The following is a 72,089-nucleotide window of genomic DNA, read 5'->3' as shown; positions in this document are numbered from 1 at the left end:
ATAAATTATAAATTTAAATATTTATTAAAAATTAAATTATATATTTAGATAAAATTATAATATTCTTATTAAAATTTATAATTTTATTCTAATAAATAAATTTAATATATTTGTCTTTATTTTTCATAAGTAGAGTGTAAAATCTATAAATTTAATACCAAAATTATTATTTTTTTAATTTAAAAGTTGATTCATGAGCTTAACGAACGTATTCACGAGCTAACGAGTCGAGTATTGCGAAGCTTGAGCTTGATTTGTTTATCTTAACGAGCCTCATTAAACGAGCTCAAACGAGCTTTTATCGAATCGAGCTTCGAATAGCTCACGAGCGGCTTGGTTCATTTACACCCCTAATCAAGTTCTGGTTTTTTCCTTTCTAGTGCTAATGCTTTATCTCAAAGTGTTGGTTAGTCCTAGGAAGATCGTACCGATTCCACTGTACAAAAATTTTGTACAAGTGTCGAACTTATCCTAATAACTTATTGTGTTCTTTAGAAATTAAATTCGGAATTGCAAACGGAACTTAACATTATTGATTCCAAATTTAACTTATCTGTTCTTAATGGTTTAGACTTGGATCGCAAACGATGCTTAACATTATTGATCCAAATCCACCTATGTTATAAATTCAATTAAATATTAATTTCAGAAATCAGCTTCCAGGTTAAACATGGCGAGGTACTAGGTCTTCTTGGATATGGGAGCAACCACCACTTCCTAGACAAAGCCTTTCAATGAAATATAATATTTAATTTCCTTATATAACCCTAAGTTTAACCAAAAAGAACAATTGAATCACAAATTCGAAAAAAAAAAAACACAAACTCAAATCATAAATTCGAAACCTAGAATTATATGCCACTTGTGTTTGGAATTCATACAAAGAAAAACTAGTATGATGCGGAAACAATTACTAGTTATACCTTTCTTTGTATGCAATGACCTCTTGATCTTCTACTGTATTTCTCTTCTTATCTCGGACGTTGTGTGGGCAACGATCTACCGAGATGAGAACTACCCAAACCCTTCTTCTTCCTCCTTGCAAGTTTTGGCCAAGCTCCTCTCCTAGAGATGAAGAATTTCGGCCACACCACCGAGCTCCAAGGGATGCTAAAAACAAAGCCTCCTTTCTCTCCTTCTCTTCCAAGTAAGATCCGGCCACCACCACAAAGCTCCAAGGGATGATGCCGCCGGCCACCAAAGAAGAAGAGAAGAGGAGAAGAACAAGGACTAGGGTCGGCCACCACCAAGGAAGAGAGGGAGGAAAATAGAATAGAATTCTTCCTCATGAATGCACCCCTACCCCCTCTTTTATATTCTTTGGTCTTGGCAAATAAGGAAAAATTAAATAAAATCTTCCTTATTTTCTTTGCCATGAAAAGAAAAATTTAATTGATTAAAACCAAATTCCTTTTCTTAAATATCATGGCCGACCACCTCATTGCTCCAAGCAAGGAAAGTTTTAACACAAAATTAAAACTTCCTAATTTGTTTCGGGAAATTTTAAAATAAAAATTTCTCTAATAATTTTTCCCTTCATGGTTGGTTATAAAAGGAATTTTATAAATTAAAATCTCTCTATTAAAACATGTGGATGATTTCCAAAAAGGAAAGTTAACTTTTAAAATTAAAATCTTCCTCTCAATCTACAAATAAGGAAAGATATCAAATCTTTTCTTAATCTTTTATAGAAACTTATAAAAGAAAAAATTTATAATTTTAAAACTCTCTTTCAAAACATGAGCATGGTTACAAAAGGGAAGTTTTCTTAAAATTAAAATCTTCCTTTTAATCTACAAATAAGGAAAGATATCAAATATTTTCTTAATCTTTGTATAGAAAGCTATAAAAGGAAAGACTTATAATTTTAAACTCTCTTTTAAAACTATGGAATCCTCATAAGAAAAATTTTAAAAATTAAAATCCTTTTAATTTGATGTGGCCGGCCACACCAAGCTTGGGGTTCAAGCTAGGGTTGGCCACACAACTTGGCTCATCCTATTTGCTTGGCCGACTCAAGCTTGGTTCCAAGCTTGCTTGGCCGACCACCTTAGGATAGGTATAAAGGTGGGTATAGGTGAGTATAATACTTTATAAATAAGAGGCTACGATAGGGACCGAGAGGAGGAATTGGTTTTGGTCTCCTGATGAAATTAAGCTTCCCGTGTTCGCCCCAAACACCTAACTTAATTTCATTAATAATAATTCATACCACTAAAGAATTATTATTGAACTACCGCACCAATCCCAAATTATATTTTTGGGCTCCTTCTTATTATGAATGTGTTAGTCTCCCTGTGTTTAAGATGTCGAATGTTCACTAATTAATTGAGTTACTGACAACTTACTTTAATTAATTCTTAGTCCAAGAGTAGTACCACTCAACCTTATCGTCATATCGGACTAAGTCCACCTGCAGGGTTTAACATGACAATCCTTATGAGCTCCTCTTGGGGACATTATCAACCTAGATTACTAGGACACAGTTTCCTTCTATAATCAACAATACACACTATAAGTAATATCATTTCTCAACTTATCGGGCATTTTGATTTATCGAGCTAAATCTCACTCTTTGATAAATTAAAGAAATAAATACTAAATATATGTGCATATTATTATATTAGGATTAAAAGCACACACTTCTATAATAACTAAGGTCTTGTTCTTTTATTAAGTCAGTATAAAAAGAACTTACCTTAAATGGTCATGCTCAATACACTTAGAGTGTACTAGTGTAATTTATTAGTCAAGATAAATTAATACCTAATTACACTACGACTATTTCAATGATTTGTTCCTTTCCATCTTAGTCGCGAGCTACTATTTATAATTTATAAAGAACTGATAACATTATCTTCTGTGTGTGACACCACACACCATATTATCTACAATATAAATTAATTGAGCAATTACACTTAGCATATAAATGTAGACGTTTGACCAATGTGATTCTTATTTCTAAAATAAATGTTTACAAAAGTTAGGATTTTAGTATACACTCTAATACAAAGTGCAGATGATAGCAACTCCCTTCCTCCAACTGTACCTTTTGGATCGAGGGGTGTTACCATTATGCAAGTTGTTACTTTTTCAAACAACTTCAACCTGAAAATAGTTATGTAACTACAACCTATTGATGTAAAACTAAATAATGTCACAATACAGATGTAAAACTAAATAATGTCACAATATAGATGTAAAACTAAATAATGTATATGAAGTACATAAAATAACAAAAGAAACTTTAACCATTAAAAGCAAGATTTGTTAATTAATACTTACTTGAAAGGCAGATGATAGAGTCCTCTTTACAAACAATTCCCATTGATTTTGATCCATAAATTCAGGCTTCAAAAGACTAAGATTTCGTGAAACCACTGGACCAACATTAGCTTCTAATATAAGTATTTGTAGTTTAGACTTTCTATCACGCCATAACTTAGCCAACTTTTGAAAGATTGATTTCTTTTTCCACTCCTCAACATTATAATTCATCTGTACATTAAGATGCATGAAAATATGTTTACATTTTGTAATAATACCGGATAAGAAAAATTTAGTAACCGAAGACATTACCTGAAGACAATTCCACATCATATTCTTTACTTCTTCGTCTACGTCATTCTATCCATCTAATGTATATGACACAAATTCTTTTATCATGCAACCTAGGAAAGAAGCATACTTCACTGAATTATCTCCAATCGGTTGTCCAAATTCATTACACTCCAGTTTTTTAGGCTTTTGTTGACCACTAACCAAATTCAACTTTGATGGACCACGCCCCTTTTTCTTATCAGTTTGTCATCATCAATTCCCTCTTTACCGTATAAATCTTGTGATGAATTAAGTGGACTGTTAGAAGTTCTATTTTCCTGTAAAATAGCATAAAGAGATTAAAATGTATAAGTATACTTTATTAAAATAAACCAAGATTTAAAATAGAATACAATATCACCTGAATTTCATCTACAACTACTTTGCTACATTTTTTACCCATTTTTCTCATCTTTTGAATGTTTTATAATTAATGACCTACTCATTTACAACATAACATGATCATCACTGAAAATAAACAACTAGAAAAATATAATAAAATAGTAAATAAAGTATAATAAAACTTGAAAAGAACTAATTAACTATAAAATATACACTATAAAATTTAAGTCATGGATCAGTTACATCAATTCCCTCACACTCATTCCTTACATATGGTTCATTCTCAGTAATGTTAATATCAAGTCTGGATACATCAAGAGGTGTTGATGACGTATAAGCATCCTCTTCAATCAAATTCATGTCATGAATACCCCGAGGCGACGCTTTTAGCAACACATACCAATTTGATTTATCATTGTCCCTAGAATAGAATACTTGCTTTGCTTGTGATGCTAAAATGAAAGGATCACTTTCAAAAGTTCTTAGTCCTTGGTGTAAGTTGACCAGTGTCAAACCATCTTCGATTTTAATACCGGTTCCATGATTGGCCCAATCACACCTAAAGACAGGCACTTTGAAGGAATAGTAGTCTAGTAAAACAATATCTCGTATAACCCCATAATATGATAGTCTTCCTACTGTATATGAATAATACTGTATATGAATAATCATTAACACTAGATTGATAAACAGTATCGGCTTCAATTGAAACACCACTATCTTGTGTTGACCTTTTAACATCAATTGTGTGGAATTGATATCCATTTATAATATAACCTGTATAAGATATGACATGCTTTCTTGGACTATGTGCTAGCTATTGAATTCGGCCTGAAGAGGAATCAAGAACATGGTTTGATAGCCATTGAGCAAATGTTTCCATATGTCATTTTTGTAACAACATTTCATTTCTTATGAAACAACGATCTACTTGTTTAAGCTCCTCAATGTGAATCCTATTTAAAATCATTGAAGGATGATTGTTAAAATATATGAATTATGTAATAGACTAAGATTATTTAATAGGGTTTGCAATTAACTATACGCACTGTAAGTAAGGTTCAACTTCTATACTATTGAACAACACATATCGATGTGCAGCTTGCAACACATGGTCATCTAAAATCTTGACTTTTCCTTGGGAAATTGGGCGACCTCCCACTAATTCATTCTCCAAATATGCATTCTGATTAGAACGGACACCAATACTAGCAGCTTTATTAATAAAAGCACTACAAAATCATATTTTTTCTTTTGTGAGGTAACACTCAGCTATGCAACCCTCTAGCCTTGCTCGATTCTTCACATAACCTTTTAGCATTTTCATAAATCTAAATAAAAAAATAAATTAGATAAAAGAAGTGTTGATAACAAAATCTAATTCGTTGTATAATATTTATTACTTTTCAAATGGATACATCCAGCGGAATTAGACTGGTCCACACAAGCGAGCTTCTCTAGCTAAATGAATTGTCAAATGAACTGAAATGGTAAAAAAAAAGCAGGTGGAAAATACCTTTCCAACATGTATAGAGTTTCAACAATATTTTCCTCGAGTTGTTCTAAATGGTTTCTGTCTAACACTCTTTGACATAATTCATTGTAAAATGCACACAGTAGAAATATAGCATTGTGTGGACCTTTTAGTAAAAGATTTCTCAATGCAACTGATAGCAATTATTGCATTAGAACATGACAATCATGAGATTTCAACCCAATTTGCACTCTTCTAAAGAAACATAATTACCAATATTTGAGCTATAGCCATCGGGTAACTTTATTTTCTTCAACCTAGAGCAAAATACATCCATTTCTTTTTTAGATAATGTGTAAGGTACAACACGCAAGTGATACATGTTTTCCCCTTTTTGTTGAGGATGTAATTCTTCTCTAATTTTTAAGTGCATCAAATCTTTGCGAGCATTAACACCATCTTTGGATTTTTTTTTCTTCACGTTTAACAATGTACCTATGATATTCTCACAAACATTATTTTCAACATGCATCACATCTAAGTTATGACGTAACAGAAACCCCTGTAAGTAATCATCAATACATTTCATAGTATTAGGTCAGGAATACAAAAAATTATTAAAAACTATTAAATAGAGAGTTAAATAACTTACACTCCAGTATGACAAATCGAAAAAATTGACTTTTTCTTCCACATTTGAACTGATTTTTGTACTCTTTTTGAACTCTCCCGCGTCTTCCTCTTTTTCTGACAAGTATTGATAGTCTCACCCTTTTGTTTTTTACCCTAATCATTTTCAATATCTTTCACTATATTGAGAATTTGTAACTCAATCAAAGGTCTAGGTTTCCCTTTTCTCTATTTTTTTCCATTAAACCACTTCTTTTTCTGACAAAATGGATGATCAGGAGCAAAAAATCTCCTGTGACCCAAGTATGCAAACTTTCTACTGTACTTAAGCCACATTGAACATATGTCTTCACCATATATTGGGCAACAAACTTTTCCTTTTGTGGCGCATCTAGCTAGATTTCCATATAACAGGAAAATCATTGATCGTTCACATCAAAATGACCTTCAGATTGAACATTGACTTGTTAAATGTATCATAAGCCTCTACACCTGTGTCCCACAACTCTTTCAAATCCTCCACAAGGGGTTCTAAGTACACATCTATATCATTTCTAGGTTGTTTTGGGCCTGGAATCAATAATGTTAGCATAAGATTTTCCTTCGCCATACACATCAATGGAGAAAGGTTGTAATTACCAAAATAACCGACCAACAACTATATCTAGAACTAAAGTCACCAAAAGGGTTGAATCCATCTGTAGTAAGACCAAGTCAGAGATTTCTAGGATATGATGCAAAAGTCGGCCACTTATGATTTATTGTATCCCAAGCTACTGAATCAACTAGATGACGCATCATATGATCTTGACTTTTGTGGTTGGAGTGCCAAATCAAGTTTTCAACCTTTTCTTCTGATGCAAACATCTTTTTTAATCTTGATATCACGGGAAAATACCATAGTACCTTTTCAAGAACTCCTTTACGAACTTTGGTGGTTATTTTGTCCACCTTCCATCTTGGGGAACCACACTTTGGACATGGGTCCAAATTTTTAAACTCCTTTCTAAATAGACAACAATCGTTTAGGCAAGCATGAATCTTCTCATATCCTAAATCAAATGATTTTAATATATTTCTCATTGACTAAACAATTTCTGGAAGTATGTTTTTTTTCTGGAAGCATACCACTTAAGATCTTAAGAAACTCATTAAAACTATTGTCAGTGTGACCATTAGTAGACTTATAATTGTATAATGTGATGACTGCTGACAACTTTGTGTAAGTTGTACAACCAGGGAAGAGAGGAGTTTCTGCATCTTCTAATAAATCAGCAAATTCATAATCTTTTGCCTCAGATATAGTGTGTCCAACCTCTTCTTTCGGCACAAAGACATTCCTATATAAGTGATATTTCTCTCTACTTTTATGAGCCACTACTTGTACTCCTCCAAAACTACCTTCGCCTTGAAATTGTGAGGTATAACTTTCACCATGGAAGACCCAACTAGTGTAAGAAGGATCTATCCCCTTAATAATTAAGTGCTCGTGTACTTGGTCAAATTTCATATACTTCTTATTTTTACAACGCTTACAAGGACATAAGATTACTTCATATGTTTTGGCATAATTCCTAGCTTGTGCAAGAAATTTTTGAACCCCTTCTTCATACTCGGGTACAAGCTTTGAAGGCAGACGCATCCATTCCTTATCCATTTGGTAAATGATCTAAGCTTTAGATGAAAGAAAGTGGTCTATATCTCACAACAAGGGGAGCATACATAGCTTAAGCGTTGTGCATAGATTACCAAATTAAATTAATTAATTAAAAAATAATATCAAAAAGAAACATAAAATATCAAAAATAAACATAGTTTAATTAACTAAAGGTGAGCAAAAGCACAACTAAGTGGGTCATTCACCAAGGCAAAACTTTGTTAGATTACAATGTAGATCAACTATAATTACTATTTATTTGATAATGGAAAATATAGAAAGGATTTGCATAGGTTTTTTATTTATTTAAAAATATTCTTAAATTTGTAAACAACTAGGAGAAAAGAATTCTTTTATTGTTTATTAATGTAATAGAAGTTATTTGGGGTATTGACATTTCTGGTGTTAGAGTTTTAAGCTCCTACTTTTTCATATTAGTACTATATGAGTTAGCTAATTATGCTGAAGACACGCATCCTTGATGTGTTATTTAATGAGATAATTCCATTAAATTTAAAGCTTGCATTTTCTAATTTTAATATAAGTAAAATAAAAACATGCATGGGCAAATATTATAAGTAGAATAAAACCATGTATGTCTAGCTTACCACATGAGCTAGAGAAACTTGTACATGTAAACTAAAATTAGACACACCAATAATGAAATAAGACATGCTATTCACATGTAGGCGAAGCACAAACAAAACTTATATAGTCAATGGGGAGTTCCTTTTGACCAAAATCAACAAAGTTTTATAGATAGTTGATGGAGCATATAAATGATGATCCTCTTTTACTCAGATTGGCATGTCTTTAACCTAAAATCAGCATCAATAAAGAAAGGAAAAGGAAGGGGGAAAAATTAGAAGAGACCTTAGGAACTAATCTCTAGAGTACTCTCCTCCTAAAGTGACAATTACATCTACACATGATAACTGAGGGAAAATTAGAGGGTCCTAAAGAAAAGATGGATTAGACGGAAAGATGCAAAACCATAAAATGAACCCTCTAGTACGATCCTGATTCTACACTAAAAAAAAGTTCTATTTTTGCAGATAAAACTAGATCAAAACCTCAATAATAGATGAAGATGAATTGAAATAGAAAGAGGCATTGGTGAAACCTAGATCAGAATACCAAGAGATGGAGTTTGATCAATCAAAACTAGGAGAGCTCATAAAAAATAATTAACGGAAACATTTTGCTTCCCCAAATTAACTAATAGCCCCCCCCCCCCTCCAAAAAAAAAAACAAAGAACGAATCTAATAGAAGCATAAAGCTAGAAGTGACAATCAAATCATTGGTACCAAAAAAGATCTCGACGAAGATCCATTCAACGGAGGGCTTCAGCGGAGAGGGCTTCGCCGAGGATGGGCGGAGATGTTGACGGAGACGGAGTTTAGAGTTGTCAGCGGAGGGAGTTCACGTGAGGAATAGGGCGTTTAGGTTTTACGTGAGGAGATAGAGATCGCCAGTTTAGGTTTTCATGGGAGGGGTTTCGGCATGAGGTTTTGTTCGGGGTGAGGAGTTTGGCAGGAAAAAAAATCGGGAGCCAAAAGTTTTGACGAATAATTAGTAGACGAGATGTTTCAACAAAAATATATTAGAAGAGTTTGAAAATAATTAACGGTGAACATTATATGTTGTTAAAATTTTATAATACTTATTGGCAGCGTGTTTTTTGCACGCCTTCATTTATATATATATGATAGGTATTAATAGCACACTCCGCACACTGTTAATATTAAGTTTTAACAGCGTACTTTGTACTCCATAGAAAAGATTATTGATAGTGTATTTTTTATGCATGCTGTCATTTGTATAAATATTACACTATCCGCAGTGCACATAATTGGGTGTGCCATAAAAACTATTATTAACGGCGCACTTTAACCACGTGCCGTTGATGATGCGTTGCAGAAAGTCACATTTGTTGTAGTGTATCCATTTTGATGAGGCGATCAAAGAATTTAATTTCTCACAAAATCTAGATGAACCTTGTGCGTATCAAAAGATTAGTAGGAGTGTGGTCATATTCCTAATATTATATGTTGATGACATATTACTCATAGGAAATGATGTGCCAGTTTATAGTCAGTTAAAGTTTGGTTGTCCAAAATACTCTCCATGAAAGACATGGGAGAAGCAACTTACATCCTCAGGATGAAAATCTATAGACATAGATAGAAAAGGTTGTTTGGTCTTTCACAGTCGACATATATAGACAGAGTGCTAAAACGGTTTAGCATGTCTAAATCCAAGAAATGTTTCATACCTATGAGGCATGGAATTCGCCTTCGAAGTCTATGTACCCATGCACAGAAGACGAGATGATTTGTATGGATATGATATCTTATGTGCCCACAATATGATCTATCGTGTATACTATGTTATGTATAAGGCCTGATTTATCGTATGCTCTGAGTGTTATGAGCATATACCAGTCTGATCTAGGAATGAATCACTAGACGACTATCAAGATGATCCTTAAATACTTGAGAAGAATTAAGGATATGTTCTTGGTATATAGAGATGGTGATATGATCATACGCGAATATACAGATGCAAGTTTCTAGACGAACAAGGATGACTTCAAGTCCCAGTCTGGATTCATATTCATATTAAATGGAGTGTCCTGATTGAAAGATCAAACAAACTTTTTAAAATTCTTTCAATGTTAATTTTTTAAAAAATTTGAAACTATGTTTGAAAACTTTTTGAAAATGCTTGCATTTTAACAATAATTTCAAAAGTGGTATTTTTAAAAAAGATCCTATTTCAAAAATAATGTTTGAAAACAAATACTTTAACAAAGATTCCTTAAATGTTTTCAAAATTGTTAGTGCAAAACTAAGGGAACCTTATGTAAGCTTTTTGATGTGTGTCAAAGGGGGTGAGTGACCTTAAGTTAAAAATATTTTGACTCCCAACTTTGGTATAAAACCCTAAAGACCAAATAACTAACTTAAGAAAATTATCAAACATCAAAAAGGGAGAGATTGTTGGTGCAATTAGCTTCCAAGGTTTTGATGTTTGACAATGTACCTAAGTCTGGTCAGTTTAACTAAGGGTTGATCCAAACAGGACTTGATGTTTGGAAGAGAAAAGTCTAGTCAGGACTAGACGACTAGCAAGGAAAAGTCCTACTACATATCAGGCAAGGGAAAGTCTTGATGAGTGAAGTTAAGTAGCCATAGTGAGTGAAGTTAGACCCTAATGAGTGAAGCTAGGTGGTGGAAGTCTTGGTAAGTGAAGCCAAGTAGTGTAAGTCCTAGTGAGTAAAGGTAGACCCTAGTGAGTAAAGCTAGGTAGTAAAAGTCCTAGTGACTGAAGCTAGGCAGTGTAATACTAGGTAATGGGAAGTCTTAGAAGAGTGAACTCTAAGCATGAAGCCTAGTAGGTCGGGTCAACTTATAGGAGTATGACTTGATCCTAAGGGATTGAACCTTATGTGGTAGACTTGGAGGAGAGTCCTCCAAGCAAAAGGTAAGCCTAGTAGATCAGGCAGACTTACAAGTAGATGGTAGACTTGGAGGATGGATCTCCAAGCAAAAGATAAGCCTAGTAGGTCAAGTAGACTTACAGATATAGGACTAGGTTGCTTGTTTGTGTTTGTATGATTGTTTTGTAGGAACTGAGAGCTAAAAGCAAAACAAATAACATACAAATTCAAATGGGTAAACCAAACTTGACTCAGGTCAAACAGGACCTAAACCATTTTAGTAGACTGAACCAGCAGTTTGGTAGACAGATTGTATTCAGTCTAGATTGCTGAGTTGTAAGAAATATTAACATGGATGATGATGTGACAAAAGATCTAGTTTATCTTTATGATTTGGATGAGGATAAGGATAAGCCAGATAATGTGGATAGAGATAAAGTTTGATCCAGATATGAGTTCATTCAGATATGACTTCATCCAAATAAGAGTTGATCTAAATAAGGATATGATCAAACTCTATAAAAGGAGATGAAGACTCTACATTCAAGATAACTTTTTAAATTCTACTCTTCATCTCTGTGCTCAGAAAGTTATGTTGCAAAGCTCTGTGACGGAGGAAGTTCTAGGGGTGCTCTACACTTAGGACTTTTAGATCGGCCATCATCTTTGTTTGGTTTGTTTATTACAAGTTGTACTTAATTTATTATTATCTATGCTTGTATCGTAAAATGTAAGACGAGTTTCTCCGCCTTAAGAAAGTTCCGGAAAGGAGACCACTAGTGGACAGACGTTTCTCGTGACTAGACTTGGATGTACTAACCCTGGGGGTTGGGAACTAAGTAAATCTGGCAAATATACTTTATTTAATTTTTTATTATATTTTGCTGCGAGCAACACTTTGATAGAAAGAACGAACGAAATCAAAGCGAAAAGCGACAAGTTGATATTCACCACCCTCTATCAACACCACCGATCCTACAGTTTGTGCCCTGAAAAAGACAAGGCGATATAATACTCGCTCAACCCTTGTACGAAGGGGAGTTTACTACCATAGTCTGGAGGATCTCAACTCCGACTATGTTCAAGTCCAGGGAAGTTTAGCCCCTGAAAAGGACAAAACGATACGATACTCGCTCAATCCTTGTACGAAGGAGAGTTCGCTACTGCAACCTAGAAGATCTTGATCCTAACTATGTCCGAGTAAGATAGAACTATATGCATTTAAACCTGATGCGCAATTTTAAGATGACCCTGTTATTATACTGGAGATAATAACTCGATCCCTGGACTGCCGAAATATCCGTGGAGTCAAGGAGAGACGTAATATTGATCCTGCTGAGAGATAATAGCTTAATCCCGCTGAAATAGAGAATGACCCGATCCTGCTGGTGACATTAAGATTCTCTTGAGTGACGATCGCTCCTCCATCGCAACTCTTTCTCCATCAGAGTTACGGTTGTTAGTAGTCCTTTTAGTGTTAACCATCGCAATGTCTTGATTCAGACGTTCCCACAAATGATGCCAATTAGTTTCAGCCAATATACTGTGGATGGTCAAGTCACCAATCAATGAGCCTGCTGACATGCGTTATTCCTTGGAGATCATTGAGGAAGATGAAGAAGAGACTTCTACTCGTGGGAGCCATGACCACGAGGAAGGTCTTTGGTCAATGATACCTCTATCCGCGGGAGCCACTAGTGAGGTGTTGTTAATGTTGGCGAAGTCACCATGACTAGGATGAATGTCTCTAGTCAACGGTAGACGAGTGAACCACTAGTGAGTTGACTCTATTGCCAAATTAATTGCAACCACCAAATAGCAACAAGGATAATGATGTGATTGGGAGCCTGGATGAAGGTAAACAAGAAGAAGAGGGTTAGAATGATGGCCAGGGATTTTTTGGCGCAACCACTCTAACCCTCAAGTTAGAGGATGAGGATGAAGAAGATGAATATTAGGTACCTGTTGGGATCTTATATATAAAACAATATATAACGTAGCAGAAAAAGGAGCCCTCCGGAGATCCTTGAGAATCTGGTATACTTGTTCTTGCTACTCAATCAGATAGAATAGTTATCTTTGTTGCGTGATCGGTACTCCCGATAACAACTTTGATTCAGATGCAAATCTTAGCATGATCAGAATGTCCGCGCCTCTACGGTATCCATACGAACATGTTTCCTGTTCGTTACATGAACTCAGATTTAGAGAAGAACCACTTTCATGATTCTAGCCACGTTAGGAGTTTCGGCCAAGAAGAAGAAGAGGAGGAGGAAGAAGAAGATGATGAATCTCTTCCAAAATGCAATGTCATAAGCCTTTTATATTTATCCAATGAATATTAAGGGTTTTTGTCCTTTGATCTCCCTCTTCAATACATAATTAATCTCCATTAATTATTTTTAATAGATTGAATTTTAGCATATTAGATAAACCATTAACCCAATAAGTAAATATGCATCCATTAATCCAATAAACTTAATCATCTTATAATTGACTCTAAAACTAATACTAACAGTACTTCGATACAATAATGGATTACCTTTTATAAGGAGACTACTGACTTTTTCCTTCAATTCCTTTTTCTATGTTGTCATTATTTAATTTCTTAAATAATGTGAAACTTGTTCACACCGTTATTTTTTTTTTTTTGAAATAATCAATGATTATCTTTTTCTTAAAATAATCCTAGATTTGTGCGATGATTTATTCTTTTCTTGAAATGGTCATGCGCGTTTGTTGCCAAGAGGTCGGGAAGTCAAAGGAGACAGTGACTTGAGAGTCGAGAGCGGAAAGGGCCAAGAAACCGGGAGACTAAGGAGTTGGAGGGCTCGAGAAATTGAAAGACTAAGGAGTCGGAAGGTTCGAGAGTCGAGGAGGCTATGGAACCAAAAAATCCAAAACTTTTCTCTGCTGAACTATCTCAGCAGATTTTACTAATACTCATTTATTATTTCCCGGATCAATATAGAATAGACAAATTATTTAAATTCATGAATGTTTAAACAACACTAGCAATTGCTAGAACACAAAGCACACCATTGTGTTTGAGGCACATGCATTTTAAACAGAAAGAGCATAAAATTAAAAAAGTTAAACCTTCTGCAGATTCTTTTGTGCCTATGTGTGTGATTTCATGCTTAATCTGCATAGTTGCAAAATTGTTCGTTTGTGTACGAACCAAACAATGATGATGAGAAATATGCATATATGAGTAATTAAATAAACCTTTCCAAATATCCTTCAGAAGCTAATTAAATTATATATATTGTTTATGTGCATGCTGTTCATCAGAATATGCAAAATCAAAGTTATTGCATCTGTCTTTCTTTCATAACTCTGATCGCTTCATTCAGATGCTTCTCATGCATGCAGGTCGTAGCACTTTCACTGTTTATCTACTTTAGGCCCTAGATCGAGTACAGCTCAACGGAAGGGTCAAATGGTTATTCAGATATTGATCATGGTATATTTATAGGGATTTATTTTCTAAATAAGCGTGCAATCATATAATATTAAGTTTCTGTACCATTCGTCATGAGAGCTTTCTGATTTATCCTGACCGTCAATGAAAAATATCCATGAAGTTGAACCGAATGCCCTAAGTTTAATATTACTTGGTCCATCATACTCGATCTTGTTCTAATGAGGAAAGTTGGAAAGTCGGGATAAGGTGACTACTTATGGGATAAAGATCTCAACCTACAAAACAAAACTAAATCAGGGAAGGGGCCCCTGACATTGATCCTCCGACAGTCAAGTTAGAATCAAGAAGAGAGAATGAATAATCAAGAAATAGATTAATCTTATCTTTCTTCATACCTAGCGTACCATTTTATACTTTTCTTTGTGATCGTTTATCTGCCCTTATTTAATGATATTAATTGTCAGAGAAAGACTTCTTTATCTTGACTTCCATGCATTAATGATAGATGGAGTGTTCTTCTTTGTTTTGACTTCTTCATATTCAATGATAGACAGAGTGTTCTTTTTTATTTTCTCATCTCCTCTCGTGCAATGTCATTCCTTGCGCCAGATGAGCTGTCCGAGCGGCTCATTTTCCTGCCGACCGAAACAACTGGCTATAGATTTGTCCATTCGCCCGACTGACTTATGATATCCATTCGTTTGACCAGCTGGGTGATCCGCTCGTCCACTCCTTTGTCGACTGAGATAACCAGACAACCACCTTTGGCTGAAGTTCTTTCCGTAAGCCCGGTGTTGACCACCTTGATTTTGACCGATACCTTGTCCACTGACTCGTGACAGATATACTTTCTCTTATAGTCCATCAATACTGTTTTTCTCCTTTGGATTTCAAACACCCTCCCCTCTTACCTTAGCAAAAACAATCAAAACGTATCCTACTAAAGAAGATCAATTTAAAAGGACAGTTCAACATCATTGTAGAATCCTAGTGAAAGATTGGATCATATTAGATTATTTATTATACATAATTTTACCTTATATTTTACAAGTGATTATTTTTACAATTCAGATCAGTGACTTTAAAGGTTATACAATAACAATTTGATCGTTGGTTGGATTAAGGCTCCCTTCTTTCTTAGTTTATTGTAATTGCTCACATATTTGCTATGTGAAAATGATAATTAATATCCAGTTGTTGTTGTGATTCGACTAATCTTGAAAATCACCGGTCCAACTCTATAAAAAATTTTCACCGAATGCAAGGATAAATTTAAAAAGCGCATATGTCCTAATTGATAGCCTAACATCACCAATGGCTTGAACTCCGTAAATATTCGAGAGTGCCCCGGGACTTAAATGGAAACAAAGATGTGATGGCCACAAAAGAGAGACCTTCTCTCTCCATCACTCTCTCTCAGCCCTAATAACACCACCCTCTCAATAAATGCAATTGCACCCTCTCAATGCGCTGTGCAATTACTCCTGATCACCTCTTCCTCTCCTACCTCCTCCAGATCCCCCTCTCATGGCTTCTCTTCCCCAACTCTTGCCCTTTCTCTGAAACCATGCAGGCAGTGCAAGTAAGAGAGCAAGATCGGAAGAGCACTTTGTCATCACTCTCAGCGCTGATCGTGTACATGTTTCTGCATATCTGATCTTGGTCTTCTTTTTCTTGTTCTTGATCATGTGTACGTTTAAGTATTTCTTTTATAGTTAAGAGCTGTTTCACCTCTCTTCTTTCTCCTCCTTGAGATATCTAGGTTTAGAGAGAGAGAGAGAGAGAGGGAAGCGGTGGAATTAGGGTTTAGTTGAGAGAAATATGCCTGTGGGGATCATGATACCTGCAAGACATCAATCAGCAGCTTCCGTGATGGGGAGGAACACAGGCACCAGCTTTGGCTCTTCCTCAGTCTTGTCCCTCGGCCAGGTATATATTTGAACATAAACTTTTTTTTTTTATCTTGATTATTGTTCAGTTTTTTCTTGATTATTGTAGCTGTGTCGTCTTTGATTTGGTTTGTTATTTTGCACTTTAATCGAACTCAAAGGAGATAGTTGTTTTTGTTTTATTTTTAAATCCTGAAAGGCCTGAAGTTTTTAGTTTGTGATTTGGCAATTGGATTCTTGAAGCCGAGCTTGTTGGAGGCGGCGCAGCAGATCCCGCTGCAGTACCAGCACGGCGGCACCCAGCTGATGGAGATGGCACCGGCGACCACAGCGGAGAGCGAGATGGCTCGGGACGGGGACTTCGAGAGCAAGTCCGGCGGCAGCGAGAACATCGAGGGAGCCTCCGGCGACGACGACCAAGACCAGAACCAGCGGCCGCGCAAGAAGCCCTACCACCGCCACACTCAGTTTCAGATCCAAGAAATGGAAGCGTAATGAAACTGGGCATCCATTAGATCTCCCAAAACGTCGATCATCTTCTTGAAAAGAAGATTTTTGTCCTGTGTCAGGTTCTTCAAGGAATACCCTCATCCGGATGACAAGCAGAGGAAAGAGCTGAGCAGAGAACTCGGTCTGGAGCCTCTGCAAATCAAATTCTGGTTCCAGAACAAGCGCACCCAAATGAAGGCACACGATGATAATTCAACCATTTCGTCTTCTCTTCGACGATCGTTAAAATTTTCTAATTGTAGCTTGCAAATTTGAGCAGAATCAACACGAGCGGCAAGAGAACAGCGGGCTGCGCGCAGAGAACGACAAGCTACGGGCAGAGAACATGAGGTTCAAGGAGGCCCTCAGCCACGCCTCCTGCCTTAACTGCGGCGGCCCCGCCGCCCTCGGCGAGATGTCGCTCGACGAACACCATCTCCGCATCGAGAACGCCCGTCTTCGCGAAGAAGTATATGCGTTCATATTGAATCAAGAATTCAAGATCGATCTGTATATTTGCATTTTAAATGCTCGATCGTGTGTGCGTTGGCAGATTGATAGAATATCGGGTATAGCGGCAAAATACGTAGGGAAGCCAATAGGGACGGCGGCGGCGGCGGCTGCGTCGTCTTACCCGCTGCTATCTCCGACGACGTCGTCGAGGTCTCCGTTGGATTTGGGGTTCTTCGGCGGCGGCGGGGAGCTGATCCGGGGCCTAGGTGGACAAAGCGAGGTGGAGAAGCCGGTGGTGGTGGAGCTGGCGGTGGCGGCGATGGAGGAGCTCATCCGGATGGCGCAGGTCAACGAGCATCTATGGGTGCCTCACGATACCATGAACGCTGCCGCCGGCGGTGCCTGCGGGGAGACGCTTAACGAGGAGGAGTACGCGCGAGCCTTCCCACGAGGCCTCGGGCCGAAGCAGTTCGCGCTCAAGACGGAGGCGTCCAGGGAGACGGCGGTGGTCATCATGAACCAGATGAACCTCGTGGAGATGCTCATGGACGCGGTATGACTCTACTCTTTGATTGATTACTCATCGATCTTCCCCGAAGTCAACTCCACAAGAATACTCAAATTAATCGAGAATCTATGAAGCAGAATCAATGGTCAAACGTGTTCACGGGGATCGTGTCGAGAGCTCTCATGCTGGAAGTGCTATCCACCGGAGTCGCAGGCAATTACAACGGAGCTTTGCAAGTGGTAAAGATTCATAATTTCAAAGTCTTTTGCGTCTCATTAATTTATCCATCAGTTTTTCCCCTATAAACTTGATGAATTTTGATCGTAGATGTCAGCAGAATTCCAAGTTCCCTCTCCGCTCGTTCCGACGAGGGAGAGCCTCTTCGTCAGGTACTGCAAGCAGCATCCCGACGGCACTTGGGCCGTGGTCGACGTTTCCCTCGACGGCCTCCGGCCGGGCCCGGTTCTGAGGTGCAGGAGAAGGCCCTCCGGCTGCTTGATCCAGGAAATGCCCAACGGCTACTCCAAGGTGACGTGGGTGGAGCACGTCGAAGTAGACGACCGCTCTGTTCACGACATATACAAGCCACTGGTCAACTCCGGCCTAGCGTTCGGTGCCAAGAGGTGGGTCAGCACTCTGGATCGCCAATGCGAGCGGCTCGCCAGCGTGATGGCCAGCAACTTCCCCTCTGCAGATATCGGCGGTAGCCATGATCGGTTCCCAGTCTACGAACTGAACTAATCTTCGTTGTAAATTAATTTTCCGGCCGTGATGATTCTTCGTCGGTGCATCAATTCATGCAGTGATAACGAGCGCAGAAGGACGAAAGAGCATGCTGAAGCTGGCGGAGAGGATGGTGGTGAGTTTCTGCGGCGGCGTGAGCGCGTCGACGACGCATCAGTGGACAACGCTGTCGGGAAGCGGGGCGGAGGACGTGCGCGTGATGACTAGGAAGAGCGTGGACGACCCCGGTCGTCCGCCGGGCATCGTCCTCAACGCCGCCACCTCCTTCTGGCTCCCCGTCTCGCCCAAGCGCGTCTTCGACTTCCTTCGCGACGAAACCACTCGCAGCGAGGTGCACAATACGATCAATGCTCGCCATGCAGGTATTCATTCGCTGTTATCTCTGATCGTGATCGATGTGGAATTAATCGCAGTGGGATATACTCTCTAACGGCGGAGTCGTTCAAGAAATGGCGCACATCGCCAATGGCCAAGATCAAGGCAACTGCGTCTCTCTTCTCCGTGTCAATGTAATTACCATCTCGCAGTTTCTCGTATGAAGCCGATTTTACGATTCGTGATAATTAACAGTGAAATGTTAATTGGGGAAGCAGAGCACGAACTCGAACCAGGGGAACATGCTGATACTGCAAGAGAGTTGCACGGACGCGACGGGGTCCTACGTCGTCTACGCGCCGGTCGACGTCATGGCCATGAACGTGGTGCTGAACGGCGGCGACCCAGACTACGTGGCGATCCTCCCCTCCGGCTTCGCCATCCTCCCCGACGGGCCTTCCGCAGCGGCGCAAGGAATGTCGGCGGCCGGCGGCTCCCTCCTCACCGTCGCTTTTCAGATCCTCGTCGACTCCATCCCCACCGCGAAGCTCTCCCTCGGCTCCGTCGCCACCGTAAACAGCCTCATCGCCTGCACCGTCGAGCGAATCAAGGCATCCGTCGCCGGCGAAACCATTCCCCACTGAGAACATCGTCTGTAACATGTACGTGCCCAATCCAGCTCTCGCTTGTGTCTTACAATGCACGCGTGCTTAGTGTTCGACGAAATGCGCAGGAGAAGAAGGTGGGAGTCAAGAACGCACCTCGTGCTTCCCTTGCCGCGTGGTGCCGGTGGAATCAAGGAAACAAAACCACGACGTCCGTGCGTGCACCACTGTGCAAGGAGGGCTGGTTCGGGTATTGACTTTCTAATATATGTCTCCATCACTTACTATTTACTACCGCCTCTTGGTTTTGTCCTAGTGCTACTTGCTATAATTATTATTTCCAATTTGTCCTGTAACGTTATTGGACTTGAACCGTAGAACAGGCTTCTACTTGTTCCTGCTTTTTGTAATTTAATTCTAGCAATTTTTTCTTTTATAATCCAGATATCTCTAAACCTTCGACCCAATTAATATCTAAATCCAATTAGTTATCAAGATGGACGGCTCAATCCCATGGACAAGTTTCCTTTTTCTAGGAGTATAAATGAGTCAAGTCGTTTATGAGCTATTCGAATCTCGATTCGATAAAAGTTCGTTTAATAAAACTCGTTAAGGTAAATAAATCAAACTTAAATTTCACAATATTCGGGTCATTAATTCGTGAACATATTCGTTAGTAAACTCATGAATAAACTTTTAAATGAAAAAATAATAATTTTGATATTGAATTTATAGATTTTATACTCTAATTATGAAAAATATAGATAAATATATTAAATTTATTTATTAGAATAAAATTATAAATTTTAATAAAAATATTATAATTTTCTCTAAATATATCATTTAGTTTTAAATGAATATTTAAATTTATAATTTATATTTATTAAACTCGTTTAGACTCGATAAAAGTTTGAATAAGCTCGTGAATCATGAATATATTCGTTAAATAAAACTCGAGTTCGGCTCGATTATAAACGAGTCAAACTCAAACATTTAAGAGTTAGGCTCAGATCGACTCTATTATACCCCTACCTCTTCCATAATTGTTATTTGCCCTGCGACATCATTCTTTGTTTTTTTTCTCCAACTAATGGATTTAAATAATTCCTAATTACTTAAAATTCAAATCGAAACTAATATATTTTTAAAAAATCTCTTTAATATATTCATGCTATGAAATTTAAATTTAATAGTATAAATTGAAAACAATAAATTTTTAAATCCTAAAAACTTGATAAAATTTGTCATAGCTTGTTATAAAGTTTAAGACAATGATGTTCACTAATCAACATCATTAATAGATTTTTAAGAGTTGCCATATCCCCAAAAAAATATTAAATTTTTGAATAGTTTAGATTTGTTAGTTAATTTTAGATTAAACTGACGGATGAATCTAGAAAATTTTAAATAATTTTAAATTAAAATTAATATACTCGGTAAACTTTTTTAATGTATACATGCCCTCCCATCTTAATTTGATAATTTAAATTAAAAGTATTAATTTTTTGAATTTAAATCTGAAAAAAAATTGAAAATAGAGAGATATAATGAAAATGCGATGTGCATTTTTAAAATTGTAAAAATTGAGTATGAATAATAGTGAAACTTACTACGTAAAATATTTGACTGATTTTATTCTTAAAAATTATTTTATTATGAAAAGGGCTAAAAGCGCCATGCCGAATATGGCCCACGATGATTCGTGCCTGTTCAACTCATTGCCTAAATGGGCTGACCGACCCGAGCCGCATGATGGCCAGTCGCAGGCGTTCGCATCCACCTGCCAGGTGGCGCCGCCACGTAATGAATATCGGCTCTCTACTTCATTCGTCCGCCTTCGCCGCACCTTGTGCTGATCTCTCTGCCTCTTCCTTCCTCCCGACACTCATCGTCGGATTGAATCTCGATCTCCCTTTCTCTGCCGGACGATCTCGTGGCCCGTCGATAAGGTCTGGAGCTATTCCGCGCGGATCACTTTAACTTCCATTTTCTCCGCATTTTTGCTGCTCTCGTTCGAGGCATTTTTTAGAACTCGAGTTGTTTCTCAGTCTTCACAATGCAGCGATCGTTATAAGGATACCTAGGATACGGTTGCAGGGTTATGCCAGTAGAACGACTGCTGGATGGATTGCTCTTGGGTTTTTTGACGGAATGTTTGGTATGATTTGTCCAGGTTTTAATCGACTTGCTACGATGAGTTCCGGAAGGGCTAAAGGGATCTTCGATGGGTCGCCGATTCCTGCTGATAAAGAGGTATGTTACTTTTTGCTGATTTACAATTTTTGTCCTTGTTCCTTCGCGAATTGTTGTTACCCTGGTTATTTTCTTTTTGAACGACCATAAGGAAGAAAGATGGCATTTAATAACATTGTCAGCTACTGTGGTCGAGGAGATGATGATCATGCAATAGGTGTGTAAAATGTTAGTAGACTTGTCAGACTCTGGTAGCGAACTGAATGTGTGCTCTATTTCAATTTGCGTAATGACAGAGGACTATGGATAGATTTAGTCCTGTTTAGATACACTTATGCGTGGAGTCACTATTAAAATTTATGCATGCTTCTCTGTTGTAGATGCTATTTGATACCTAGACATGCCATTCTCTTCCCAGTAAAGTTAATGAACAGTGTTGGATTTGTGATTTGTAATTATAATTTTTCTTGCTTCCTTCACAATGGAGTTTATTTGATTCCATTTTATGTTGTTACCTTTGAAGTTAATAGTAATAATAATAAAAAAATGAAACTGAATGTGTTTTGTTGTACTCATTTTTGCAATACTTGAAATTGGGTCTTTCCAGGATTGATGAAAGTTGAGCTGTGAGCCGTTTAGATTCATTGCCACATGTTGTCCACATGTTGACATCAAAAGATCATGAAGGTGAAGTTCAGTTCTTGAAGGAACAGAGAGATCTTGTTGAGGATGTTGTGGATGAAGTTGTTCACGTTTATCATCATGGGTTTAATAAAGCAATTCAATACTTCTCTCAAGGTAGTCTTATCAAATGTATTGGAAGAGAAATTTCACAGTGCTTTTTAGTTGAAGAATCAAATAATGTTATTGTTCTGTGTGCTCATCCAGATTCTGCGGTTGTTTAGTGAATCTGCTAAGAGTATTTCTGTTGATATGGCTGATGCAAAGAAACTTCTTGGCTCTCACAATAAGCAACTGCATCAATTATGGTACCACTCTCTTAGTTTGCGCCATGCACTAGCTTTGTTGGATCAAATTGAGAGTGTATCTAAGGTATGTTAACCCCATGAAGTAAAGATGTTATGCATTAAAATGTATGTCAAACTACAGATTTCACTTGAATAACTCCTCAATTTCTGAATTACACTACCATTTGGTCTTAGCATTATTTTTCCATATTCCAGTTGATACTATGCTTAAAGTCACATTAGCAAAATTTTGACTTAGCTCTGCTTAAGACTTGCTTTCTTATTTTGCTGCATGCCTATCTATCATGGAAATTTGCATCTATATAATAGGTCTTTCAGTCAGTGCATCTTTTATCTCATAAAGGAAAACGTTGTAGCCAGTTCCAAGTTTTGCATTGATGATGCAATGTGATGTATCAGCAGTTTATCATCCATATGCTGCAATTACCTTTTTTATTTTTAATAATGTTTTGATTATAGAATACAACAAATAATTACATCTTGTTCATTTACAACTGCTATCAAACTCAAAACAATATTTGATAATCTGATATCACATGATTATACTATTCCTAACCGTGTGACCTATTGCTTGAACACTGAGGAGTGAGAGGTTGCTTGATTTGAAAATAACTACTTGTATTTGAATGATCTTTTTTGTTGAATTACAGTAGCAACATCTGCTTAAATAAATCTCTATCTCATGTAGATAATCAACATCTTGTACCAATCTAGCTTATATATTATATATACATATATGTACAAAGCAATACAGCATCAGCATATTTATTATTGAGATTTTGCATACTTCTGATAGCATGCACATTTAAGATGACATGTTTTATAGAGCATAGTGAAGGAAGTTTGAAAGAGTTTATGATGGGTGCAAACTGGTGAATTTTCTATACCTATGGATCTTTATAGGTTCCTGCTGAAATTGAGAAACTGATTTTAGACAAGCAGTTCTATGCTGCAGTTCAGCTACAGGTCCAGACAATGCTGGTGCTAGAGAGAGGACTTCAAGTGGTGAGCCTCTTACTCCACTTTCATTTTTTTTTAAAAAAAAACAAAATTTGCTTATATATGGTATCTCACATGTTAGCAATTCCTCCCTATCCATCCCACTTCCATAATTCTGACTTGAAAATGTATTTTTGTTTCTAAGAGAAATGCCAAACCACCATCTAGATTAATAATTAATGAAAATGATTATAAAATATAAGTAAATATATTGTGGGTGAGGGGGCTTAGGGTGAAGGAGGGTGAGAATCTACTTTCTCAAGAGGCTGAGGAGGGAAGTACCTAAGTGGATCCTTTGTCACTAGTGCATTGAAAGCCTTTATGGCTACATTGTCCACTACACCAACATTGCCAACTGAGTGTTGGGACGGGTAATGACACTAGAGGGGGAGGGGGCAAATAGCGATTTACTTTGATTTGTCGTTTGTCGTGCTTGTCTACAAAATGTTAATGTGCAATGGAACCTCCAATTCCTACTCCACGCCCTAGTCCTGGTGATAACACCACTATTTTTTCTCTTCCTCTTTCTTTTTTTTTTTGACGGAGAAACCTCTTACAAATTCGTTCTTTTACAAGCAATACAAACAAATACAAAGATATAGTAGATAATAAGAAAATCCAAATGAAATATTTTACAACAATGAATCTTTGGTTTGGGCGCTTTTGGTTGCTTTGATGTCTCTTGAAGGTCGGGAATACAACAACACTTTCCCTTTAAAGTCTTCTAGAATTAACGTCGAAATCCTCTACGAAAACTCTTTTATAGGGTTTAGATCGAGGTTGAAAACTGTTGGTGCAAGGAACACCAGATGATCAAACCTGAGTTTTGATAATGGCAAAGGGTTCTAAGTTAAGGGTTATTGTTAGTATAACAAGTTGAACTAAGTGTGTAAGAAAGTCCTAAGTGATCTTAGGCAAAGGAAAGTCCTAGTTGAGGCTAGACAGGTGAAAAGTCCTAGCTGCGGTTAGGCAACGAAGTCTTGGTCCGGGGGATTAGGCAAAGTCTTGGCAGGTACGTTGGGTAAAATCCTAGGGTCGAGGACGCTAGGTGAAAGTCTTGAAGTCGCAAACGCCAGGCGGAAGATTGGATGGGTCGGGATCAAATGTCTAGCTGAAAGTCTTGATGTTTCGGATGCTGAGCAAAAGTCTAAGCGGTCTGGAGGACCGGCTTGGCAATAGGTAAACTCTCCTGAGAGGAGTAGGTGAAGACGCGTTCCCGTTGAGGGAACAGTAGACGTCGATTCTGTTGGTGCAACCTTAGGTCAAGGTTGACCTGGTTGACCCGACTCGAGTTGACTTGACTCGAGTTGTATTTTGATGTTTGACTTGGGAAGATTGTTGATGCAACCTTAGGTCAAGATTGACCTAGTTGAGTTGCATGTTGATGTTTGACACTCGTGGAAGAGTTGTATTCTTGATGTGAGACAAGAATAGATGGTTGGGAGATTATTGGTGCAACCCTAGGTCAAGGTTGACCTGGTTGACCTGAAAAGTCCAAGTATGGAGACTTGGCAAACGAAAAAGTCCAAGCAGGGAGCTTGGCACGCGAAAAGTCCAAGTATGGAGACTTGGCACTGGAAAAGTCCAAGTACGGAGACTTGGCACGCGGAAAGTCCAAGTATGGAGACTTGGCACGGGGAAAGTCCAAACAGGGAGTTATGGAGAAAGTCCCGTGAGTGAAGCCGGGCATGAAAGTCCTGGTGAGTGAAGCTAGGAGAAAGTCCCGTGAGTGAAGCCAGGGAAAGACCTAGTGAGTGAAGCTAGGCGGTGTGACTCCTGGTGAAGCAAGCGGTGAAAATCCTAGTGAGTGAAGCTAGGTGAAAGGAAAGTCCTGTGAGTGAAGCCGGTGAAAGTCCTAGTAAGTGCCAGGCGGTGGGAAAGTCCTAACGGGATGTTAGGCAGTTGGAAATCCTGGTGAGTGAAGCCGGTGAAAGTCCCGTAAGTGAAGCTGGCAAGGGAAAATCCAGATGGATCGGGGATGATCGGACATCCGGTGTTGAGAAAGTCCAAGTAGGTCAAAGGGATTGACCGGACACTTGGCGAGGAGTTCTAGCAGTCAAGGGAGTGACCAGATGCTAGGGATGAAGTACCAATAGGTCAAGGTTGACCGGATATTGGTTTGAAGTCTTGGGACTTGGTTTGGGCCAAACCCAAGCTCGGATTGGTCACCGCACCGATCCAGAGGGGTCCCGATCGGTCCGGTGACCGATCGGGCGTGCTGTGTATCTGATCGATCCGGTGACCGATCGGCCAACAGAGGCAAAGAGAGGCGATCGGTCCACGCATCGATCAAAGGGCCCGATCGGTCGGGACCGATCGAGACGGCGTCGCCGAGAAAGCAGGGTTGGGATCGGTCGTGGACCGATCCAGCTTGATCGGTCCACGCACTAGCCGTTGCGACGCAAAGGTGGACTGTGAAGAAAGCTGATCGGTCTGGGGACCGATCAGAATAGGTCCTGATCGGTCCCCTGACCGATCCAGGCACTAGCCGTTGCGTCGCAACGGCTAGATTTCTTCTGTGTTTTCTTCGCTTTCTTCGCAGGTATAAATGAGGGCTACAGGACTTCGGTGAAATCTCTCGGTCCTGCTACTGCTTCTTCCTTCTGGAAGTTCTCTCCTGCCTGAAGCTTCTGCTTCTTCTGGTGCTCCGAGCTTTGCTGAGCTCAACCGCTGCTGAAGCTTCGCGTGAGCTTCCCCGACAGTGTTTTTCTTCGACTGGCTTGCTGTTGCATCTGTCCGTGAAGTTGCTACTTCATCCGGGACCCCAGTCGACGAGAAGGCGAGTTAGTGTTTGTACATTGTTCTTATCTTTCTACTTGTATTCCTTGTACTCTTTGTTTGCTGTTGCAAACGTTTGTGGCGAGGTTTCTCCACCCACAAGGAGTATATTGTATTAGCCGGTTCTCCGGGGACTCATCCACCGACGGATTGACCGGACTCGTCCACCTTACGGACACGCCGAGGAGTAGGAGCCCTAATCTCCGAACCTCGTTACATCCTCGTGTTAAGGTTTGGTTTTCTTCTCTTTCGTTTCTTTGTATTTTCCGCTGCGACTAACCTAATTGTAGGAAGAAACGAGAGCGATTTGGGGCGGCTATTCACACCCCCCTCTCTAGCCGTACGAAGGATCCTAACAAGTGGTATCAGAGCAAGGCCGCTCTTCGACGGATCAACACCCGGGGGAGCACGGGCTAGAGATGGATCTCTATGGAGAAGACATCACCATTCAACCCTTCTACGAGTCTCACGACAACTTCACATATTGGAAGGTAAGGATGATGTATTTTCTTAGAACTAATATGTTAAATTGGTTTTGTGTACAAGAAGGGTTTTCCCCTCCGATGGATGAGGAAGGAAAACCTATCAAGAAGAAGGAGTGGACGAAAGAGCAAATCCGACAATCCGAAATCAATGACGAGGTAACAAAAATTATTGAATTTGCTTTACCTAATAATGTTTTGTGCAAGATAGATAGGTACAACAATGCCAAGGAGTTGTGGAACAACTTGGACAAACTCCATGAGGAGAGCTCCACTTCAAGCCATGAAGAGGAGCCTAGTGAGTCAAGTAGCTCACATCATGGAAGAAGCGAATTGGGAGTTGAGGGCTACTCAACATCCAAGGAAGAAGAGGAGGAGAGTTCTTCTTCAAGTTCGGAGCAAGAAGAAGAAGCTTCTACCTCCGGGAGGGATGAAGAAGAGAGCTCATCTCCACCCTCAACCCTAGGTAACTCAAGCAATTTAAGTTCAATTAAATTACATATTATGTGCTTTGAGTGTAGGAAACATGGACATTACAAGAGTAAGTGTCCAAAGAGGGTAAGAAAGACTCCACCGCGCCAAAGGTCAAGGAAGCCGGAGTCCCGAAACGCAAGGGCAAGGAACACATCGTGTGCTTCCAATGCAAGCAAAGGGGACACTATAGGAGCCATTGTCCGAGGGGGAGGCAACCTCACAAGGGCAAGAGACCGGGCACATCGATAGGGGGAGCTAGGGCAAACCCTAAGGTAACCTCTAAGGTTCATTTTTGCAATTCTAATAAAATGCATGCTAGGAATTTTATTGCACTTGTCGATAATGACAAGCATGATAACCTTAGAAATCAATACATGTGCTTAGGTGCTAAACATGTCAACCTAGATAGGGATACTACTAGGAATGCTAACCCTAGGATTAACACTTCTAAGGTTAAGGAAAACCAAGGTAGAAACCCTAAATCAACTAGACACATGCCTAGGAATATCTCAAGAGAAAATGACAAATTAAAACTTGAGGTATTAGAGAGGGAAAATCAAGTCTTGAGGTCAAGACTTGATAATTTAGAAAAGGCTCTTAAAAACATGGAGAAGCCATCTCTAGGGTTTAAGAGTCAAAAACCCAAGTCCAAGGACAAGAAAGGTTTGAGTCACAAACCTAAGCCCCAAATGGTCAAGCCCACATATCATAATGTTCCATTTGATTATGGAACAAGACCTAGGGCTAGGAAGACCATTACCAAGGTCACAAGGGGAGTCACCCCTATAGTTGACCTTGATGAGACCCAAATGACCAAGGCTTTAAAGCCTAAGAGGGTCATTAGGAGGTTGCTAGGAAGTCATCCCTAGTGAATTTTTAGTGAACCCAATGAGCTCAAGTAGGTATTGGGTTCCTAGGAGCATTTTCTACCCCATAGATGGGTTAGAGAGTGTCAACTCCAATAAGAAGGGTAGTTAACCCAACTTTAAGGAAATTGACACTCAAGGAGCATTTTCAAGGTTTTTGGGAACCTTTGAAAATGAAATGGAATAATCTTTATCATTCACTCCTTGGAAGAGTAAAGTGTGCCAAAGTGAGAATATATTAATCTTACTTTAAATTGACACAATTTTGAAAAACCTAGAGAAATATCAAATTGGGATTTTGATATTCTCTTAGGTAATCAAGGCAATCCGGGCCTTAAATTAGAAGTGCTACTCTTGTAGAATTTTAAATGGTATAAATCAAACAAGAGATCAAGAAATGCCAATTTGGGTTTTGACATTTTCTTGGAGCACTTTGGGCAATCTAGGATTAGGACTTAAGTTAGCTAAGTGATTAAGGATACTTAGATAGGGAATTTAGGTATTTTATTTGTGCTAACTTGCCATGATTGGTTGCCATATGCCATGCCATGACATCATATTTATTTTATTATCATTTGAAATGTCATGATAATGCTTAGGTTATCTATATGTCATGTGTTAGTTTAGTTTCAAACTTTATGCCATGACATCATGACATTGGCACATGTTTTCATTTATGTTATTAATTTATGCCATGTCATCATCTCTTGCATTAATAATCAATGAAATTGATTTAAGGATGAAAAACACATTTTGATATTAAGATCAAATTTGTGTTTAGAAAATGCATGAGACCTTAGTCTAAGATACCTAAACCCATATCTCACATCAAATTGACTTGAATGTGATTTGATACACCTTAGATGTGTGTGAGATATTAGGATCATGAGTTAGGATCAAGGTACATAGTTCTTGTACCTAGATGAGCCTAATTCAAGAAATGGGGGATCATAGGGAAAGCTTGTGTACAAGTCATGTGCATATAGCCCTAAGATTGTGGTCCCAAATTAAAAGGTTTAAAATCATTTTGAAATTGATTTGAAAAACCTTGATGAAGCTTTCCTAGTGATAGCACTCATCATTGAACATTGTGATACAAAACTGACTTAACTTTGAACTATTTCAAAGTTTTCGAATTTTGTATCAAGATTTGAAAATGGAAACTATTTTCATAGAAAATTATTTTTCCATGATAGTGTATGATATGAGGAATGTATCCTCAAAGTTTCGTAATTTTTCGAATTTTCTGGAATTTTCTAGGAGTTTCTGAATTTCCGGAAGGGGAAATCAGAAATTCTGATTTCAGTGGCTGGATCGGTCCGCGGACCGATCCAGGGAAGCTCTGATCGGTCTGCGGACCGATCCAGAGTATTGTGGATCGGTCTGCAGACCGATCCAGTGAGTTCCAGTAGCACTGCGATCTGGTGAAAGGCTGGATCGGTCTGGGGACCGATCCAGAGGGGTTCTGATCGGTCCGGGGACCGATCAGGGCGTGCCAACCTGCTGAATTTCAGGAAGTTGTGATTTTGGATTTCTAAATGTTTGGAACTCTCAAAGACATTGTTGGTGCAATGGTCAAGGGGGAGTTGACCTTTAAGGGGGAGTTTTTACCTAATTGTCAAGGGGGAGTTGACTTTTAGGGGGAGTTTTTACTCCTTAAAACTTTTGAGGATTAGTGATATGATATTATCACTAAGTTGATTGTTGAGTTTAGTATCAAGGGGGAAATTAAGAGTTTCAATGAAAGGTATGGGACTTTCATTAGGAAGAAACTTTTGACCTTGATATCCTCCTTTTACTTTTTGATGTGTGTCAAAAAGGGGAGAGTGTTCATTGGAGAACCCAAGTTAGGTTATCGGGTTAACCTAAGCTAGGGGAAGAATGTCAAGGAATGTTCAAGGAAGAACATTGGAATTCTTTTTGATGTGTGTCAAAAAGGGGAGAACTATTGGAGAACCCAAGTTAGGTTATCGGGTTAACCGAGAATGTTCAAGGAAAGAACATTGGACATTGGAAGATGGTTGGAAAACCTAAGTTAGGTTATCGGGTTAACCTAACTTGATTATAGTTTTGTCAAACATCAAAAAGGGGGAGATTGTTGGTGCAACCTTAGGTCAAGGTTGACCTGGTTGACCCGACTCGAGTTGACTTGACTCGAGTTGTATTTTGATGTTTGACTTGGGAAGATTGTTGATGCAACCTTAGGTCAAGATTGACCTAGTTGAGTTGCATGTTGATGTTTGACACTCGTGGAAGAGTTGTATTCTTGATGTGAGACAAGAATAGATGGTTGGGAGATTATTGGTGCAACCCTAGGTCAAGGTTGACCTGGTTGACCTGAAAAGTCCAAGTATGGAGACTTGGCAAACGGAAAAGTCCAAGCAGGGAGCTTGGCACGCGAAAAGTCCAAGTATGGAGACTTGGCACTGGAAAAGTCCAAGTACGGAGACTTGGCACGCGGAAAGTCCAAGTATGGAGACTTGGCACGGGGAAAGTCCAAACAGGGAGTTTGGCACGGGAGAAAGTCCTGGTGAGTGAAGCCAGGCAGTCGGAAAGTCCTGGTGAGTGAAGCCAGGCAGTTGGAGAAAGTCCTGGGGAGTGAAGCCAGGCAGGGGAAAGACCTAGTGAGTGAAGCTAGGCAGTGTGGAAATCCTGGTGAGTGAAGCCAGGTGAAAATCCTAGTGAGTGAAGCTAGGTGAAAGGGAAAGTCCTGGTGAGTGAAGCCAGGTGAAAGTCCTGGTGAGTGAAGCCAGGCAGTGGGAAAGTCCTAACTGGGATGTTAGGCAGTGTGGAAATCCTGGTGAGTGAAGCCAGGTGAAAGTCCTGGTAAGTGAAGCCAGGCAAGGGAAAATCCAGATGGATCAGGGATGATCGGACATCTGGTGTTGAGGAAAGTCCAAGTAGGTCAAAGGGATTGACCGGACACTTGGCAGGGAGTTCTAGCAGGTCAAGGGAGTGACCAGATGCTAGGGATGAAGTACCAATAGGTCAAGGTTGACCGGATATTGGTTTGGAAGTCTTGGGACTTGGTTTGGGCCAAACCCAAGCTCTGGATCGGTCACCAGACCGATCCAGTGATATCTGTTGGCTCGATCGGTCCGGTGACCGATCGATATCGGAGCTCTGTTGATTCTTGATCGATCGGTGACCGATCGCAACAGAGGCAAGAGAGGCGGTGATCGGTCCACGCATCGATCAGGTCCGTATCGATCGGTGGGGACCGATCGAGACGATGTCGCCGAGAAAGCAGGGTTGGGATCGGTGCGTGGACCGATCCGGTGTCTGATCGGTCCACGCATCGATCGAACCCGCATGAAGGTGGGCGCTTACGTGAAGAAGGCGATCGGTCCGGGACCGATCAGAATAGGTCCCGATCGGTCCCCTGACCGATCCAGGCACTAGCCGTTGCGTCGCAACGGCTAGATTTCTTCTGTGTTTTCTTCGCTTTCTTCGCAGGTATAAATGAGGGCTACAGGACTTCGGTGAAATCACTCGGTCCTGCTACTGCTTCTTCCTTCTGGAAGTTCTCTCCTGCCTGAAGCTTCTGCTTCTTCTGGTGCTCCGAGCTTTGCTGAGCTCAACCGCTGCTGAAGCTTCGCGTGAGCTTCCCCGACAGTGTTTTTCTTCGACTGGCTTGCTGTTGCATCTGTCCGTGAAGTTGCTACTTCATCCGGGACCCCAGTCGACGAGAAGGCGAGTTAGTGTTTGTACATTGTTCTTATCTTTCTACTTGTATTCCTTGTACTCTTTGTTTGCTGTTGCAAACGTTTGTGGCGAGGTTTCTCCACCCACAAGGAGTATATTGTATTAGCCGGTTCTCCGGGGACTCATCCACCGACGGATTGACCGGACTCGTCCACCTTACGGACACGCCGAGGAGTAGGAGCCCTAATCTCCGAACCTCGTTACATCCTCGTGTTAAGGTTTGGTTTTCTTCTCTTTCGTTTCTTTGTATTTTCCGCTGCGACTAACCTAATTGTAGGAAGAAACGAGAGCGATTTGGGGCGGCTATTCACACCCCCCTCTCTAGCCGTACGAAGGATCCTAACAGATTCGACCTAGGGTTTTTGGAAAATCCGAAAGTCAAAACTGGACAGTTTGAAGACTATCAAACATTTTATTACCATATTTTTTGTTGTATTAATTCTGTTTTGCTGGGTATCTTTGTGTATTTAGACTAATATGTTTTGTAGGAGCCGAAACACGCAAGTTGATCTTGGATGAACAGTGCTCAAGGTGCCTACCATGGTACTAGAGGCGCCTTAAGCACCCTGGTCGAAGGCTTCGTGCGGGAGGGCGCGGAGGCACCTTCCAAGCAGCCGAAGGTGCCTTGGAGCTGGGCGTGAAGGTGCCTTCGAGTGCCTTGAAGGCGCCTTCGGATGGATAAATAACGTAGATTGCGGAGGTTATTGAGTCCAAGGATGAGGGGATGTGGCGCCTTCAACAGTCTATAAAAGATTGGTTTGAGCAACTCTTCAAGTACAACTCATCTTCGAGATCCTTCTCTTGCGCGTTGCTCCAAAGACGATCCGACGAAGCTGTAACACTGCTCTGACGACCAAAAGCTCACAATTTCAACACTGTCGTTGTTGGTATAATTTTCAGTTGTAATACTTAAATTATTAATTTGTTGTACTCATCTTTGTATTATTTGGAATTGCTAGTGAATTGCCTAAAGTAAACACTCAACGAGTTTGGGCCTTGGAGTAGGAGTCGTCACATACTTCGAATCAAGTAAAATCAAAAGTTTAGCTTGGTTTTTGTTTTTTTCTTTACTTCCTTATTTCCGTTGTACGTACTCTATACGCTATTGATTTTCGAAAAACGTAAAAGCTATGAGCGATATTCACCCCTCCTTTAGTACAACGATCCTACAAAATCCTCCTAATAGTCGATTGCTTGCTCCTACCAGTCGATTGCTCAAACGTTGTCAAACTTTGACCACTAAACGACTTCTTCTAGCTTACCATACATGTCATTAGTCGACTGCCATCTTGACTGTTGCATCAACAGTCGAATGCAGTAGTCGAGTTTAAAACTTTCTATTTGCTCCAACAGTGTCAGTTGACTAGTTGACTAGTTGACTGATCGTGTACATCAATGATGATGATCACTCGAATTCTCGGATTGACCCAAATTTTCTTTCTTTGTTGCATCAGTCGATGGCTCATACCCATCAATTGACTAATATACCGTAAGCCCCTCAAACCTCGAATTTGTGGTTTAGGGATTCATTAGTCGATTGTTATTCTATAGCAGTTGATTGATACCTCTATTTTAGCATAGCATCCGGTCAATCTTGACCCGTTGGGACTTCACTTTTGCCTAGCATCCAGTCAACTTTTGACTTGCCAGACCTTCATTGTTGTCTAGCATTTAGTCAACCTTGACCAGGACTTCACCACCGTCAAACATCCATTCCTCCTTAACTTGTTTGGACTTCCCTTCTTGTGTCTAACATTTTATTTTTCATGACTTATCAAACCTTCACTTCGCATACCTAACATTCGGTCAACCTTGACTTATTAGGATTTCACCATCACCAAGTGTTCGGTTTTGCATGACTCACTTGGACTTTGCTTCTCATTCCAAATGTCCAGTCCTACATGACTCACTTAGACTCTTCGCTTAACCATCCATTATCAAAACAATCTTAGTTAATCTTAATCTGAGGTCGATTGATGTCACACCCTGAGGGTAAGGTTGTCCAACGACAAAAACAATTGAAACCGGGATACGTGGTCACAGGGCAATACAAGAATAATATATATACAACCCACATGGTTGGATAGCCACACAGCGGAAAAAAAACCAAAAGTGTCCAACCTGGACAATAGAGGGATCTACTCGATCCACTCTAGATGTGAAAACAACATAGACTGTGAGCCGACTCGGCCTGCCACAACAATCGTCAAACTGAACAAAAGACCAACACAAGATAAAAATCCACACTCAAATTAATTATTACATGGACATGTTTAAAAAACCAAAATATGAGTAAAAGCAACAGCAAAAACAAAACTCTTGATGCGACGTGGAACTGGCAGGCAAGATCCTCCAAGCAACTTCATACAAATATCATCTACTTGCTACATGAAGAAAAAAAAAATACAACAGGTAGTGAATCCAAATGAATTCTGCGAGTAATAGAAGATAGTGTATGATAATAACATAAGGAGAGCAAAGGTATACAGTTTCAAGAAAATTAGTTACTATAAAAGTGTGTCATTATAATCGTCTGCTAACTAAAGCATAACTAACAATAATAATCCTTCATTAACTTGCTCAACTAGATGTGACCAATAAATCGGGAGTACATACAGTACATTCCAACCTGCACGAACAAATACATGACTGACATATAACAAATATATATAACAAGCACTGACAGCAGGAGAACACTCTACCACAAATGGTCCCATGGACAGTTAGGATAAATAAAGTCATTGTTTGCAGGCGAATTCACTACCATGAATGGTCTCTTGGACAAACAGGGTAAGTAAACAGTCACTATCTGCGGGCAAACTCGCTACCACGAATGGTCTTGTGGGTAGATAGGGTATATATGTAGTTGTCTAGCTATGGACTGTACGCGGACTCACTATCACGAATAGTCTCGTGAGCAGTCGTATATATATTACGACTCTCTCAACCACGAGTGGGAGACAATAGTCAACAGGACATACTAACGATCACTAATGACTCTCTCAACCAAGAGTGGGAGATAATAGTCGATAAAATATAATAACGATTGATGACGACTCTCTCAACCAAGAATGAGAGCAATGGTCGACGGGGGTATAACAATGTCACAATAGCTAGAAGAATTTAACCTGACCAGTGTTTAAATAACAAACAAGGTTAAGTAGGATACTCGATATCGTATACTACGATATGATCTTACAAATACACAGACATGAATAAATATCAAGCTGGTAATTTAGTTCAATATTCTACAGCTATACTACGGTATAATATCGCTAGCATAATAGTATGAGTATATATGGTCATAAATAGCATGAATAACAATGAGACTGCATGGATATCAAAATAGATCAACATGCAAGATCAAAAAATAAAAGATCAAGCTCAAGAATTAAGAACGAATAGAGTCAAGGACTCAAGGTAAATATAGCAACTATCTAAATATAGATCATGCACTAAGGTTAAAGTACTAAATGAACAAGGCAGGAAGTACTCGCTTTTATCTGTAGTTCGTATTGAAACTATCCTCACGTTAAAGTGCTCATCTCGGATCCATGTCCTGCATCACAGGATACATATCATAGCTAAATTCCACAATAAACCAATTAGCAAAACCTAATCCTAATCTGATTAGGTAACGCCAATTAATCCATCATATAAAAGAGATCAGATACTACATTGATTTTTAACCAATTGATTAATTTGTTCGTCATCTCTTACCACCTTAATTGATTAAGCATCATGAATCATTTAACCAAATCCAATCATCCCTATTCCACAATCAACATTCCCATTAAACAATTCATATTCAACTAAACCTAACACCATCATCAATTAACAAATCAAATTCAATGCAGAAATGAAACCAACTCTAAGACTCATCCAAATTTGGATGCTCCTCTGTTGACCCACAGTCGAAGAACTTGCTCTAGGAAATGTGGCCGGAGCTAGGTGAAACTGTTGATCTCCAAATCAAGCACCCTAAATCACAATCAACACATCCTTAACTAACCACAAAACCAAATTCTTAATCCACGACCTTCAAACTAACCACATACCTCCAATCAACCCTCATCTTCTAGTAAGATCGCCGGAACAATATAGTTTGACCGGAAACTTCATGTCAAACTAGGGCTAAGGTCCAACACTGGTCTTGAAGCTAGATTGGCGGCTGAAGGTAGGGATCTGGTGGCTATAGCTAGCCAACAGTGGCCAAGTCCTAGCTGGAGAGAATCAGAAGTGGAACGGTTGGGTCTCCGGCAAGGGTTGGCTGGAACCGGGTGTTCCGGCGGTCGGAGTCGCGACTCGCAGGTGCAGTGACGAGAGATCCAAGCTAGGTTTTGGGTTCCCCCCTCTTGGCCAAGAGCCAAGCCGTGCAGAGGCGATGACTCAGAAAGGATACGGCTAGATAGATCTGGGGTGATCAGTGGAGGAGATGGGGTTCGACTGACGGTTGGTTGATCGACGACGGTGCGATCTGGATTGTGGCGTCGGGGAAATAAAATTGGGAGAAGAGAAACCGTGAGGGAGAGAAGGGCGAACCCTCAAGATAGCGATTGGCCTTCGGGATGGTTCTCCGACCATTGTTACTAGGGTAGCCGACGTTGGTGATTTGGTGGTGGCGGCGAGGGCGATGGGAGAGGTGATGACGGAGTGAAATGGGTGAGAGAGGAAGAAAGGGAATCGACAAAAATGATTTAGGGCACAGTAACTTAATTTATATACTTAGGGTTAAGATTAATTAAACTCTAAGTTAATTCCTCAATCAACTCTCACTTAAATGATTATTCCAAACAGACTTTCTCTAATCGATTCATCCCCTTAAATGCGTCATACAGACTCTGGTTAAATCCTGAAAAATCTAAAGATTCCTAAAAAATTTTATAAGATTATTTCTCTAATAACACTTATTATTTAATTTGCCATATTTTATAATTGAACTAACAATCTTCCTCTCCAACAAGATGTCCTTCTATTTGACATACTACTCGACTAGTAAACATATTGATCAATTATTAGGTTATCTTTGACTAACCTGACGTATTGCTTAATATCAAACATATTGATCAAATATCGAAATTCAACTCGAGCCAACTCGAGCTCAGTCAACTTTGACTAGAGGTCGATTACATCAACAATCTTTCTCTTTTTAATAGTTGACAATATATTTAAGTTAGGCTACCTCATTAGCTCAACTTTCCACTTCTTATAGCAAAGCATAAATGACAATTTTCTAACTTAAATCCTTTATTTTCTTCCTTTGACATATATCAAAAAGTCTATACTAATTCATTCTTCTCCTTCATTCCAAACTCATACCGACACCTCAATGATGTTTCCTACATTAAATTTTCTTCAAAACTCAACCTTGAGCATACTACCTTCAAAGATCAATTCTCATGCCGTTACGGTGAACCTCCCTCTCAAAGCATGCTACCCTTAGATTATTGCACCAACAATGTTATTGAGTTCCTAAAACGTTAGGAAGTTTCAAAATCTGTGTGTGAGCTTAAAAGTTTAACTTTGAACTTTAACCTCCCCCTCAATTCTTAATCTTCTGCTTTTATCTCCCTTATTATTTTCACTATTTTTTCTCCTTTGAATGCTTATCAAGCATTTCAGAGGGTTGGAAATGACTAACATATCTAGGAGTAGCTAAGGATGACTAAAACAATATGAATAAGTCAAAATCCTACTTAACGGTCAATTGATAATCTCGACTACTAACCTCATAAATCAACTGATGTTTCTAAAGTTGCCAAAAGCTAGCGAAGCACTCGCTTAAGCGCAAAGTGCAGCAAGGCACAAGACTAGCGCTTTATAGACCTCGGAAACACATGAGTTCTCTAAAGCGTGTTCACTATGCTTCGAGCAAAAGCGCGATGCATTCGCTTTGTGCCTTTGCATAAACTTTCCTTTTTTTTTTAGTTTAAAGCCCTAAACTCTCTTTAAATCGTCGATTGGTCTGCTTCTCACCGCCGGAAGCGTTTGCCTCTTGATCACGGTTAAGATTCTTCTTTTTGTTATTTTGTTTACTTTTTGTAATTTTCTGGCGTCCCAGAGGCATCGCGAGACGCCTACGGTGTTGCCGGACTCGTCCTACGTGTTGCGATTAGGGTTGCAAACGAATCAAGCCGGCTCGTGAGCTTTTCGAGCAGGCTCGAAAAATATTCGATTCGTATTCGAATTTATCGATTTCGAGCCGAACTCGAACATGTTTGAACCTTTTTCGAGCCGAACTCAAGCCCAAATTATATTGTTCGAGTCGCTCGCGAGCCTTACATTATCTGTTATAATCTGAACCACATTTTTTTCTCCAATGCGATACATAAATTTAGAAAGTAACTCAAACATCATGTCAGTTGTGTGAGAATAGCTTGAAGCATTAACTGATTCAACAAATACACTTCATTTGGGACCATTCACCAAACAATTTATAAAAGTCCTACCCTTTTTATCCGTCTATCCATCTGCCATGATTGTGCACCCAAACTTAGCATGATCTTCTTCATGGGATTTGAGAAGCGAGTTCGTATTTGCCAATTCCTTCAAATACTTAACCCTCACTTAATGATGTGATGGAAGTTTCTGTTGGGGTTGTAAGGTTGCGAATATAGTCCCACATTGAAAACACATGGGAAAGATCATAGGTTTATAAGAAAAAAAATATCTCCATTGGCACGAGGCCTTTTGGATAGAGCCCAAGAGCAAAACCATAAGAGTTTAGGCCCAAAATAGACAATATCATATCATTATGGAGATATCTAAATTCTTTTCGATCCTACAGTTTCATCCTCGAGCCAAATTGTCTTATAGCTTCTATGCAAGGCTCAAAAGAATCATATTTAACAACATTGAAAGGAATTCCGGCATCATACATCCATCTTGTAAATTTCTCAACCGCAATACCTCTTAACCTCTTTTTATTTTAATCAAATTGTCCTTTGTTTTTTGCACATCTTTGTTTGATAATTTCATCGACATCTTTCATAAAATAAAAATTAATAGGTCCAATTTGTTTACACTTTTTACCTTAGACCGTAGGTTAGATGCTTGGATCAGATATTAGTCGTTTCCCTTTCACTTTAGTTTGATGATCATCTTTATGTTCTTCTAAATCTTCCAAATCAGTAATATCATCATAATGAGGAATTTCATCCATTTGATTCTTCAAATTACTCTTTTTTTTTTGCATGAACTCTATAATTTCTTCTTTAACATGCTCGAGACATTTCAGACAAGCTTTTACATTTTTATTGCCCCCAACTAAATTTAGCTTGTGTCGATAAATTTCGCCATTTGTTATTTTGCCAAAAAAAAAAATCCAACTCATGATATTTGGATTTTTAAGATATGAACATGTTGCATAATTCCAAGCAATATCCTTTCGAATTGATGGAATTGTTATATTTGACATGGTTAAAAATCAAGACTGCTAAAATCAATGATAATCAATCAATAAAAAAATATAAAACAAGAAAAAAAATAATTATAAAATATAAATTTGATTTATTTGAATTAATTAAATATGTTAGAATTTTTTGTATTTTAAATATAATTTTTATATATTTAAATTTGATTTACTAATTTATATGAATTAATAAAATTTATTAGAATTTTTCATTTTAAATATATTTTTTATATATTTAAATTTGATTTACTTATTTATATGAATTAATAAAATTTATTAGATTTTTATAATTTTAAATATTTTTTTTATATATTTAAATCTAATTAATAAAATTTATCAGGTTTTTTTTATTTTAAATATAATTTTTATGTATTTAAATTTTAAATCTGATGTATTGATTTATTTGAATTAACATTTTTTTAAAATTTTAAATATATATTTTATATATTTAATTAATATATTTTTATATATTTTATTGGGATTATTTAATAGGCTTTATAAAAACCTATTCGAAATACCCCATTTAAGTTGCGAGTTGTTTGATATAATTAAATCCTACAAAAATACCTACACAGTGCTCGCGATCGCGATCGTGACGCCTCGACAGCACCAGAGGCGTCGTTGGAAGCATCCTAGGACGACGCGACGGTTCGGAGCCGTCAGAAGGTCACAGGATACTCGCAGGATGTCAAAGATGTTGGAAAGATTTTGATAAGCAAAAGAAGCACTTACCTTGAAGAGGCAATCGAAGAAGCATGATAGTGACGGTGAGAGGCAGACGAAGAGGCAGCGGTTTGAAGTAGATGAAAATTTAAAGAGGTTTATGGTTTTAAACTTATAAAAAAAAATAAACAAAAAACCAAACAAAAGAGGAAAGTTCTCCGCTTCGCGTAAAAGCGAACGCTTCGCTTTTGCATGAAGCGCAACTAAGCGAACGCTTCCTGGATCTCTTGCGCTTTTGGGTTCTCAGAAGCGTGAAGCTTGCGCCTCACGCTTAAGCGAGTGAAGCGAGCGCTTTTGACAACTACGATTAGGGGCAATAGAAATGTTAAAGCTTGTCTGAAATGTCTCGAGCATGTTAAAGAAGAAATTAGAGAATTCATAAAAAATAAAAAAAATAAAATGAAGAATCAAATGGATGATATTCCTTATTCTAATGATATTGATGATTTGGATTATTTAAAAGAACATGAAGATGGTCTTCAATCTAAAGTGAAAGGGAAATGACTAATATCTGATCCAAGCATCCATCCTACGGTCTAAGGTAAAAAGTGTAAACAAACGAGACCTATTAATCTTTATTTTATGAAAATGTCAATGAAATTGTTAAACAAAGATGTGCTAAAAAACAATGGACAATTTGATGAAAATAAAAAGAAGTTGAGATTGCAGTTGAGAAATTTGCCAGATAAATGTATGATGCCGAAATTCCTTTAAATACACCATTAAATATGATTATTTTGAGTCTTGTATTGAAGCTATTTGGGAATTTGTATCGGGGTTGAATCCTCCATCATATCATGAAGTGAGGGTTAAGTATTTGAAGGAGTTGGCTAATACGAACTCGCTTCTCAAATCCCACGAAGAAGATCATGCTAAGTTTGAGTGTACAATCATGGCAGATGGGTGGACGGATAAAAAGGGTAGAACTTTTATAAATTTTTTGATAAATGGTCCTAAAGGAAGTGTATTTATTGAATTAGTTGATGCTTCAGGCTATTCTCACATAGTTGATAAGATGTTTGAGTTACTTTTTAAATTTGTGTCGCATTGGAGAAAAGAATATGGTTCAGATTATAACAGATAATGCAAGCTGCAATGTTAGTGCAGATAATATTTTAAACTTTCAATTAAGAATTGAATCATATTTTTAATTTTTTTATTATTAATTTTTGACTAAATTTACTTTTTTTTTAGGTCGTCTTTTGGAAAATCGATTTCCACCCTTATACTAACTCCCAGCTCATTGTTTAAATTTGTTGCGCGAGGATATATTCAAAATTCCTCATCTCAGAAAATTGCATTAACGGGCATTGATGGTGAATGACTATATTTAAAACAGACTATAAGTTTTGAGCATGATGATTGCATAGAGAAGCATGGTAAGAACTGCAAAGACACATTTTGCAATTGTTTTTTTTTTTTACTTTAAAACAGTTTCACCTATAACAAGCAAATCTGAGAAAGATGTTTACATTTGAAAAGTGGGCAAATAGTCGATTTTCTAAAGAGGCAGTAGAAAGCATGTAGCAGAGAAGTGATGTTGATGCCTTCTTTTGGTAAAAATATGATTTTTGTATTAAAAGTTGGCGGCCCATTAGTGAAAGTATTGCAGACGGTAAAAAAAAGGTCTCCTATAGGTTATATTTATAAGTGAATGGACAAAGCTAAAGAAGTTACCGCTACGTCATTTAACAATAATGAAGAGAAATATCGTAGCATTTTTGAATTCATTGACAAAAGATGGAACGCTCAATTCCATCGGCCTTTCCACGCAGCCGAATATCTAGAGTGTTTTTACTTAAATCCTGACATAGAAAATGATACAGAAGTGATGGAGGGTTTGTACAAGTGCAAATCTAGATTGGTGAGGGGAGGATTTATAAGATAAGATCATTGATCAATTGGAAAAATACAAGAAAGTAGGACTTTTTGGTTTGCCAATGACTATCAGACAAAGAACTTCAAAATCATCATGTAAATTTTTAAATAACATATCGTGCAATATCAATATTGGATGGTAATACAGTTAATCTTATATGTTTTTATATTTGAAGCTGATTGGTGGTCTTCTTATGATGCATCAACACCTGAATTAAAAACATTTACAATGAAGATTTTGAACCTTACATGCTCTTCTTCAAGCTGTGAACATAATTGGAGTGTTTTTGAACATGTAAGTCGGAGTTTTTTAATACATATTAAAATTTATATTATGACTTAACTTTTTGAGGTGGGCCACTAGTGCGGACGCCGGGGTCCGCACTAATGGTCCACAGCTCAGGTAGATTACCCGGGCAATGTTGAAGGAGTTGGCAAATACAAACTCACTTCTCAAATCCCATGAAGAAATTCATGCTTAGTTTGGGTGCACAATCATGGCAGATGGGTGGACGGATAAAAATGGCATGACTCTGATAATTATTTTGGTAAATGGTCCTAAAAGAAACTTATTTGTTGAATCAGTTGATGCTTCAGGCTATTCTCACACAGCTGATAAGATTGATCCTATTACTTTGTTAGAGATAGATGATAGTAATGAATGGTTGTTGGGAAAATTAGATGACAGTGATAAAGACGATAATGATTTTGTCTACGAAGGTGAAGATTTGCGTTGAGAGTGATGTAGCACGGGCATCTGGGGTTGGTGAAAGTGCATATGACTTTCAATTTCGAAATGCGTCTTCTTCAAAAGGGACATCATCATATGCGTCAACAAAAAGAAAGCATTCTTCGGCTCAAATTAGTCTTGTTAATGAAGAAGAGATTAACCTTGACCATGAAACTGATGAAAAAGATACTGATGGATATAAATCAAGCGATGGAGGTGATGACGTAGATTTGGACAATGAAGATGAAGATTATTTTGATCTTTGATATTTCATCTATTGCATTTTCAAGGACTTTTGATTTATTTTTAATTTTTTGAATAATCTACCACTTCATCAAAGAATATTTTATTTATGGTCATTTGAATTTTTCAAGACATTTTTAAAGACTTTTAATAGATATATTAATCCTTTTGTTTATTAGATTTTTTTTTTCGTAAAGCGTGCACATATTGAAGCATGCACCTAGAGCATATTTTTTAGGTTGGAAGTTCACTCTCAAGATCATGATTCTTAAATCAACATAAATATATCCAAGATCTCATCGAGCTAGCCGGTTTAAAGGATGTGACTATTGTTGATATGCTAATGGAGGTGAATGTGAAATACCGAAAAGATGAAGGCGAGCTTTTGCCTGACCCTCTTTTATATAGGCAACTTGTTGGTAGTCTTATCTATCTAATAATCACAAGACTCGATATCTCATATGCCATCCATATAGTTAGCAAATTTATGCAATCATCTCGACATCTTCATCGTGCTGCAGTTCGTCGTATTATTCGATACTTAATTGGGTCATCTACTCGTGGGTTGTATTTTCCTACAAAATCTACTCTTCATTTAACTGCGTATAGTGATGTAGATTGGACTAGCTGCCCGGATATTAGGAAATCTACAATAGACGGGTGCATTTTTCTTGGAGATGCCTTGACTTCTTGAAAGTGTAAGAAACAGAATTGTCTCTAAATCTTCCACGGAGGCTGAGTATAAAGTCATGCTTGTTCTGAACTTGTATGGTTACATGGTCTTCTTTCCGAACTTGGTTTTCTTCCACCATCCTACTCTATTTCATGGTGATAATACTAGTGCCATTCAAATAGCTGCAAACCATATCATGACCACACAAAGTACATCGAGGTGGAGTGTCATGCTTTTATTCGAGGTCTTATCACTCTTCCTGATTTGACTACTGATCTTCAAATAGCTGATGTCTTTACAAAAGCTTTGAAAAGCCAACCACACAAGTTTCTCAGTAGCAAATTGATGCTAATAGACTTACCCACATCAATTTGAGGGGGGATGCCAATATTGTCAACTACAATGTTGTCAATATATTCTTTCCTTATTTTTAGTTTTTTATATCTTTAAATCCCTAGCTGTAAATCCCTTGATTATCTCTCTCCTTATTGTAATTATTGTTGTATTTCTTCTTATATTAGATCCTAGGATTAAGGGTTTTGATAATCTTTGATGTCTAGATATTGTAATTCTCTTAGTGAATGAGATAGAAAATATTTTTAAGAAATTCCCTTCTATTTCTTTGTTAGCTACAACATGGAAAATAACCTTAATCAAGATGACTAAAATTCTTCAAAGCCTTCGAAAAGGCTGTAAACCATATTTTTGGGCCTCCGACTAAACCGTTACGGGTTACACCTATTAACAAAAATAGATTTTTGAACGAACTTCGATTTAATATATTGTGCGTCTCGTGGTTCTACACGAGTCAAAAGTTATGATCTCTCAAAACTTATCTAACATTCATGTTGTAGGAGTTACGATTTCGTAGCTGCTACAACTGTGTAGCAGTTACTAAACCGTAGTTGTTACAACTTTGTGGCAGCTCAGTTGTAGCTTCATAGCTGCTACAACTATGAAACCGTAGCTACTACAATTGTGTAGTAATTACGGGTTCATAGCTGCTACAACGTGCCCCTGGTTCATGATTTAGGTGAGAAATATAGGCAAGAGATAATAATGGGAATAATGTAGTAGAGGGCAGTTGTGTAATTATACATGGGGGTAGGATGTTTTTTTGATAAAAAATCAAAGTTGGGCACCATTAAGATAATGATTCCAAAAATGAGGAGCACTTTGTGTGAAGATTAGGAGTGATTCATTTTGAGATTTCTATAGGTTTAGAGTATACAAGTGCTTTTGCATGAACAATAGGCAACAAAATCAATATATAAAAATAGAGGAAAAAAATAAATAAGAACAGTATTGTGGGTCGGAGACAAAAAATCGAGAAGTGTGTCAACGACACAGAGACAAAGCAACATTTGCAGGGAGATGAAAAGGTGCACTACTTAGATGGGATTAAAGGGATGTATTAATATTTAGGCAGGACGTTTGTTGATTTAGCGGGTGTAGAGGGGAAAAAACACAAAGAGGGATCCTCTTTTGATGAAAAATAAATAAGGACGCCTCTTTAATGATTTGTAGAAAAGGGGTGCTCATTTGAATTTTGCCCAATTAAATTTGAAAATGACAATATTAACTTTTTGTGCTAAGATTCTTTATTGTTCTTATGTAAATTCACCTTCATATTTTATCGTAGCCTATATACAGAACATATATCTTTGAAAATACCACATAATGAACTTCATACTAGTTAAATGTTTAAATGAGTTTTCTTTATGCTATTGCAGGCTCTTGCATCCATACCATCAATTAATAGTGAGGCAGTTCAACAGAGATTAGATAATGTCCGGACGTATTAGAGCTCTTAAATTTGCCTTTTGAGGTACTAAAACTAGAATTACATTGTTTTTTATGATATTCTTTATATCAGATTGATTGCATATTTTTCTCTGTTTTCAGGCCTTGGTAGCATTCATTCAAGAACATGATTACTTCTTTACTCAAGAAGAGCAAGTGATATATACTAGAGAAAATGCAAGATGTGACAATGTAATTTTGAAGTGATTAATGACTGTGTATATATATAAATCCTTTGTGCAGGTATTCCAGCCTTCTGAAGGTTAATGTACCAGTAGGGAGATTCCGGACGATGCAGAGAAGCGCATCTCTGGGATATTGAGTCACTAGATCCCCTGACGCTACTCATGATGCCTGTATCTGGATCATGCTTCGATACTGTTATCATGATCATGCTTTGGCTATGGTGAGGTCGTGCTCATTTTTGGTAACATGATCTAATTGCTTTATCTTACAGCTAGCCATGGCTATTCTTCATACTTGTTCATACTCTTCTGTATGAATTCCTTGTAAATTTCTATGAGATTGCTGCCTATTACCATCAGTTCCTTTCTACTCATCAACTGCAAGGTTGATATCATTGTTTCTCGAGCCATTTGTCATCCTAATTCTGCATGCTGAAGATATTAAGGGGAATTGTTGAACGTTATAGATATTGTTGTAACTTTCAGATTATATTCATTCCAAGGAAGTACAACTACAAGTTTCTCATTTGTTCAAAAGACACTGAGGGTTAATTACCTAAAGGGCTGGGGTAATTGTATTGCTCAAGTGTGTACCTAAAGGCTGGGGTAATTGTATTATTCAATAGACACTGAGGCTGGGTTAATTACCTAAAGGCTTGATAGTTCTTTACCAAACAATACCTTGATTACTCAAGTGTGTAATTGTATTGCTGGGGTTGGAAACTTTGGTCCATTCATCTGAATCATTCTCTCAGGCTACTATCTGTTGGATCATAAAATCCCCACTCGATCTCATGTAATCCTTAAATATAGACATGATGCCCCCAAAGGCGTAGCGCTGACGGTAGACGTATGACATCTCTGACGTAATGATCAGAGATCGATTTTCAAGAACTGACATTTAAGATTTATCCCATCATACACCTAAGGGGGAGCTATATTTATGGTTACCTGGGCTGTAGCCCGGAGCCGAACAATAGTGGAAAGGTGATTTTCTTGAGAAAGGGGAAAAAATGAAAAAAAAAAATAGGAGGCTAATTTGCGTGATGCGCGCGTATGCACTTGTAGCCCATAGCCTAGGTAGATGACCCGGGCCAACTTTATCAGTGCATATACCTATGACATGTGTACCTGTATTTACCTTTTTCTATTGTATTGCTGGGGTTGAAAACTTCGGTTCATTTATCTGAATCATTCTCTCAGGCTATTATTTGTTGGATCATAAAATCCCACTCGATCTCATATGATCTTTAAATGCAGACATATGCCCCCAGGGCGTAGCGCAGATGATGGGTGTATAACATCTCTGACATAATGGGTAGGAGTCGATTTTTAAGAACTAACTATATGAGATTTACCCCATTATACGTCTATGATCTGTGTATCTGTATTTATCTTCCTCCATATTCGTGGAGTCGATATTAGGGAACCGTTAAAAAAACGAATTACATCTTGGTATTTAAAAACGATATTGTGTGGTGAATAAATATAATTACCTAAAGACTGAACATTCTTCCAATATGCATTGCTGATTTTTGTTTGATTGTGTGGCCCAGGCTTCCCAAGTATCCAAGGAGAATTCGCTTCTCCAGAACAGTTGATTTTGAGATTAGATTCCAACCATCCAGCACTGATTGACATCTGAAAAATAGGTGATCAATTGATTCAAGATATTCTATGCCTGCAAATAATACAATGACAATCCCCTAAAGCACTTTTTTTTTTTCTCTAAGAAGCTTCAACCGCATGTTAAACTCATCCCCAATGGGCGGCCAAGCTGCGAAAATCACAACTTTTGGGATCACTGAATCCCAAACTAGGATACTCCAATCTACTAAAGTATCAGATTGCACTAAGTTGTATTTGCCGAAGAGGTTGCGTAACTGGATTCGTTCTCAAATCTGATAGAGCACCCGATCCGCATAAATTCTGCTATGCAGGTAAAAGAGGTTCCATCGAAGGAAGTTCAAATCCAACAACGGTTGATTTGGATGAAACTGTTGTTTGAGCAGGTCTTGCAGTAATAGAAAAAACTCATGCGTTACGCCACCAACTTTCCGAGAGACAACATCAGAGTCGTACCTGCATTCACGGGCTTGTAGAGCATATTAAAAAATAACTCTTTTGCTATGATAAATAATAATAACGTTTAATTTATAAATAACATATATATTAAATATATAAATAAATTAAAAGTAAATATATTACATCAATAAAAAGATAATAAATATTTAAACCAATTATATAAACACTACTCATTAAACTCTTTCTTTCTCAATCGATAACATTGATAGTCCATTTAGTGTATCTTGTAACACTGAGGTCAATGCGGTGGCTGCAGACAGTAGGAAGACAACAAGTAGTAATTACTATGCAATTAGGTCGCAGTTCGCACAAACAACTGAGGTAGCATATATGCGACAGCCTTGTGCTACGCAATTAGGTCACGCGAGTAAAGACCAACCACCAACCCGCGTCGAGTGAGATAGTCACTGCGAGAATCCACGCAATTAGGTCGCACAAACGATCCTTGTTGCACGATTAAGTTACAATTAATGCCACGTGTTGTAAGACGAAGAAGATGGTCGAAGAAGAAGATTATGATTACCTTTTTTTCCGTGGATTCGTGTCTTGGTAGAAAGAACGTCGGAGAAGAAATCGCGTGCAAAGAAGAACAATATCGGAGAAGAAATTGCATGCAAAGAAGAGTCATGCGTTGGTGTGTGCCTCGGAGTCGTGAGAATAGGTTTAACAACCATTTAGGGTCCATGTTTATAATTTTTTTTTAGTATAATTAAAAAAATAGGTTTTTCATTGAGTTGGACCTTAAGACGGGTGTCTCTCTACTCTCATGGAAGTTACTGCTCTGGACAACATTCATGCCTGTGTATACATGTTGGAGGTATGTGAATAGTTAGCCAACTCTTGGCAAATTTGATCCATTTTTTTATTTGAAAATATACTAAACTACCGTATTTACAAACTTCAGTAATATACTACAGAATGATATGTCAAACAGAGAGACTGAAAAAAATACTAAGGATTCCATTTCAAATGCACTTGTTATGCCATCGTGCTCTCAGCTTAGAAAATTAGGAGAGCAACAGACAATTCATGCCTTTTTGATAAAAATTGAAATATATGATTTTTTTAATCATTATTAATTTTTTTGTTATTCTAGGTATTCAATTATCGAATCGATTAGTTTTGAAGATTCGGTTCCATGAAAATTTTTAATCGACTATTAAGATAAATTCGAAAAACATATATAATCATGGTAAATAGCCCAACATTATGAGTGTTCAAATATTATGAGTAATTTGAACATTATATACAATATCATGGGAAGGAATCGTCTCCTTGGGACAAACAGTTAATGTATAGTGATATTATCAACATGAGACTGAGGTCAAATTTTAACTAATAGTTGAGTATTTATCTTCTCTCATGTGCTATTCATTTATTAAAAATTAATAGTAATTTATGATTTATCTCTTCTATGATGATCTAAAAAATAATCTGACAAAAATATTAGGACAAACGAATTATCTTTTACCATCATCAGAAGAGGAATCAGTCCTATATTTTACCATCGATCATGGTGAAAAAGTTAGTTCTCAAAAATAATTTCTGTATCGAAATTATATGTGACCAGCTGGAAAATCACAGCTAAGCGGATCGCTGCGTTGAATTGTTCTTTTAACGACGTTGACATTACATGACCTTTTGGTACCCTATCTCTTTACTTCTGTGGTCCCATTCATCTTTCACCTATTACATCTACCTTTTAATAATAATAATAATAATTATAATAATATAATCTCCGATATCCAAATCCGAATATTCACATTTAAATTATCTACTACTCAGGGTACCTAAGAATCATACGTATCACCCAAATCCTTTTATGGTTTTGGAATCAAATAAAAATAAATAAAAAATTAAAAAGGAAAAAAAGTGTTGGTTGCTACTCGGAAAATCTAATGGTTCCACTGTACAAAAATTTCATACAAAGGTCTGAACTTTTTCCTATCTACCATGTGTTCTTTTAAATTAAACTCGGATCACCTACGGAACTTAACACGTTTGATCCTAAGTTTAATTTATTTGTTCTTTTAGGTTTAGACTTGGATCTCCTGCGGAACTTAACACGTTCGATCCAAATCACCTAGGTTATTAATTCCATTAAATATTAATTTCTAAAATTGCCTTCTAGGACTACATGGCGAGTCACATGATATTCTTGGATATGAGAACAACCACCACCGCCTAGACAAAGCCTTTTAAGGAAAGCTAATATTTAATTTCCTTAAATAACTTTAGGTCAACCAAAAAGAACAATCAAATCACAAGGAAAAGAAAAATAAAAGAACACAACATCGAAAACTAATTCGAAATATTAGAATCACATGCCTCTTGTATTTGATATTTTTACAAAGAAATAAAACTAGTATGATGCGGAAATTAAATACTAGTATACCTTTTCTTTTGCAAACAAAAACCACTAGGTCTTCTACCGTATTCCTCTTCTAATCCCGGACGTTGTGTGGGCAACGATCTTCCGAGACGAGAACCACCAAGGCACCTTCTTCTTCCTTCCTTCAAGTTTCGGCCAAGCATATCTTCTAAAGGATGAAGAACTTTTTTCACCAACCAAGCTCCAAGGGATGCAAGCTTTCTCTCCTTCTTCCTCAAGCTAGATCCGGCCACCTCCTCAAAGCTCCAAGAGATAAAGGATTTCGGCCACACAAGAGGAAGAGAGAAAAGGAGAAGGGCCGACCACACCAAGGAAGAAAGGAGGGAGAAAATAGAATAGAGTCGTTCACTATGAAGCCTCCTCTACCCCCTCTTTTATAATCCTTGGTCTTGGCAAATAAGGAAAATTTAATAAAAACTTCCTTAATTCTTTTGCCATTGAAAAAGAAAATTTATTTAATTAAAAATAATTTTCTTCTTATCAATTATAGTGGTCGGCCATATTAAAGCTACAAACAAGAGAGTTTTAATTAATTAAAACTTCCTAATTTGTCTCCAAAAATTTATAAAAACTTTCTCCAATAATTTTCATCCCTTCATGATTGGTTAATAAAAAGGAAATTTTATAAATTAAAATCTTTCTTTTAAACATGTGGATAAAAAGAAAGTTATCTCTAAAAATTAAAATCTCTTTTAATCTACAAATAAGGAAAGATATCAAATCTTTTCTTAATCTCTTGTAGAAACTTATAAAAGAGAATATTTAATTTTTAAACTCTCTTTTAAATCATGAACATAATTAAAAAGGAAAATTTTCTTAAAATTTAAAATCTACCTTTTAATCAACAAATAAGGAAAGATTTCAAATTTTAAATTCTCTTTTAAACATGTAGATGATTTACAAATAAGGAAAGTTTTTACCAAAAAATTAAAACCATCCTTTTAATCTACAAATAAGGAAAGAGATTAATCTCTTAATCTTTTATAGAAAGCTATAAAAGGAAATTTTTAATTTTTAAACTTTCTTTTAAAACCATGGTATCCACATAAGAAATAATTTTAATAAAAATCCTTTTTAATATTTTAGTGGCCGGCCACCTAAGCTTGGGACCCAAGCTTTGGCCAGCCACCAACTTGGCTCATCCACTTGGTCTTGGCCGGCCCTATCTTGGGTTCCAAGTTAGCTTGGCTGGCCCCATTGGATAGGTAAGAAGGTGGGTATGTGGTGGGTATAAATCTCTATATACAAGAGGCTACAATAGGGACCGAGAGGAGGAATTAGTTTTGGTCTCCCGATAAAATTAAGCATCCCGTGTTCTCCCCGAACACACAACTTAATTTTATCAATAATAATTCATTCCACTAGAGAACTATTATTGAACTACCGCACCAATCCCAATTACATTTTGGGCTCCTTATTATGAGTGTGTTAGTCTCCCTGTGTTTAAGATGTCGAATGTCCACTAATTAAGTAAGTTATTGACAACTCATTTAATTAATATCTTAGTCCAAGAGTAGTACCACTCAACCTTATCGTCATGTCGGACTAAGTCCACCTGCAGGATTTAACATGACAATCCTTATGAGCTCCTCTTGGGGACATTCTCTACCTAGATTACTAGGATACAGTTTCCTTCTATAATCAACAACACACACTATAAGTGATATCATTTCCCAACTTATCGGGCTTATTGATTTATCGAACTAAATCTCACCCATTGATAAATTAAAGAAATAAATATCAAATATATGTACTTGTTATTATATTAGGATTAAGAGCACACACTTCCATAATAACTGAGGTCTTTGTTCCTTTATAAAGTCAGTATAAAAGAAACGACCTCTAATGGTCCTGCTTAATACACTCTAAGTGTACTAGTGTAATTATATAGTTAAGATAAACTAATACCTAATTACACTACAACTTTCTAATGGTCTGTTCCTTTCCATCTTGGTCATGAGCTACTGTTTATAATTTATAAGGTACTGATAACATGATCTTCTGTGTGTGACACCACACACCATGTTATCTACAATATAAATTAATTGAACAACTATATTTATCATAAATGTAGACATTTGACCAATGTGATTCTTATTTCTAGATAAATGTTTATACCAAAAGCTAGGCTTTTAGTATACATCCTAACAAAAAGTTGGCTAGGGTGAAGTTTGAAAGGGCATGTTGTTGGATTTTATCTCTTTACAGTAGACTTAATTGCAATTTATATATGTGAATATAATCCGTTTAGGCTATCTAATTAAAATTTATTGAGTTTTAGATTATTGGATGTTAAATATGTAAAATCTTTTAGCCCAATCCATTATCATATATGCACTAATAACAGATCGGATCCTCTATATAAAGGATGATCCTTGTTGCATTAGGGCATATGAGACACATCTCTTCATTCCTCATCGACGAAGAGAATTCAACGATGTCACCTTAGATTCTTTGAAAGAGCATCATCTTGATTTTGCTTCTTCTTTCTTAAGGAATGTAAATTGTAAATTCTGTGAGTTTTGGCCATAAGGAGCATAAGAAATATGATAAGGAGTCCACTTATTTTTTCTATAAGAAGAAAGATCATATAAAGACAGACTATCCCAAATTCGTCAACTTACTTGTAAAGAAAGGTAAACTTCACAACTTTATTAGTTCAGATGTCAATTTGACTATTGTATTCACAGACACTTGGTAGATATATACTAATACTACTCTTTACATAAGTGTTACCATGTGGGATTGTCTCATGAGCCATCTTCCACTTGATGGTGAAGTTACATCTATATGCATGGTTATGGGGAATGTAAAGAAGGCTAAAGTAGAGTCCAATGGTATTTTAGACTTTATTTAGGAACTAATGTCTTTTGGATTTAGAAAATATATTTATTGTATCATCTTTTATAAAAAATTTAATTTAAATTTCTTATTTGACAAATCAGGTTATTCTTGTTCATTTGAAAATAAATTATTTAATATCTTCTTTAATTCAGTATTAGTTGGCAATTGTTCCTTAGTTGATAAACTTTATAGATTAAACACTTTAACTCCTACGGTGATAAGCTTTATAAATTAAGACCTTAACTCCTACAATTGACAATATGATTATACATAGTATAGGTACGAAAAGCAACTTGACTGACAATGTAACTACTAACAAAAGTGTGGAATTCTCGATTCTCTTGACATGTTAGACTCAATTGTTGTAGTGACATTTTAGAGCTAATACATACGGACATTTATGAACCATTCTCTAATGTATCTTGGAATGGACACATATATTTTATTTCTTTATAGATGACTACTCTCGATTTGACTATTTGTACCTTATTCATGAGAAGTCGTAATATTTGGACATGTTTAAAATTTTCAAAGCCGAAGTTGTAAATCACCCAGGTAAGAAAATTAAGACTGTCAAATTAGATCATGGAGGTGAATATTATGGTCAATATGCTGGATAAAGTGAACAACATCAAAGACCTTTAACGAATTACCTTGCTGAGTGTAGAATTATGTCTAATTATCCCATGCCTCATACTCCCAGTCAGAATAATATAGTTGAACGACGTAATCATATTTTAAAAGATATGGTAAGAAGTATGATGACTTTTACTTCTTTATCTGAATCTTTATAGAAGTGAAGTACTCAAGACCGTAGTTTACCTACTTAATATAGTACCTAGTAAAGTAGTAACTAAAACTCCATTCAAGATATGGATAGATAAGAAGCCTAGCATTAGACATTTACATGTCTAAGGTTTTCCAGCTGAGGCTAGGTCTTATAGGCCTAATGAAAAGAAACTGGACTCAAGAATAATTAGTTGTAATTTTGTAGGTTACTTTGATAAGTCAAGGGGATATAGATTTTATGATATCTTTAATAGATCCTTCTTTGAAATAGGAAATGCTAAATTCATTGAGGATTTATGGTGGGAGCACTAAGGTCAAGGAAATATATTTTGAGGAAAGAGTTAACGATTCTTGTGTTGTTACTACTAGTGCAATCAGTAGTGTTATAATTACCATACTACACATTATGAATATTGCTCATCTAGTGGAAGTAGTGAATCAATATATTTTCATACCATTTCCAATGCAATTGGAGGTTTCTTTCACTCAAAGTGAGATATTGCCTCATATTGATGAGCAAGCATTTCAACCGCCTTAAGTATAAGTGTCTTTAAGGTGATCCACTAGGGATAGGAGATCCATGATTTCTCATTATTATATTTATCTCCAAGAGTATGAGTTTGACAAAGGATTGAAAAGTGATTCTATATCTTTTCAAGAGGTCAAACAATGCTCTAACTCTGAAAGATGGATTAACGTCATGCAAGAAGAATGAAGTTTATGGAAGACAATGACATGTGGGAATTTGTTGAATTGTTTGGAGGTATGAAACTCATTGGTTGTAAATGGATATTTAAAACTAAGCTGGATTTAAAGGGCAATGTCGAAAAGTATAAGGCTCATTTTGTTACCAAGAGATTCACTCAGAAGAAAGACATTGATTATAAGAAGACTTTCTCACCTATATTAATGAAAGACTCCCTCAGGGTAATCATGATACTTATAACTCATTTTGATTTAGAACTACATTAGATGGACATAAAGACTGCATTACTTAAATGGTGATAATATTGAGGAGTCTATATATATGGTGCAACCAGAAAACTTTGAGTCCGAGGATTCAAAGCACCTAGTATATAGATTAAAGAAGTCTATTTATAATTTGAAATAGACATCCCATCAGAAAATTTTATTAAGTGGTTATCTCATTTGGATTTAAAGAGAACCCTATTGATCAGTATATATATGTTAAGTTCAGTGGAAGCAAGTTTGTTATATTTGTCCTGTATATAAATGATATATTACTAGCAAGTAATAATAAGAGTTTGGTGCATGAAAGTAAGTCATTTCTATCCAGTATTTTTGAAATAAAAGATCTTGGTGAAACATCCTTATATTAGGCAAACAAATATGTCGTGATCATTCAAAAGATATTCTTAAATTTTCATAGAAAGTCCATATTAAAAAGGTGCTTATAAGATATAACATGCAAAAATGTACACCTGGTGATACAACTGTGTCTAAAGGTGATAGATTCAATTTGCAACAGTGTTCATGACTTAAATTTGAAATAAAGGAGATGAATCAATTCCCTTTTACGTCAGCTATGAGAAGTCTTATGTATGCACATGTTTGTACATGACTAGATATAACATTCATAATGGGATGTTAGGAAGATATATAAATAACCCAAGGTCGTTGCATTGGAAAATGATGAAGAGAGTGATGTAATATTTGCAAAGAACTAAAGGGCATATACTCATGTATCGGAGGTCACATCACCTGTAGGTGATTGGATATTCATACTCTAATTTTGTTAGATGATTGGATGGTAGGAGGTCCACTTTAGGCTATATTTTCATGCTTGCTAGAAGGATTATATCTTGGAAGAGCACCAAGCTAACGCTAGTAGTCACTTCTAATATGGAGTTAGAGTTGATAGCATGCTATGGACCATCCAATCACAGGATTTGACTGTGAAATTTCATTACAACATTGCAGATTATTAATCACATTGACAAACAATTGAGAATCAATTGTGATAATAAAGCTATAGAATTTTATGCCAAAAATAATCACAATTCGTCGAAGTCAAAGTACATTAACATCAAGTTTTTGGCGGTTAAAGAAAGAGTTTAGAGTCGTTAGGTGATGATAGAGTACATCAATAAATATTCCATATGGACATATCTACTCACCAAAGGCTTGGTGCTTAAGTGTTTCATGTGCATGTTGTAGATATGAGAGTTCTTCTTATGGAAGAAGTACTCATCTAATGAGAGTTTGCATTTATTTTTATTGCTCTATAATAAAGACAAACATTTTTGTTTTGATTATTGTACATACTTAAAGTTTAAAATATTAATAAATATTAATATGTTTGTTTGACACTCTAAAATAAAGTATCATGATTTATTGCTATTATTTAATATTTAGTGTTTGTAAATATGATATAGATTATTTTTGAAATCATAAGGCTTGGATTATGATTTGTTATTGCAGTTTAGTATAAAATATTTATAAATATAATAAGACTTTTTGGGGTCACTTAGGACTAGTTAGAAATTGATATGTGTAGGATCAATGGTCACGTGAGAGAAGGGGGGGGGGGGTGAATCATGTGTTCTTTAATTTTTTTTTTTAATTTTAAGAAATATGAGTACGCAGCGGAATTAAAAATAGAATAAAAAATAGAAAGGAACACAAACACAAGTGGTTACTTTGTTTGGAGTCTTCGATGACTCCTACTCCAAGACCCACGATCCCTCAGACTATATCGATGGACAATCCACTAAAAATCTTTTCTGGAACCATCAGAAAAGAGAATCGAGTACAAATGATTGAAGAAAGTGTAATAGTTCTACACTTCTACTATTTGATAAAAAGCAATAGATAATTGCAACTTAAATTGAAATATACAGACTCATAGTAGATGGAATTCGAAGCTTGGAGTTGGTGTCGCAGCATCGTAGCAAAGCGGCTTGCACGTAATTGATGCAGCAGAAGGATCGTAATTGCTTGTATCAAAGTTGTATTGTGGCTGCTGGTCGAAAGCTCATTTATAGCTATCTTCGGGTGCCTCGACCACCCTGGACGCTTGGATCGAGGCCTATCTGATCCCGCTTTGTCGCTGACTTATTCATGTCCTGGTGCTTAGACCCAATCTGGGTGCCTGGATCCACTGATGTGTCCGTGCCTCGTCGAAACTCTATCTCTGAAAAATCATCCATCTCCATACCCTTGGGTTAGTCTGGGCACTTGGACTCTAATGTGTGATGGCCAATCAGCATGCGCCTACTCATCTCCTTGGGTACCTGAGTTCAGACAAATCCAAGCACCTGGACTCGTTCCGGACACTCTGACCTCCGAGCGCATGTATCCTTCTCGGGCGCCTGGAGACCCTTTTTCTATCCATCTGAGTTCCTGCATCACAATGTTAGTACACCTAAATACAACCTACAAAAATAGAGTTAACATAATATAAAATAGAATGATTAATTAGATCCTGTCTTACCAAGACCAAGATCTAGTTATAGTCTCAACTTAAACTTCCAAAAAGCTGGACTAGCACCTATAGTCCCTCTGAGACTCTTTCTCGCTGGATCACTCTCTTACAATGACTTATCTTTATTTACCATTTGCAGTCACTTGACTTGCTTCTTGACCCATCAGGTCTTCCTGCTAGTTGTCAGGTCCGAAGACCTAACTAGATTTCAACTAGTTGTCAGGTCTTGTAGACCTAGCTGCACTTCTTGCTAGATATCAGTTCACACCTTGACTTATCTGGACTTCGTGCTTGTTATTAGGTTCTCAGACCTAACTAGGCTTTAGTTTGGTATTAGGTCATTTAGACCTATCAATTCCTGCACATTTAGTAAAAAAGTTAGATTCGTTAATTCATTTGTCATTTATTAAAATTTGAGTTTAACTATTGGTGCTTACTGCACCAACAATATGTACTGATCACATTTCATGTAATTTCCATACTACACATCCACATCTTAATTTATGTTATTAATAATATTGGTATTGCAATTACTATTAGAGCTTGTTACACTCATATATAGTAACTATAACCTCTTTAGTCTTATACCAATGAAATTAATAGACCAGATTATTTATAAGGGTATTATATGCTCATAAAGTTTGATATTAACTAAAGTTATACTCGTATGTCATATGCAAATTACATGTAATCAAAATGAGAGATTGTTATATTTTATCTTTTTAATATGAACTTAATTATAATTTGTATAAGCGAATACAAACCAAACCTATTTAATTGATCTAACTAAGGTTTATTAGATTTCAGATTATTAGATACGAGTTAAATGTGTAGAACTCTTTAGTCCCATTCATTATCATCTATGAATTGATAACAGATCAGATTCTCTATATAAATGATGGTCTCTATTGGATTAGGGCATGTGAGACATATCTCTTCGTTCTCCATTAATAAAGAGGATTTAGCATCGTCACCCTAGATCCTTCGAAAGGCCATCCTCTTACTTATGCCTTTCTTATTCCTCAGGGATTTCGGGATCGAGCTGATGATATTTTACGATAATGATCATTCCATTGTAATTAGATTCATTATCGTTATTCCTGTACTTTATTGTATCATGCCATGTCTGAGATCATGAATTGTATTTCCGTTCAAAATTCTTATTCGATTTTTCTAGAATTAATGTGGTTTAGAATTTCTAATTTTCATCACATATTTTTATGCCTTTTTTAATTATTTATTAAAATAACATCCTACCCTATTTTTCGTTATCGCTATCTCTGTTTCTTCAGTCGGTTGTAGTAATTATGAATTACAATTGTTATATATTTTTCACTCAATTATATTTTATAATTACCATGGTCATCCCTATCTACATGATGCGTGCTCAGTAGATGTGCTGCCAGTCCAGTCAAGGGCATCCCACTGTGTCAGTCACGCAGTGACTCCGACAGGCCACACTAACTGACTATCAAACGCGCGCATTCAACACAGCACCAGTCTCGAGCCTTTGGGTATAAAAACAAGGCCCTACTGTCCCTGCAAAAGAAGATGGATACTTGGGATCGAAGCACGCACAGGCATTTAATTGATTTATTTCTTCTCAAAAACCTGGTCAAAAACAAGATCGTTACTTTCTAATTTGTTTGTCAAAATACTTAATTAATTTATATAACATATAATCAAGGATATATGGATGGAGCTGGAGCTTTCGGTCCTTCATCAATGAGTTGAGAAAAGCTCATCGAGAACACGTACGCACTAAACATTCATTCATTTTAGCTTGCTCCTTTTCATCGTCAGATCAGTCTTCTACTGAACTGTCCTCCATAATGAAATGAATCCTCACCCTTAATTATTTGTTAGGTGATGAGCTTGCCGGCCACCTACTCGTTGCAATGCGCCTGTGGTTGTTCATGTGAAGGAAAAGCTACAGCAATCATATTGTTTAATTTTACCACATTAAATTGCACTAGCTACTACTCGTTGCTGGCCTGGCACTTTTAATTTGCTTATAATTTCTAGAGGACTTTGTTTTATAAACGAGCGTGTGTTTGAAAGCGATCGAGCTAGCTGGAAGAAATAGCTATACAATATAATTACTATGAAGTCGTGCATATATGCAGCTAGCTAGCCACCTGAACCTATTGAATTCCATTTACTCCTAGTATTTAATACGTCACGTGAGTTCCCATAATTTTAAGGTTCGATCGGCGACGATGGATCTCCAACGCCGTTCAATCTGCCAATCAGCTAGCTAGCCGTTCTTCAGGGAAAATGTCAAGGTATGCTAGCTAGGGTTGTTGGCTGTCTAAGTTAGTTTTCTAGTGGCCATGGAGGTGAACACAAGACTAGTGACATTTATTTCGAGAGTACTCGTATAATTAGACTCTCGCAAACGCTTTGAAAAAACAAAGCTCATCAGCATATATAGACTCAACATGACGTGTCAACTATCGAGCTAACTCAACCAGTCGAGTTATTGACCTTTCTCGAGGAGTCTTTCCAACAAAGGCTGACTCATCCGAGGAGTCTTCCTGACGAATGCCAATTCCTTCAACTCAATCACTCAGCTCAATCGTCTCAACTCCGATGACTCGATGCCAGAGCCGATCCTTGTTATTTAAAGGCCCTATGCGAAATTATAAATTATGCTCTAATTTTATTTTCCGAACACTGCTTTTGCCAAAGAGAAACTGTTGCATCATCCATCATACAATATATACACCTATAAAAAAAAAAAATACAAAGGTAACTCATTTAAAATGTCTTTGCGGTATACTTTTAAAGACAAAATCATCAATAATAGCTTCATATTCAATATTTTCTAAAATATTCTTTTTAATACATAAAATGACTAATCCATTTAGCCTATCTTGAGTCATTGTGGTCTGTAAATAAGATTTTATTAATTTTAATTTTGAAAAACTTCTTTCGGTAAATGCCACTGTCACGGGTATTGTCAATAATATCCTATAAGTAATCATCACATTTGGAAACATATTCATTGTTTTTAAAAATTCTAATATTTGAATAAAAGATCATTTTTTTATTTGTTTCATAAGCGTCATTTGGTAACATTACTTGTAAAACTTGTAGTTCTGAAAACATATATTTTGCATCAATATCAGAAGTGTCATCATTTCTTAAAGTATTTTCAAGATTCATATAAGAACTCATCAATTCATTATCATCCAATAAAACTAATTTTGTAATATCATACAAGAACCCAAATATAGATTCAAAATATTACAACTATTCAAACCTACTCTTCAATTGCCCAACAGCAATATCAACCACTAAGATAAAATAATCAATTCAAAAAGATTATTCCGGTGATTGATTTTCCCTTGCAGTGTTAGCAATCTCATCAAAATGCCTCTTCCTATAAATTTTACGGTTTATAGGAAATATAGACTTAATTTCCATATCAGATACTATTTTTTTACATCAATCATAGCAAAAGCAAAACCATTTTTTCTATATTTTTCATAAAAGGAAACTAGACCAGACAATTATTTTACAGCAACATCAAGACGCATATCCTCTAACTGTATTTTTTTTAACTAAGTTAATCTTATGCAAAATATCATGCCAAATAATAAAATAATATAAATTCAAAACTTGAAAGTTCACCATAAGCTAAAGTTTCAGCATCTCTACTTAATTTGCTATCTTCACTTATTTCTGCTAATTTGAACAAAGCTTCTCTGATTTGGGAAGTTTGAGATAGTATTACTTTGACTATTTCAATATGACTTTCCCATCTCTTAGTTGCCAATGATTTTAAAGTTAATCCATCAATATAGTCAAACAAAACATTCTATTTTTTTTATTGAATTAGAGAACACGGTGTACATACATTGATATGCTCCAAAAAATGATTTTGCTTTAGCACAAGAATTTGCCATATCACAAACAACTGAGTTAAGAGAATGTAAACCACATGACATGTAAAATGCTCTAGGATTAATGTCAAGCAATCTCCTTTGCACACCTTGATTTTTGCCTGTCATATTAGATCCATTATCATAACCTTGTCCTCTTACATTATCAATATCAAGTTCTAAAGATTGTAAAACAACTTGCAATTCGTTGAAAAGACCTAAACCAGTTGCATCTTCTATATTTATAAATTTTAAGAAGTACTCCTCTATTTTAATTGGAATGTCTGAAATATCTACACATCTTAATATGAGAGTCATTTGTTCTTTGTGACTTGCATCTAGTGTACAATCAAGAATTACTAAAAAAATGTTTTGCCTCCTTTACTTTTTTAACTATTGTATTCTTGATTTGGAAGTTAGAATAGATATTAACTCGTTTTGAATTTTATGACTAAGATAATGATAATGAATCTTTTTATCTTGAATGAGTCAAAAATTTTCTTGCATTATTGGATCAAAATCTGCAATCATTTCAAGTAGACCCAAAAATTACCATTACCATCTTCATAAATTTTGTCATGTGTACCACGAAATGTCAAATTATGTATAGAAAGACATTTGACAACAACAACTATTCTTAACATAATGCGTTTCCAATATTTTGTGTCCTTTTTAATTTGTTCTTGCATTTCCTTATCAATTGTCATTGTTTTTCTTTATCTCATTTGTAGTTCAACAAAAGTTCTTAGATTAGTGAGGCGTTCAACACTATTTTCATGTTGTTTAAGTTTGTCACATAAATGTTTCCAGTCATTAACTCCTTCTCTTGCTAAATTACTTTTGGTGTGTATTATTTTAAACAACTTCAACAAATACAAAATACTTTGTCCAACTCCTTCGAGTAAACTAACTATTTTTGATCAAGAGTCTCACCAATTGGTAACATTTGAACATAGCAAGTATGAGAAAAGTGTCTAGATTCTTTATCTAAAGGAAACTTGAGAATATATTCTCTTTTTTGGACCTCTTTCCACAAGTAAATCTCTCATTTTTGGATCAAGATTATCCCAAACTCTTGGATCAAATATGTTCAAATCATATCGAGGTGTCGAGCATTGATATTTGTTTGTATGTTCATCATCACAACAATTATTAATATCTTTCGTTTTGTCAATTTCAGTTTCGTCTAAATCATTAAAATCTGTATTCTCTTCATTCTCATTTTCTAGAAATTTCTCATTCTCATCACTTTCATTTTTCACAAATTCTTCATTTTCATCATTCTTGTTGTCAACAAAATCTTCATTTGTATTTGATTCATTAGTTAAAATATGAACTAAGTTTTTTGTTGTGCTACGTGATTCTTTACTAAAATATTTATTCAATTAACTTCTTAAACTTTAGGCTATCTCTTCTTCTTTTTCCTTTTTTTCTATCTTTTTTAATATCCAGAGAGTTGTTTCATGATGATAGATATTATGAACAATAAACAATAATCAAAGAACAATAAAACTTGATATGAAGAATTTTTCTTTGATTCAAAATCCACTTATATAAGATATCATGCAAGTTTATAAAAAAACACAACAATTCAATTATTTACATAGAAAAATATTAAGGCAAATAAATATTTAAAGTCATCTGATAACTTCAGTACGTGATTACAATAGCTTAGTGGAACCTCCAAACTTCCCAGGTAAAAACTAATGATGAAGATAAATTACTACAAAAACTAACATAATACTCAAAGTATAATTAAAAGAGGTGGAAAGCCTTTCGGATATATGAAGCAGCAAACAGTTTATGCAAGATGCCTTGTGAAAATAAATAAAATATGTTCAAGGTAAAAATAATAATAATTATGTTGACATACACTAGTGAACTATGGCAAATGATAATCTTTCTAATAGCAGATCACATTGCAGACTGATAACACAAGTTGTGGACTAAGACTAACAATTTCTTGTTCAATTTAATTAGTTTAAAAAAAAAACAACCACTGATCATCTTTACAGTACTGACAAATTTGAACATCAAGGACAACCCGTCATCCATCAATACGAGGAATGGTCCCGAATTTGATTAATATTGTCTTCTGTTCACTTAGCCTTTTAGTATCTTTATTATTTGCAACAATTATCTACAAACTATTTAAAGAACCACTGATCCTAATCAAATACATCAGCAACGAAAAAGGGCATAAAGCTCACCCTTTCTTGCACTGATCAGGAAAAATCAACAACAAAAGCAGAGAATGGAGAACCAGCAAGGCAGCAAGGAAATCTGATAGCTTTGACCTGATCGGGTTGTAGATGGTGTTAGGGAAGAAGAGAACCGACAAGGAAGCAGGCAAGTAGCAGTAGGGATCCTCTGGTCCGCAAATTGCAGACCAGGGGATGGCCCACTGATGAAGACCCTTGATTTGGATGGACCCCATCTTTAAATAAGTGGGATCCATCTAAATCAAGGGCCATCATGTAGTGGACCATCCCCTGATCCGTAATTTGCGGACTAGAGGATCTGCTCTCGGCAAGCAGCGGAGAAGCAGCGATGAGTAGTGAGGGCGGCAAAAGCACCTTCGAGACATTGCCGATTCGCTTAAGCCTGATGAGGATGAGAAGCCGAAGGGTTTCTCTTCAATCTTCACTAAACAAAATTCTAAACTTAGTTATTTTTGGATATACATATATTAAAAATATTGGACCCTTGATATTTTTTGGGCCCCGGGCAGGAACTCTGGTAGCCTTGGCCCATGGCCGGTTGTGCTCGACACCCCTACTCACCAATCTCTGCTTCGCTGATTTAACACCTCCTACACACTCAGCTCGGCCCCGTAGATTCAACACCTCCTACTCAACCATCTCGGCCTTGCCGACTTGACACCTCATACTCAACCTTCTCGGCTCCACCAACCCAACACCCCTTGACTTAACACGTCAAATCCTCCAACCCAACCATCCTAGCCTACTCAATAACATGTGAGACATCACATGGGCTAGTGTCAGTGGCATAGCTAGGATTTTCGACTAGGAGGAATGATTTTCAAAAATTTTAAATATTAGTGTAGATTGATTTTTCATGTTCTAAAAGCCTAAATTTCAAATTTAAGGAGTTGAAAACAAACTTAAATTTAAAAATTTTAACCATAGCCTTTGGTTCTAATTGAAACAACGATCTATTGATCCCCAAAGCTTATTTATGATTCAAAGTAAAAAAAAAATCATTTATGATATCGTTTCCTCATAATATTTAGTATTCTACATATAAGACATTCATTGTGATCTAAATAACCATCCTAACTAGTAATCTAATAAAATAAAGATGATACTTTATAACTCTCTTTCAATTAATGAAAAATAAAAGAAGAAAGGAATAACTTACTCTTCTTGGAAATCATTATTTGTGAGAAAACTAGAAAAGAGAAGATAGGGAGGAAGAAGCAAAAGAGGAGAGTTTTACCTTCTTCGTTAACAACCTCGACTAGTTTTGGTGAGATCGACAACGACACAAAGAGAGCAAGAGAAGACAAAATATGGATATTCTTGTGGTGACAACAAAATCCTAAAAAATGAGAAGAGGAAGAAGATACGAGCACTGAGGGTTGCTCTTGTTGCTGGAAGAGGGCAGCAGTTGATGCTGCATTTCTTGCTTGTTGGAGAAGAGAAAGAGAAGAAAAGAGATCTCTTGTACTTGAGAAGAGTAGAGGAAAAAATTATAAGTTTACTACCATTAGAGAAGAGAAGGAGAAGAAGCAAATGGTGAAGAAAAGGAAGAGAAGAATAAAAGAGAGGGATGGGTGAAATGGTGATATGGTACGAAGGGGTGCAACTTACATAGAAAAAAAAGGGAGAGAAAAAAAAATGAAATAGAAGGTTTCCTCAAAAATATTCTTATTCATTTTAAATCAATCAAACCCATTTAAACCATAAACTTGGTTCGACCATAACTTGACCAAATCAACTCCAATCAATCCCGGTTGAACTAATGTAATCCTTATCTTCACATCTACTTGTTGGATTTAGTTCAAACTCGATTCAATTTTAATTCAATATCCTCACTTCGTGTCCTACAATTTAGTTCATCTATTAATTATTATATATTTTATTTTTAATATTTAATATTTCACGTCGTGATATTTCTTTATAAAAAAAGTATCAATGGATAGCTTAGGTTGCAGGCTTTTCAAATATGTGATCAATTTCAATTTTTGACAATGAACGGTGATGAATCAACCAATAAAAATGATGGTGAGGACTTTCAAATATATAATATCATTATTTTTAAACAAAATGTGAGAGGGGACGATCGTACTGCCTTTTCTCCACATGGCTATGCCACTGGCTAGTGTAGCATGTGGAATAACATGGTGCACATGATGTGTGATAATATGATGCTTCATGATCCTCTATAGTATAGAATATGGGTGGCATGATCGTAGATACAATGATGTGATGGTGTGACACTGCCCCTATCGAAGTATCACATCCCATCAATTAATACCGGGAGAAAAGAGGTACCATTTCTTCTTCTGCAGTGACATAAAAGGAACCCACTCTTGTGGACAAAGGCATGCGCTCACACCCACAAACCCCCGCCTGCAATTCATGTTCTTCTTCTTCACCTCCATTGTCAAAAACTTGACTTGGGCGTCGGAATGGTTGAGCCAGAGCTCCCGTCTGTGGCCTCCATTATATTCTAATTTGTTTTTGAGCTTTGTAGGCATCCATACCATCCTTCCTTCCTCCTATCCCGGATGACTTTGTCGATCTCATCAACATCAAAGACACTTCATCGTTGGTTCATCCGTCGGCGATTTCAGGCATGAACATCAATGAAGTAGAAGAAGATGGGGGTAGCATGGCGTTGTCATAATTAGGTTGTTCATTGAAATAAAACAATCATCATAAATCATTCTATGACGATATGTGAATTGTCTTGGAAGAAAGAAAAATATGCACTTTATCATGCTTCACCTTATGGATGTTGGCACATAAACAACTTTCCACATGGGATAGACAGGACTGCATGGAGGATGGAGGATTGGAGTTGCACCTTTTGTGGCAAGGCAAAGGAGAAGTAGGAGTACCTATTTTTTTTAGATGTTTGCCTGTAGTTGATCTATGGAGGGGGCTTCAACTATGGCTATATATATATATGTGCATCAGGAAATGTCTACTTACAAATGGATGTTACCGATTTTCAGTCAGTGATATCGGGGGCAGGGATTTAGTGAAGACTTGATACCTTATCATGTCATCCATGATACATTATGTATGGATGACAAGAAATTGAAACATGTTTGAGGGTATTAGATTTGATGTAGAGAGTATTCTCAAAAAAATACTGTTGGTGCAGGTTGCACTAATAATCTAATTTTGATGTATGATAAATATGTTAAAGTTAGATGTGTTGTTTATCTAACTACTTTACCAAGTGTGCAGGAATTCACTAAGTGCAGGTTGCACTAATAACCTGGTTTTGATGTATGACAAATACGTTAAAGTTAGATGTGTTGTTTGTCTAACTACTTTACCAAGTGTGCAGGAGTTGACTGGTCTAAGGGACCTGCCACCAGGTTGAAATCCAGCTAGGTCTGCAAGGCCCGATAGCTGGTGCGAAGTCCAGATAGATCCGCGGGGCTCGATATCTGCTAGAAAATCTGGTTGGGTCCGCAGGACCTGACAACTGGCCGATGTCCAGTTGGGTCTGCGAACTTGACAACTGGTGAGAAGACCTAGTGGGTCAGAGGCAAGTCAACTGACTGCAAATGGTAAGTGAAGGTAAGAAACTGGAGAAGAGATCTAGTGAGGATGCGTTCCCCGTTGAGGGAACTGTAGGCATCGATCCAACTTAGGCTCATTTGAGAAACTTAAGTTGAGATCTTGACTAGATCCTAATCTCATGGAAACATGACCTAATCAATACTCACATTTTATCATGTTGTGCTAACTCTATTTTACAGGGTAAAATATATTTTTCAATTGCCTAGACTAACCTTTTCTTGCAGGTAGAAGATGCTGAAGAAAAGGGTCCGGGCCCCCGGAAGGAGTCCGGGTGCCCAGAGCTGGTCCAAGCACCTAGAGCAGGCTCGCTCAGTGGGTGCCACAGGTGCTCAGGTGATCCAAGCGCCCAAACTTAGTCTAGGCCCCCAAACCTGAAAAATCATCTACAAGCTGACGTGGAGCGCTTCGATTGGCCGAGCCATGTAGTCAAAGTGCCCGGAGGGGTCCAGGCGCCCGAAATAAACCTATTTAAAGGTCTTCAACCCGGAGCTTCAGAAAAACAATTGCGGCAAGTTTCCTTCTTGTTCGATGCTCCGAAAAAGTTCCTGAACACTATGAAGCTCCTCTGACAATTGGCGACTCATATTTTCATATTTTCCTTATTGTCGGTAACCTTATTTTTTTATTCCTATACTTATCTTGCAACACATTTTGAGAACTATTAGTGGATTGCCCAACGAAAACACTCGACGAGTGCGGGTCTTAGAGTAGGAATCGTCGAAGGCTCCGAACCAAGTAAAACTAACTTGTGTTAATGTTGTTTGTTTCTTCCATTTTTCACTACGTAACTTCATTTTAATTCAAATTTTTTAACGATCACTATTCACCCCCCCTCTCTAGTAAGGTTCATGGCCCCAAATGAGGGATACTCTTGTAAAATACGGGAAATAGGCGAATATTAATAAGGGAATTTTCCAGAATTTTTGGATATTTTTCGGAAATTTTTCGGAGCTTGTATGGACGAGTTAACGGGGATAAAAAGGGGGCCCAGGAAAGCCTGTTTAGGCTACCCCGTTTTAGCGAGGAAATGCTTATTTATTTTCCCTTTTTCTTTTATTTTCTTTACTTCTTTTTCTTCGCCGACTCCCCGCGTGCCCGATCCTTTTCTTCTCCCCAACACCGACGGTTTCCATTTCCTCAACGCCGGTTCTTCTCCTCCTCTCCTTTGATTTCTCTTCTTTCACTCACTGCTGCAAGCCGTCGATTCTCTTCCTCCTCTCGTCACTGCCCTAGCCACAGCCGACGCTGCTCTCTTCCCTTTTGCGCCGAGTGGCCGACTCCTCCTTACACTCATGAGACACCGCCGGTCACTGGAAACCAGCGCCGTCGCCGTGCCCTAGCCAGCCGACACCATTTCCTTGCCTCTGCTGTTGCCTCGTCGCCGCAGAGATCTCAGCCACCACCCGCACGGCCGCTGGCCGAGTCCTTTCTCCTATTATTCTCCTCCCCTACCGGTGCTCTAGGGTTTTCCCCTCAGCCCTAGGACCTCTCACCGCCGTTGTGACCACTGCGCCGTTGCTTTACTCCGAGCCAACACCCCTTTGCTTGCATCAAATTCACCCTTTGTGCTGGTTGTGACCACCCCAAAGAGTTAGCCATCAGCTATGGTGAGCGTCACCTCCTGATCAACTTGATTGTTGCTGCCTTTCTTTGTGCGAGATTAAATTTGGGATGTTGCAGCCACTGGAGAAGGATGTATGGGTAACGAATCTTTTAACCTAAACTTGTTGATAATCGTAGATATGAATTTCAGTCACCAAAGGTTGCTTTCCATTTACAGAGAATGGCATATTCAATGAGTAGCATTACTGCCCTGCTGCCATATTAGAGATATAGTTGTTTCTGTGAAGCTGGAATCGTGAACAGAGTTAACAAGAACAGTTATTTAAGGTAAGGATTAGATGTATTTGAATATTGGTTGTAGATCATGTTCCGAATTGGAGGATTTGGTTAGATGATCATGTGAATTTAGGTAAGGAACATGATTATGATACATATTGATTTAGGTAGGAATTGGTACATACATAATTGCTTATGTGTTGGAATTGGTGATATGTGGTGAATTGTGAAGGGGATGTGGATCTATTGGATTGATTCACTATGATTTATTCCTAATAGGTTTAGGATTTGGTCATTTTGATTCAATGATATAATTAATTGTAAAACGTGATTACAGGAGGTTGATTCGAGACGAGTATCTCGACATCAAATTTGGATCGGATTGGACCTTATCGATTGGAGGCGGGTACCTTGACTTATCTTTTTGATATGTCTTGTTGATATGTCTAGTAGGTCATAGCTTTTAGTAATAATTATGTTCGTCATTGTTTCGGTATGTCACTTTTGGATACCTGTAACATACTTGTTTTCTCACCTGATATGCATTTTATGCTAGTACCCACATGATTATATATATATATATATATATATATGCTCAGAGAAGTAGTGACATACCATGCTTGTTATGTTCAGGACCTAGGTTTTTGATATCCTATCTGACCTGTGTACTTTAGATCTTCGTATTTGACCATCGATATTATGATACTCATTTTACGTATATGGATATGGTTATGCTGATCAGTTTATTGCCATGCTTAGTGTCATGCATCATGATTGCATGCTGCGCGATTGTCAGCTCCACTATGGTTGAGCACATCGCCAGTTACATGTACTGCACACACCACCACCCATGGGTTAGTGGTATATCAGACAGGTGTGTGGCGGTTCTGCTGTTTGGCTCCGTTGGTCTGAGGACTCAGCGTGGTAGCCGGCAGACAGTTCCGCTCTGTTTGGCTCCGCTGGCATTTAGTGTAGCAGCGTAGTAGCCGGCAGACGGTGAACTCTGTTTGGCTCCGTTGGTCAGAGGACTCAGCGTGGTAGCCGGCAGAGATACCTCCCCGTCATCGTGTACCGGGAGATGAGAGCATTGAGCTCCCCCATTTATGATTTGGGGTCACAGGACAGGAGTACTCCGACAGCATCCCGTCCACTCACTCACTCATCAGGTGTAGTGATGGTAGAGTGCACGGTTGTCACAGCCCTACCCACTCGGCCTCATTATTGTGTGTGAGATGACTGACTGGCGTCAGGGGTGACCAGGACGCATCATTGGCATCATACACATTTATGCATTTACTACTTGTGTTTGCTGCACTTATATGCTGCATTTGGATGGATGCATATGTTTGACATGCATACAGGATTTATGACACTTCCGGTCTGACGACCTGATTATTCTGATAGGTGGCCCTGGTGAGTACAGTACTCTTCAGCCTTTTTCTATTATGCATTACCTTCTTTTGTTCAGGAGATTGTACTCCATAGTTATTACTATTTGTTATAGTTTACTATACATGTCAACTAGGTATCTGCTGAGTTGTTGAACTCACCCCCGTGGACACTATCTTTTTCAGGTACTAGGTTATTTATGGAGACGCTTGGAGTATCCTGGTTGCCGGTCCTCACGTCACATCAGAAGACCTGTCTCTGCCTTTGTTTATTATTATTTTTGGTATATGTATTTGTGTACTTAGCTTTGTGTTCCGGCTTTTGTGTTCAGAGTTTTATTTTGGTTGTGTGGTGTAAGCCTAGCCGGCTAGCAGTTTTTGTGCTTTGGTTTGTATTGGGTTTCTGTCATTTTCCGTTGTGTTGGTTTTGTTTCAGCCGTGTGGGCTGATGATATATATATAACTGCGTGGTTGTGTGTATATTCCAGCCGCCTGTGGCTGATGTATTTTATGCCTGTAGAAATGCTTCAGATTGTCACCCGTACAGGGGAGGTGTTGCCGAAATTTTTTTCGGACAGGAACTCCTCTGGGGCGTGACAACTCTACTGTACATCCTCCCCTCTTTAACAGTGATGACTTTCCATATTGGAAGAAACGGATGGAGGTGTACCTGAACACTAACTTCGACCAATGGTTCAGCGTCACCAAAGGATACAAGGCGCCTTCCGACAACGCCAGAATTCTAATGGACCCAAAAATTTGGAATCCAAAAATGAAGAAGAAGGCTCAGATCAACTTCAAAGCTCTCAACATAATCTAGTGTAGGCTAACAAAAGAAGAACTAAATCACATTGGTCCACATGAAAACAGGAAGGAGCTATGAGACAAACTCATAGAACTGCACGAGGGAACTAACAACGCAAAGGTAACAAAAAGGACTCTGTTTTTAAATAAACTATTTAACATAAAAATATAGAAAGGAGAATCTGCGAGTCAACTACATGTGAGGATAGAGGGCATCCTCAATGGACTTCACACAATCGGCCACCAGATGGAGAACCGCGATCTTATAAGGTACGCACTAAACACATTTTCTCGAAATGCAATGTGGACATCCATCATGGATGCCTACAAAATTTTGAGGAATTTGTCTAAAGTAAAACTAGATGAGTTATTTTGTGAACTTGAACTCCATAAATAGACTAACTCAAAGCAGGTCGAGAAAGGTATTGCTCTTTTTGCAGGTCTCTCAAAAGAAGCTAAACATAAGAACAAACTAGAGCCAGAATCTGAATCTAACTCAGAAGACGAAGAAGAACAACTCATGAACATGGTTAGAAAAATGTTCACGAGAAGGAAGAATAACTTCACGAAGAAGGACTTACAAAAGGTGATCAAAGAAAGTGACTCGAAGGAAAAGATCACATGGTACGGGTGCAACAAGAAGGGGCATTATAAGAACGAGTGTCCAAAGATGAAAGACAACAAACCCAAACCAACCAGAAAGAAAAAGGCACTCAAAGCGACATGGGATGAGTCATCCTCAGAAGAATCAGATGTTGAAGATCAGAAGCATCACAATTACCTCGCATTGATGGCAACGAAACCGAAATCAGAAAGCGAGTCCGAGGACGAATCAAGCCACGAGTCCACACTCATTTCTGAAGGTTCGAACGAGGTATCCTCCATCTTAACCTCCAAAGTTTTTAGAATAATTGCATGTTTTTAAACAAAAATTAATTAAATATGAAAAACAAAATGAATCACTTCTTGAGGAAAATCAACGCCTCAAAGAAGAAATTAAAAATAAAAATCCAAATCAAGATGTAACACTTGAGGGGGAAAATATAAATTTAAAAAGTGAAATTAATAAACTTAAAGGGTTATTAGTAACTTTCATCACTAGATCAAAAAATTTAGATTTAATTC

The 72,089-nt window shown here is 37.4% G+C and overlaps 2 protein-coding genes across 2 annotated transcripts; both read left to right on the top strand.

Moving 5' to 3' along the window:
* The first annotated feature begins 16,024 nt into the window (after positions 1-16,024).
* On the top strand, positions 16,025-19,985 carry LOC122041830 (homeobox-leucine zipper protein ROC2-like). Its single transcript, XM_042601658.1, has 11 exons — positions 16,025-16,502; positions 16,706-16,953; positions 17,032-17,149; positions 17,232-17,420; positions 17,505-17,957; positions 18,050-18,151; positions 18,240-18,615; positions 18,716-18,987; positions 19,070-19,165; positions 19,250-19,633; positions 19,705-19,985. The coding sequence occupies exons 1-10, from the start codon at positions 16,395-16,397 to the stop codon at positions 19,613-19,615; spliced, it is 2,328 nt and encodes a 775-aa protein (XP_042457592.1). The 5' UTR covers positions 16,025-16,394; the 3' UTR covers positions 19,616-19,633; positions 19,705-19,985.
* Positions 19,986-21,379: 1,394 nt separating this feature from the next.
* On the top strand, positions 21,380-46,138 carry LOC122041831 (exocyst complex component SEC8-like). Its single transcript, XM_042601659.1, has 7 exons — positions 21,380-21,525; positions 21,750-21,829; positions 22,377-22,567; positions 22,658-22,822; positions 23,662-23,763; positions 45,454-45,548; positions 45,626-46,138. The coding sequence occupies exons 3-6, from the start codon at positions 22,499-22,501 to the stop codon at positions 45,523-45,525; spliced, it is 408 nt and encodes a 135-aa protein (XP_042457593.1). The 5' UTR covers positions 21,380-21,525; positions 21,750-21,829; positions 22,377-22,498; the 3' UTR covers positions 45,526-45,548; positions 45,626-46,138.
* The last annotated feature ends 25,951 nt before the right edge of the window (positions 46,139-72,089 follow it).

Source organism: Zingiber officinale, chromosome 2A (assembly GCF_018446385.1).
Source record: "Zingiber officinale cultivar Zhangliang chromosome 2A, Zo_v1.1, whole genome shotgun sequence".
Classification (NCBI taxonomy): Eukaryota; Viridiplantae; Streptophyta; class Magnoliopsida; order Zingiberales; family Zingiberaceae; genus Zingiber; species Zingiber officinale.
The sequence above is the reverse complement of the archived record's forward strand: the minus strand, read 5'-3'. Positions and strand labels throughout refer to the sequence as shown.

Bases quoted from the DNA above. Each gene is read 5' to 3' on its own strand.
- LOC122041830 (XM_042601658.1), top strand. From the start codon at position 16,395: ATGCCTGTGGGGATCATGATACCTGCAAGACATCAATCAGCAGCTTCC. The intron at 16,503-16,705 runs GTATATATTTGA...GGATTCTTGAAG, and splicing joins CAGTCTTGTCCCTCGGCCAG to CCGAGCTTGTTGGAGGCGGC. The intron at 17,150-17,231 runs GCACACGATGAT...AAATTTGAGCAG, and splicing joins ACAAGCGCACCCAAATGAAG to AATCAACACGAGCGGCAAGA.
- LOC122041831 (XM_042601659.1), top strand. From the start codon at position 22,499: ATGTTGTGGATGAAGTTGTTCACGTTTATCATCATGGGTTTAATAAAG. The intron at 22,568-22,657 runs GTAGTCTTATCA...GTGCTCATCCAG, and splicing joins AATTCAATACTTCTCTCAAG to ATTCTGCGGTTGTTTAGTGA. The intron at 23,764-45,453 runs GTGAGCCTCTTA...ATGCTATTGCAG, and splicing joins TAGAGAGAGGACTTCAAGTG to GCTCTTGCATCCATACCATC.